This window comes from Hippoglossus hippoglossus, chromosome 4 (assembly GCF_009819705.1).
Source record: "Hippoglossus hippoglossus isolate fHipHip1 chromosome 4, fHipHip1.pri, whole genome shotgun sequence".
NCBI lineage: Eukaryota > Metazoa > Chordata > Actinopteri > Pleuronectiformes > Pleuronectidae > Hippoglossus > Hippoglossus hippoglossus.
This window is the reverse complement of record NC_047154.1, coordinates 988178-1060266: the sequence shown is the minus strand read 5'-3', so window position 1 is coordinate 1060266 and position 72089 is coordinate 988178. Positions and strand designations below refer to the sequence as shown.

Here is a 72089-nt window from a genome sequence, read left to right as displayed (position 1 = left end):
AACAAGTGAGTAACTTTGTAAGCAAACTTCTGGTCCTGTGCTGAAAAAGCTGTTTTCTACTGTACATAAAACACAAGTAGAGCAGTTAACTACTACTCCTCTTTTTGGTAATACATTTGGAAACAGTCTACAGAGGTTGCATATGGTTGTAGGCAATTGAGGAAAAACTACACTGCCTTATGCAGTTTAATAAAATCAACATGTTTTCATGCTGCTATAAACCTGTTCCGTAATTTTATAGTGTAGGTTAAATTGCCAGAATAGAGTGAATATTGAAGATAAAAATTTGAACTGTCATTAAACAATAGATTATTTATTAAGACGATGTGATAACTGGGCTCATTGATAAACAGTATATTACGATAATATAAAATGACATTGTGCTCTGTAGCTGCAGTGAAGTGTAGCTTGGTTATAGGGGCTTACTGTACCTGCCACATGATGAAGTGAGACATGGTACATCGACTGACAAAGATACAGCCTGAACTTTTCTGTGTTCGGCTGCTGAGAGGTTGGCACAATAACACAATACATCAAGAAAAACAGATCACACACACAAACACCAAACACATTCATGCTCCACTTGTAAGCCTGCACAACTGAGTAAAGCGTGGTACAGAGGATGTGGTTTTATTCATTCTGTGAAGAGGAAAACACCTCTGATACTTGTTATTCCACTCTCAAAGTTTGAACAAAAACACCAGTTGCACATCACAGTTCATCTCATTGCTGTTTGTTTGGTTTACATTTGTTGTGAAGATGATAAGTCATTGCTTTGCAAATAAATGAATTGTATATTCCAGTTATGAGTTGAGGTGAGCTGTAGAAATACACGTAAAAAGAGACGTTCATCTTTCCATTTACCAACGTCAGGCCTTGTCCGTTGCAAAACGGTTTAGAAAATGTAGAAAATCCTCAGTCAGTTGAGAGCAGGTTCTCATAAATGACAGGGAGTGTGTTGTTCCTCTCAAAATATCTATAGTAAACCACTTTCAACCGTTTTATGGTTTGAATCAGTGCAGTGTCAAGTCATCTTGAGACAAATCAGTGTTTCACTTGATGATGTGCAGTGGGTGGTGCTGTCAAGGTCTTACTGTAGCACTTGGCTCATGTGTTGAAATGAGGACTGTGTCTAACTGACGTGTCTCCAGAAGAATGTACAGTGTTTACATGGCAGCCAGCTCATCAGATGATGATTGGCCAAGATTAGTCCAATTTATTATTATTTACATCAATCTGATTTTGAACTAATCACTTGATTAGGAAAATGACCATTAACTGCAATATTGTGCAAAAGTGTTATCAGATGGATAGGTTTTTAGTTTATATTCTGCAATCTGTTGATGGTCACGTTTTCACAACTGCTCAGCACATTATGTGTACCTGCTCTCCTATCTGCACAACTGATCAAGGAAATCTCGACTTTTCTGTCACCACATTTAGATGCATGAATTATTACAGCTTTTGCTCTATTGGGAAAAGGAAAAAATCCTATTAAGCTATTTAGATGTCTGCTGAAATGAATATTGCCCTAATATTCCAGTTGTGTATTTATGTATACTACATTTAATGTAGAACAGCTTCACAATGTACACCCCAGCCTATGCCCTTTCTAACTTCAGTATTTTATAGTATCTATTATATCCAGTAGCAGACTTTCTTTGGCCTGACAAACACAGTCAGTGACTGTAATGGTCGGTGTTGCAATTTTTAGTGCTTATCCAAGAACCTGATTATATCCAAGTCCTTCATTCATTTAAAAAGTGTGTTTCTTCTTCTCTCCAGAAATGTGGCCTTTTTCGTAGAGACTGTATTTTGTATACATGTATAAAGAATGCTCCTAATACCTGAATGATGTCGATATATCCCACGTCTTATTTGGAAACTGCTAAATTCAGGATTAGGTCAAATGTTTGAATATCCAAACATAATATTCTGTTTACAAGATGAAATCTGAATGTAGTCATATCTAATAGTGAATTATTAGTGTGCATATAAACATCCTAATTTTCTGTCACTATGCATAGTGACCCTCCAAGTTCAAAATGAAAAAAAACTCTCTGAACATGATTCAAAAGAGTGATTACATTTCCACCACAAATGGGAAAATGTTAAGTAGTAAATGTATGAAATTTGAAACGTGAATATTTCATATGCTTTGTTTGTGCTCATTCAATTTACCATTTTGGGGCATTACCACTCAATTATTATGGCACGTTTCAAACATGCAGTAGTACAGTGTGTTAGATCCAGAGACACTCTAAGTAAACTGCTGCTGTCCTGGGAACTCCTCTGTTAACTGAAATGAGCAATACAAGAAGCTAAATTAGAACAGAACCACTCAAGAACTGCTCCACAAGTGCACATTTAAATGTTAGAGCGTTGGTGTCCATCGGGAACTGTGGATTAGATTAGATCAATAGTTTTTATCATCATTTTTATCCCATCACATGCCACCTTCACAATGGGAGCTGCATTTAATTAGTCAATATAATTTGACTCAAAAGTGTGGACAACTCGTACAGATTGAGCCACAACCATCCACACTACATCCTGCTGTGGCACTGAATGTTAGCAGAATGGTGAGTTCCAGTCATAGTAGCTGAAGCTGTGAGGGGACATGTTCATTTATATAATCACCATGGTGCTCACGAGGCTCTGCCACAGGATCATGAAGATACTTGAATATACCTGATTTCTACTATTGTTTTAGTGCAGTCTGATGAATCAGGCAAATGCATGTTTTCTGTATAGGCTAGACTTTACATAAAAGGTGTCAAATTATAGGTTTAGTATGTAGTGAAAACTGCAATTATCATATGTAATTCCCTGATTCATCAAGACTGAGAAAAGGTTTTTCCTCACCCTAGTCAAAGGTAATGGACATAAAATGTCCCACCTTGTATAGTTTGTTCAGCAATACGAGACAAATTGTGATTTGTGAATATGAGCTATACAATTTAAATTTGATTGAGTAATGATTGATTTAAGCAATTGTTTCAGCTATTGTTACACTATGTAGTTTAAATATTTGTTGAATAGACTGAAACAAAATGGGTGGTTGAAGAAGTACATTTCCTTCTTCACGGTGTAGTGTCAGTCATTGTCAGTGACTGAATCACACCAACTCAGTTTTGCTGTATTATTTGCCTTTATTCAATAAATAAAACATGATTGTGTTTGGGTCTCATTCTCAGTCATTGACAGTGCTGCGGCTGCTCCTGCTGATGTAGCTGGCATGAAACATGCAATTTATTTTCACACATGTTGCATCAGCTTGATGTGGTTTCAACATTTTCTCAGGAGTCGTTTCAGTTCTGCCCTTCCTCTTTTAGTTTTTTTGTCCGTTTTGCCTGGTCAAGGCCACTGAATTGTTTGTAAAGATGAACTTTTCACAAGCAAAGAAACTGCACCACAATTCAGCTTCTCTTTTCGCATGACACAAGCCCAGAATGAGAAGCATTGCATTATAGGTGTGTGGGCTGGTGCACAATCAAAGACAGCACACAACGTATATATGTAGGCTGCTCAAGCTAAAAAAAAAAGGGCTCCTCAAGCAGACACCAGTGCGATCTGGTGGTCGCGATTGTCAGAACTATGAACTGATAATTCTTACTTGAGCATACAGAAGTTTTAGCAGTTTATTGTTATTGTCCAGGTTACAACTCAAGTCATTTTAGAAAAGTCAAAGCCAACTGTGGGATTTCAGTTAGTCAGAACTCATGACTTGTGATGCTATAAACCTTAAATGAGTCATTTCTCATGTGGATGTAGAGCAAATGCCCATTACGAATCATTACATACATTAGTTAAGGTTAGGCAAGTAGTAGTTATAGTTAAATTATTGTTTAAAGCCTGCAGGAAATAAGAGAGACTGAATGTGTGTCTCTCAGTTTCTCTCTTTTGTCATTAGTTAGAAAGTCTTGAAATAAGTAGTAATATGCCACTCAAGTAAAAATTGCACTGTTGCACTGGCTCTGAAAGGTGTATAGTGCGCATGGAGCAGATGAATCAGATAGCTCTGTCTGCTTCACTGAACTCGTGAACATCTGATTATCTACGTGGCTGTGGAGTTCAAATATTGCATCAGTGTCCCAACAGCAGGAGTAAGTACACTGACCTGTGGTTTTAATCACATATGAATACCTTTTGTTTCAGTGGCATAGGGACATCACACCTACAGGTGAAGTAACACACGCTCCCCTTGCATCCAGACAGAGTTGCAGTTACACACAGCAGACAGGAGAAAGAAGAAACCAATAATAATGATGATGGTAATGGTAGCCAAATAAAAGAGTGTCCTGACCATTGTTTGATGTTTGTGCTAAAGCATCAAACAGAGCTGGTGATGAGTGGGTTAATATAAGACCCAGGCTTTCATCCTCTGTAGTTCAGAGGCTGCTGCCTCTGAACTACCCCCCCACCCCCCGTAGAGAACACCACCTAATTACAAGCACTATCAAGGCAGTCTGTGTGCTTGTGTGTGTACATACATGATGGTCTTTATGTGTGTGTATGTGTCAACACTAGAGATCCTGTGTGTGTAAGTAATTACCCCCCACCAATAAAACAGGTCGTCTACAGGCCTCATGAAAGGAGAGGGGCAGCCTAATGCAGTGGTGTGAGGAACACCCACCACTTTAAACAAGACTGCTCCTGGAGCCTGAGCACTGTGTGTGCAGCGTGACATCACGAGCTACTTCAGTTTCTTAACGTCTGTCTACTTTTCTGATGAGTGCTGACTTTGAAAAGCAGTTTATTGTACGCCACTCAAACATATTTATATCATTTAATAAGTCCTCTCCTTGCTCATAATCTTCTTAGATTGCTCCTTAGATTGCATACTATTTTTATTAGAAAACAGAAAAACAAATATTCTAAATAATAATAATAATAATAATAATAATGATGAAAAGATGAAACTAAAGCAGGAAATATTCTTGCTGTTAACTAAGCGTACGTGTGCGCATGATGGCTGCCTCGCGTGTCCTCATCCATTTGGAGAGTTGGTTGTGCACGTTTTCAGAAATTAACGCTACGCATACGCCAGATGCAATATGCACTTGACCAGTAGGGGCAGTGTAGCGGTAGTGTTGTGGTGTAGCGGGCCAATCCGGTGGAGCAAATTATCAATCGTCCTGGCGAAGATTCGAAAATACTGGTTGTGTTTTTCATCATCAATTTCTCGCATTGGCAGAACGAGAGAAACAAACTCGCCATTGTCACGCCGTGCTTGATTTGAGGGCCTTACAGAAGATCTACGCTGGCGCCGGTGTCTCTTTTTCTGCCGTGATCTCAGAATGAACAAAACAGTAACCTCCTCTAGTATCGCTACGTTTATTGTTTACATCATGCAAATTCAGAATTGTTATACGGTCTGATTTCTCCGGTGTGCCCTCTAGTGGTATCCTCCGGTAACACGCGTAGTACATCGGCAAGTATGTGAACAACTACGTTCACGACGGAGCCGGTTTTCTACGCAAATGTGTGTTTAAACAGCAAGTATATCTCCGGCCTAAGATGAAATAAAAACTGCTTGGATACAACTGCATGTAAATACAGTTAAAATGATCAAACAAATAAAGAAATGATAGAAAAACAATTTAAAACACAACAAAATGGCACTCAGTAGAGTGCATACCTTCGCCAAAGACCCATTACCCTTATGAAGCCAAGTTAAAAATCACTAGATCCCTATTTTTATTTTTATCTGCATCAAATTACACACATTCTAATAAATATCATTCCCCTAAACTTGCTGATTTAAAATAAATCAAGATCCATTAATTATTCTCTGAGAAATCAAGGAAAATGTTGAAAGTGAAAGAAAACCTGGGTTCACCCTTAAACCTGATTAGCACCACAACTGAATAAATTCGTCCTTGACCCATAGCACATCCTTCCACCAAGTAATCTTCCAGTCATTTCAAAGTAATCCTGCTAAATAGTAAAACAAACAAACGCCAGTAGCCGTTTTCAGACATGAACTGTGGGTAAAGTCCAGAGAATTGGATACGAAGTTTACCCAGAGTTTGCCTTTCACACATGCACAACACAGTGGGAGGTTTTCTGCACAGACGCATTCACAACAGCATCAAATCCTCTGCGTTATTCAGGTGAGAGGTGGAGCCGACAGAGGCAGAAAGTGGCACAATGTTTGTTTTCTTGCTTTAATGCAATTACGGGGCTTTTATTTTGAAAAGTTTGGAACTTGGGTTCGAAGATTGTGATGGTTGCTTTCTAGACCCCTGAAATAGCCTACATCGATATATAATGTATACAAAATAACACAGGTTAAGTAAATCATTCAAACCTATATATGAACCACAGACATGACACTAATGACACGTAATAATTCTGATGAAGCTCCAGAGCATTACCATAGGCCAAGCTAACAACCCATTCCAAACAGGCAGGTTTAGCACTAATGAGTTAATATAGTTAATATAACTGTCTATAATAACAGACCAACCTTGTAAAGTTTTTCAATTTTAGAAAAAAAAAAAATAATAACATTTTGTGTTACCTAAAACTATACTTGAACTAATTTGGAAAGAACTGTGCCATTTACTATTTTGTGCTATAAAGCCACCACTCTTTGTGCTACTATGCATTTTATCCAATTTTCTGCCAAGTAATAATAACAGTGTATAGGCTGCCAGTGTTCATAATAATACTCTTGTTTTAACATGAATACCTATGTCTTTGAATTCATGCAGTAAAGATGTTAAATTACCAGCAGCTGTGGCATTAGATCGCATGTATGAGCTGTGATTGAATTGACAGCCGTTACAACTGTAGAATGGTTTTACCAGTTGATTCTTTCAGAAACGAGAGAAACATAAGACACAAATTTGTACCGATGGTCATATGGTCATCGGTACCAGACTTTCAGAATTCCATTCACTAGCCTCAGGTCTATTTATTTGTATAGGTTTCTATGAAAAGCTAAGACAAAGTGGGATTTCTAAAAGAGTACACAGTGTATTACTCTATAGTTTCAAATTGTGCTGTGGCCATTTTTACAGCACTATAAAATAAGTTTAAAATTGATCTATGTATCTTTGAATTTACATTCAAAGATACATAGATCAGTCCATGTCGAGCTTTGGTCTGCTCAACCAGTAGTTTTCCAGATATCGTGCCATCCTGAGCCCTACAATGCCAGATCCCAGAATAAAAACACCTGAGGCCACAAACACACATCTCAGTGTGTATACAGACAGACTGCTACATCGAGCCTCCAAGACACAGAGGCACCAAACACCACAACATTCCCATACCTTCCATTTCTTATTTCTCTGCCGATTAAACAAACACAGACATACAACCACCTCATGCCACAAAGACACAATCATGTGGTGCCTCCAAAACACACAAGCATCACAGCCATCCATGCTTTCCTTTTTGTCCCAAGTTAGACAAACAGAGACGGACCAACTGGTATTTTCCAGCGTCTGGTGACTTACCATGCAACAGTGCCCTGCTACCCAGTATTATACCCTTCAGCCAGCCTAAATGTTCCACAGCTCAAAACCAAAAACATACAATTACTGTATTGTGTCAGAGTATCTTTGGGTGAGCGTGTACGTGAGGGTGAGGTATAATGTATCTGTGTATATGCACTTGTGCATATATATTGTGGCAATTGACCTTGCCACGGGGCTCTCCCACACACGGCCAGAAACGGAAGTGTTCCTCTTAAACATTCTTTATTCACAAATGAACATAAATTCAAACTACAACTTAAAGTAGACTGGCTTTGCAGCTCAGTCCGGGCGTCTCTCCAGTGTCTGCGTCTCTCCAGTGTCTGCGTCTCTCCAGTGTCTGCGTCTCTCCAGTGTCTGAGTCTCTGGGTTCGTCCTGAGGCAGTGCAGACGCTGCCTTTTAAGCACGAGGACCAATCAGCTAACAGCTCTCACCTGCGCTGATTGATCCTCTCTAGCAGGTGAGGGTGCTCTCCCAGCCCCCTCACCTCCACCGCAAATTTCAGGCCAGGGATTTATCCCGGCCTGACCTACTCCCCCCCCCAACGGACCAGGAGAGGAAGCCCATCCACCGCGGCTCTCCGGAGGCCGGCCAGGTGGGCGACGCCGCCCGGGCGCCCCGGCAAAAGGTACCGGGCCTGCCGGTGTCGGCCTCTCCGCCGACAGGGGACCTGGGACAGGGGCTGCAGGCGTCGGTCTCTCCGCCGACGCAGGAACTGCAGGGGACGCTGGCTGTACCGCCAGCCTGGGTGCGGGGACAGGGGACGCTGGCTTCACCGCCAGCCTGGGTGCGGGGACAGGGGACGCTGGCTTCACCGCCAGCCTGGGTCCGGGGCCCGGGGACGCTGGCTTCACCGCCAGCCTGGGTGCAGGGACAGGGGACGCTGGCTTCACCGCCAGCCTGGGTGCAGGGACAGGGAACGCTGGCTTCACCGCCAGCCTGGGTGCAGGGACAGGGGACGCTGGCTTCACCGCCAGCCTGGGTGTAGGGACAGGGAACGCTGGCTTCACCGCCAGCCTAGGTGCAGGGACAGTGGACGCTGGCTTCACCGCCAGCCTGGGTGCAGGGACAGGGGGCGTCGGCTTCACCGCCGACCTCGGTGCCTGAACAGGGCACGCTGGCTTCACCACCAGCCTAGGTGCAGGGACAGGGGACGCTGGCTTCACCGCCAGCCTAGGTGCAGGGACAGGGGACGCTGGCTTCACCGCCAGCCTGGGTGCAGGGACAGGGGACGCTGGCTTCACCGCCAGCCTGGGTGTAGGGACAGGGAACGCTGGCTTCACCGCCAGCCTAGGTGCAGGGACAGTGGACGCTGGCTTCACCGCCAGCCTGGGTGCAGGGACAGGGGGCGTCGGCTTCACCGCCGACCTCGGTGCCTGAACAGGGCACGCTGGCTTCACCACCAGCCTAGGTGCAGGGACAGGGGACGCTGGCTTCACCGCCAGCCTAGGTGCAGGGACAGGGGACGCTGGCTTCACCGCCAGCCTAGGTGCAGGGACAGGGGACGCTGGCTTCACCGCCAGCCTGGGTGCCGGGACAGGGGGAGTCGGCTTCACCGCCGACCTGGGTGCAGGGACAGGGGACGCTGGCGTCACCGCCAGCCTTGGTGCAGGGACAGGGGACGCTGGCTTCACCGCCAGCCTGGGTGCAGGGACAGGGGGCGTCGGCTTCACCGCCGACCTTGGTGCGGGTACAGGGGATGCTGGCTTTACCGCCAGCCTTGGTGCAGGGGCCGGAAGGGGGTTGGAGACCGGAGCATCCGTCGACGTCATCGCCTCCATCTTCACCTGCCTCAGGAGCGCCTCCAGCTCTCGCCTGGTCCTCGCGCTCTCCTCCCGGTACGCAGTCACCAGGTCCCCCATCCTCGGTACCAGTTCCCATACCGCCTGCTCGTCCACGTCTGTGGCTGTGTGGAGCCCCACGTTGGGCGCCAGTGTGGCAAATGACCTTGCCACGGGGCTCTCCCACACACGGCCAGAGACGGAAGTGTTCCTCTTAAACATTCTTTATTCACAAATAAACATAAATTCAAACTACAACTTAAAGTAGACTGGCTTTGCAGCTCAGTCCGGGCGTCTCTCCAGTGTCTGCGTCTCTCCAGTGTCTGCGTCTCTCCAGTGTCTGCGTCTCTCCAGTGTCTGCGTCTCTGGGTTCGTCCTGAGGCAGTGCAGACGCTGCCTTTTAAGCACGAGGACCAATCAGCTAACAGCTCTCACCTGCGCTGATTGATCCTCTCTAGCAGGTGAGGGTGCTCTCCCAGCCCCCTCACCTCCACATATATATATATATATATATGCACAAGTGCATATATATATATATATATGCAGTTGTTGGTAGCTAAATAGTCACATGTCTTCCTGATGATGACACAGAGCAAATCCCCAATATACAACATTACATTTTGAGGTGTTTTAAGGTTTGGTTAAGGTTGGTTAGGTTAAGATAGGGTTAGGTTTGGTTACAGTTACAGTTAGAGTTACAGTTACAGTTAGAGTAAGTGTCAAGGAAATGGATATAAGTCAATACAATGTCTTCTGAAGTCATGTAGACACAGCTGTGTGTTTTTACTGTTGATTTGCTTGGTGCTTGCATATAAGATTAATTTGCTCTGTATCTAGTATTGTGTCAACCATGTGCACTTGTACAGATTACACAATCACCATAGCCAAAGTATCCCTTGAAAACTACTACTACTACTACTATTACTACTACAAAGTATTCTTATAGTATTCTTAAAGCTGGTTTCAAATAATTTTATATTCCTGTCTGACGGTATCACATATATAATCACAGATTATGTACTTTATGTTGTAGAGCATAGGTGTCAGCCAGTATTAACTAAGCCAAGTGATAAAACCTCTTCTGAGGTTTGCAGACCACACATCCTGTTGAAGCGATGCTAATTAAACCTGCATGTGGTCTGCCTACCACATACGTACACACAACCTCTGAAAATGTGTGCAAATTTGCACCGTAACACCTGAGTGCACACATTGACAGATATACAGAGAAGGTCCTCCTCCTTTCCAACTAATGAAACTCCTAGCAATGAAGTGTGAATACACTGTGAAGCCAGCAGCTTAGAGTGCACCCGACCACAAGCTCACCACCAGTCAAAGTGAAAAACACAGGTTTCAAACAAGTTCCGGAAACAAAAGGCTTTCACGTCTTTATCTGAAATAACCACCAGTAACTGTCACATCACAGTTTGCAACGAATGCTGGTCAGTTAACAATAAGATGTTTTTGCTTCTTTTAAGATGAGCTCCTTGCCTGAATGTAGCCTACAACAGGAGTGAAATTCACAATTTTTTAAATTTTACTTAATACATTTTGCTGTCATATTTGTAGGGGTAATATGGGGTGACCTTGTGAGATGTGGACGACCCACTCTACCTCTTGAGCCACAGTTTAGAGATATGCAGTTTTTGACATATGAACATATGTTAAACAGAGGTGTGTGTGTGTGTGTGTGTGTGTGTGTGTGTGTGTGTGTGTGTGTGTGTGTGTGTGTGTGTGTGTGTGTGCGCAGTGATGACTTTTAAAAGTTGTTTGTGTGAAGGAAAGAACATACCTTGTGAGTGTACTTCCAGTGTGTGTGTGGCCTTTAAAATAGTTTTACACAGGAGAAAAGGACACACCAACGATCCCAGTTAGATAAAGGTTACAGCACCGTCATTCTGAATTTTCCTTTGAGGAAACCTTTACCTTTTCTCAACACACTCATACAGAAAAAGTCAAATGAGACACAAGGGTAAGTAACAAAATCAAATAGGAATTAACTGAAAATGTGTTAAAACTAGGGCTTTCAAACGATTAACTTTGATTATTCACAATTAATCACCATTTCTTAATGCCCAAAAAATCCCCATTTTCTCTGTATATTGTTGTGGGAACGGAAAGATAAATGACAGAAGGCGGATATATACATTTAACATTTGTTTTGTTATTGATGACAAGTCCAAATGATAAGAGTTATTAAGATTGAAAAGTAAAATAAAATAAAACTAAAACATACCACACCATAGTTAAATCAATCAATCAAATTGTATTTGTATAGCCCATATTCATGAATGACAATTTGTCTCATAGGGCTTTAACAAGGTGTGACATCCTCTGCCCTTGACTCTCAACAAGAGTAAGGACAAACTACTAAAAACAAAACATTAAATACAATGCTCAATTGCTCCAACGAGGTCCATATAGGTAAAAATGTGGCTGTCTCTTTGCTATGCCTCTGAGCAAACATAGGATGATGTTATTTAGATTTTTTTTTTACCCTTTTATTAAATCAAACAAACAACCAAACCTTTACACAATTAAATGTGAATGTGAAATCTGAATCTGTAGAAGCAGTGTTGAGCCAGTTCACACTTAAAAAGAACGAGTTCCAAGTTCAGTTCATGCAGATGAAAATGAACTAGTTCACGTTCATAGTTCATTTTTTATTGGGACGATTTAGGTGTCAAACGTACGGTCATGGGTTTAGTTATGAATCGATGGTGTCGGATCATGTCTGCGTGTCATTTTCATGATGTTTAAATGCAGCCTCATAAACTCTGGAGCGAATCAAACAAACACTAAGTTACTTCCTGTGCTGATCAGGTCCTGATAACTAGTGATGAGTGTTTATTAGTTCAAGTGAGAGCAGAGTGGAAGGGGGCCACAGAAACTCCAGCTCGGTACAAACCAACTGCAGCTGCAGCTTCTGCTGCAGTTCTGCGCATGAGTTAATGGGTTAAAAAAATTAATGCGTTAATTCCACAAATTAATCATCCCCGCGTTAAATTTTGACAGCCTTAGTTAAAACAGAAAAAGATAACTTAACTAAGACGTCACACTTTTACTCTAAGGATCCACATTCAACCTTTGCTAATTTAAAAAAATGCAATTAGAAATCCAGTTCTAATCTTGAAGTGAACTGAAGGTCACCGGCCACGGTTCAGCTCGTTTCAACATGTAATCAATAAGTGTGTGACGTGGGTGGAAAGGTTTTTGTAAAACCCTGTTACAGCATTCTGTTGACCACGGGCATCCTTCTTCTGGGACTTATTGTACCTTTGATTCTGTGAGGTTGCCTTGGTTCCACTAAAACTGTCTGCAGAAAAACTCTCTTAAAGAAAAATATGCACGATTTTAATGTCATAAGTGATGGCATGAATGACCCTCCAAAGGCTTGGGCTGAAGAATCCAGCACAGGAATGCTACAGTAATTTGTGGTTGGGGAGCCTTGGTATTCTGGGCCTGAAAATGTTGGAGAGCAGTAAGGGCAGTGTTGGTACAACAGGGAGTACAAAGTAGGAGTACAGTGGAGAACTTGTTCAGCAGCCAGGACAGACTATTTGGACAGCTGGCACAGTTTAAGGAGACATGTTAGAGAGAGACTGAGTTTGTGGTCAAGAGTTGCACATGAAAATCCTTTGGGCCTAGAAATCTTTGTCTGTCTTGATCTGTGACTGTCTCATAGCTTGTACTTCTGTCTCTGATTTCCCATCTCTCTCTCTCTCTCTCTTGTCCTCTTTTACTTTATTTTCTGTAAACCATCTTCCTCTCTTTGCTGAAAAAGTTAGCCCCGACATTGATGCTTTCACTCTGCAATTCCTGTACCTCAATAAAAAGGGAGACTGGGTTTCTGGCATGCCATCCCAACAGCAATCCTGTGGCTTTGGCATCTTCAGAAAGAGAAGGAAATAAAAAGTGAGAGGAAAGGAGAGAGACAGAGAAACAGGGAGAGAGATTGTCTGGGATGTTAAGAGTTTATCCAAAGACTTCCAACTGTGGTTCAGCTCCAGAAAATTTCAGCTCAACCTTATAATTTCCTCTTCTAACAACCTCTGGACACTGTGCTCTGCCTTGTTGATCTCTAACTCCCCAGGTCTACCTTGTCCAATTAAAGGTGGAGTAAGTGATTCTGGACCAAGACTTTAACAGAGATATTCATGAGCAATGTACTGTATATTTCAGCCTTTGCTACATATATTCAATTTCAATATGTCGGTAGCATTAACAGTCTTTATTAGCATTTTATATACTCATACTATTTGATCGATATAGGTGCTTTCCAAACCACACAAAAGACCAGTGCAAATTAACATGAGCATTGTCTATGGCCACGCTTTTAATCAGGTTTAGATAAACTTATTAAATAAAGGTTGGGTTAGATAGTGGTCATAGTTGAAAGAAACTAATGGTTGGTAGGATGTGGGATGGGAACATGTCCTCAAAACCCAGGATCAATCCTACTCCACCATCTATACACTGTCCCTTATCCACTGACTCTGTCCACGTGACTGGTCGACCACATTAAAGGTTCAGTGTCTAGGATTTAGTGGTGAGGTTACACAATGCAACCAAAAGAAACCCCATCGCCTCACTCTACCCTTCCAAACGTGTATGGGGAATCTACAGTATATGGGAAATTAAAAACATGAAAGGCCCTCTCGATGTTAGAGTACTGTGATGTGTGGTTATTGAGAGTGTGGTTACGATTGTGTATTTCCTAGAGCAGGTTTCCTCCACAGTGTGGTTGTGTCTCGTTGTTTCTGCTATTGACAGGCGAGAAAGACGAGAAGATAGGAAGTAAGACAAAGAGTGAAAATGAGGTCTGTTTTCATGAAGCCAGAAAGCTGTTACTCTTCACCTTTTACCTCCATAATGAAAACATTCTGCTGGCTTGTTTGTGTGTGTGGGATATGTATGTGTGTGTGTTATATTACAGGCGGAGTGTTACCCACTAATCTTTTTTCTCTTTCTGTATAACCTTATCAATAGGATCCTCAAGTAGCTTTTTAAAATGTGCCAGTCAACACATATACATACATGTATCCTCACATGCTCATACACATACGCACACAAACATTTGCATTATACTGGCTGTAAAGTCAGCTCCCATCAGCTGTCATATCAAATACAAATTAATCATTAAACACATAGTAACAGTGGGCTGTCTGACCTTAAAACCAGCCTTTATTCCTGCAATTTTTATGTGAAAACATAAAAATGGACTTCATACAATCCAGAGTTCTGGCCTGATTTTTGGAATGAGTTTCCTTCTTGGAATAGTAAACAATTTCCACCCTTTTTTTGTAATTGTAGACACAAAAACAACTGTTCATGTTGATCTCCTCATAAGCTCTGTCGTTTTGGGACATTCTCTGGCGCCTGCCTCTGCACGCATGTCACTGATTTCGCTCTGAAACCCAATGGTGACCATACAGTGAATTTAGGTCTACTTATCAACTAGTTGACCAGTTTTTAGCCTAACTTTAGCACACACACACAGACAACATACACACAAATTTACAGATATGAATTGTATATTGATATAAACTACTATGATACTGACAGCCAATAACTCCTTGGCATATGCACACACACACACACACACACACACACACACACACACACACACACACACACACACACACACACACACACACACACAAACCAATTATTCCCTAACTGGGTAACAGTGACCTCACAGCTCCTAACTGCCCCGAGCACTTTGCTTAACTTTACAACTCTCATAAAACCTCTCTTGTAAATGTATAATATTATAAAACTCCTCTTTAAAATGGCCACCAACTGCTACAAGATGTGTTTGTGTGATTTCTTCCAAAAATTACACCAAACTGCCAGAAGCAACAGAGAGTGAGTAATAATGGGTTTTCATGGCAGGTGAAGTGTTTGTATGAGCTACTGCTTGTTGCTGTTTCCCACTTGTTCACATGTGAAAAGGAATCAAGCCAGCAGGATGCTCTCTGCCATGAAACATATGCATATGACATATGAATAGTTTTGACACCATACATATTCATCCATGTCCTCAGGACTGTGTTCTACTGCTAGATTTTGAGTCTTCTTCAAGGATACATAAAACAGATCCAGCGAGAGGATTTCAAGCTGATGATATTTGAGTCTCAAACCAGTGTGAAGCTCGGGTATTTTGTTATGTTTTTTCACAGCGAAACCTCGTTGTGAAAACAACCTCTCATTGGGCTGAAAATCATCTCATGAATGTGAGAAACAAGTTGTAAAATGCTATGCTCTTTGCCTTTGTATTAATTACCCAGAAATTCCACAACATCCAGAGTGAGTAAAAGGTTTTACTCATCCCACAAAACCCCCAAGTTATGTTACGAGTTAAATGCCGGAAAACTTGCCTTCTACAGTATCTGTGCATGACAATTATGCTATAGCTAAGGTTGGGGAACATTTAGGTAACATTTACAGATCGGGAGAAAAATGATGCTGAATGAAGAGGTGGACATTATTGCAGGTCTGAGAGGACGTGAATGCTGGTCTCCAGGGCCATGATGAAAAACAATAATAACACACTCTAAACCAACTGCGAGCCACAACATTTCCTCAGCTAACCACTGCTCTCTGGCTATCATACATTTAGTGATGAAGAGGAGGCTGGGATGCATGTTGGCTTCAAGACTTCATGGAAGTAGAACATTTTTTAATTTGAAATGAAACCAACTAAAGACCTGAGAAAACAAAAGAAATGACATAATGATGGAATTGTAAAAAATAATTTCAATAGCCACAAACAGATCAAACGGGTTGATCGACCCAGAATAACTTGAGAAGTCTACAGCCAAGGGGTCAGTGAAGAACTCGCTGTCCGTGATCACGTTTGTCGCAGAGTCAGCCCGTTGATCAGCCACAGAACAGAGCATGGCTAATGAAAGTAGAGAAAGTAGAGAAGCATTGTGGAAGGGCTGTGTCACATAAACACGTCTGCATGTATGTCAAATGACCTCGACTCCCTGCCCTGCCCTTTGTATCACTGCTGGGAAGGCTATGTATGGACGGCCTTGTCTATCCTCAGATATGCATGTAGTCAACAGACGATAGATTGTAGGGCATCTACCACAGAGTGATCCCTCAGCAACTTCCCACCCAGCAAGAACTGCGTTCATAGGGAGCACTCAGGTGAACCAACGTCTGTGGTTGTTATAGAAGTAGGTGAAACTAAATTAGAACTTTTCCAGAACATGCTCTAATTTGCACATGGAAGAACAAGGAGTTAGAGTGATAGGAGACTTGTTTGGTGTGTTTCATAGTGTTGCTATGTACTTCATTTAGGCTCAAACCCAACACTGTAATAATACAAACATTAACAAAGGATATGGACCTCGTTGGAGCAATTGAGCATTGTATTTAATAGTTTTTTCTTTTTAGTAGTTTTTCCTTACTCTTGTTGAGGGTTAAGGGCAGAGGATGTCACAGCTTTTTAAAGCCCTATGAGACAAATTGTGAATTGTGAATATGGGCTATACAAATAAAATTTGATTGATCGATTTAGTAATAGTTTGCAGAACTGTAATGGACACAATCTTGAAGCACCTATGAAGCAGTTGGAACAGGACCATCAGTGTTAATGATGAAGATGTATGGGAGGAATGTGTTTGGGCCTTACAAACTTACAGTACAGGAAAGAACCCCTTGTTTTGGACAAATCTGACCCCAGCAGCTGTTCTTTGTGTATATTTTGTGTATTAAACTTAAATTGATAGTTGATCTGGTGTGACGAGATTGATTTAAAAAAAACAACATACTGGTTAACTTGGTCCATAAAAAACTTCCACACAATGGTGGACAAAAGTTGTTTTTTGGAGTGGGATGTTTTTTCCAATGGACAGCCTTGTTTATTACATATCAGAAGAGCAGTCAGCTACACTCAATAGTAACTGAGGGACAATGTATGAATGTGTTCTCTCTCTTTTATCCCACAGAAAATACAAGGCTCCAACCAAACATGTGTAAGGAGGGATTTTAATCTTTTTTAGTCTTAGTCTACTTTTATGTTGCTGGGTGGATGTTTTTTTAATCCGTTTTAGTTGTTTTTATTTGTAGTTTTATTTGGTGGGCATTTAATTTCTGTGTTTTAATAATCAGTGCTGGTTGATGAGGATGGGGAAGTAATATCTGTGTAAATTGAGCTACTGAATATATATATATATATTTTAAAAATAATATATATATATATATATATATATATAAAATGTCTTTTGTAATAAAAAAAAAAGCTGTGCAAAAGAAGTGTTTTTTAAAAATAAATGTTTATATCTATGCCAGCAATTCTATCCTTCTACCTCAACTGAACCTTCTGCAACTCAAGATAAACTCAGGAAAGCACATCCTGAAAGGATTCTCCCAAGTAAAATGCTTTGTTGCTCCTCTTGGCTTTCCCTCTACATTGACCATTAACTCTCAAATGTACATAACTCTCTCTATACAAGAGCATATTTCTGCTTGCATGAATTGCATAAATATTGAGAAACTCCGGGAATCCTGGTGCAGCTGACTGATGTGTTTTCAGCACCCACAGCATTTCCATCACTATGTGCTGTGTACAAGTATTAATCCTTTTTTTCTGAACACTACTTTTGTTAAAATGATGCATCTTTATGTTTCTACCTAAACTACTGTACTTTCCAGATTCCCTATAAACTCCAGCTCTCCACTGTAACTTAAGTTCAACTTATTCCAACTCAGGCCACAACTATGCATGGAATCCTCCCCCTCCTTTTCCTACCAGGGTTTTTCTGTTTTCTCCTTCGTTCCTGTTTCAACTGTACACTGGTGTGCTCTCATACATCACCAGACATTAAGCTTGCATAACATGTTATTCTCTTCACTAATGACCCATCAAAGGGTGCCATGAAGCAGAAGTGAATATATACCAACACTCTTGATAACAATGTCATTACACACCACTATCAGATACATAGGTTGCTATAAAGCATACAATAACAAATTCTATCATTCAGGCCCTCTTCTGATGACATGTAATAACGGATGAAATGGGATGCAATAGTGAACATACTGTACATAAATGACTTGGCTGTGTTGCTCTGGGTGCACTTTACATTGGTTCAAAAAGGCTGAAGCTTCTGGGTTGAGAAGTCTGACTTGTGGCCACAAAAGGGGATGGTAAGGTGATGTGCTTAACCCCAAGCCCACTGGCTCCTACTATATAATACATTTTTTATTTGGTAACAAAGTTATGCAGTTATTTCCTCAAACAGCTAGTCACTGTAAGAGGAAATAGTGGAAAATAGAAACAGTCAAAATGAACTACAGTGCATGTGTAAACATGCCACCCGGTCTGATAGTGTGAGTCACTGATGTGACTCACACCATAATTTATGGACAATAATATGACAAAGAGGAATAAAAATATGGGATTTTTTTAAAGATGAAAAACTACACTGTGTTTTATGATGTTTAAGTCATAACAGCTATGAAAAGATTAAACCAAATTGCTGACAGCAGATCACTCCACAGTCTATTAATCAAAGCAACAGCTCATTGTTTCGTGTGTATCAGTGCTTCACCTCCCGCTCGTCCCCTCGCAGACCTGCCCTGTGCTGCTCTCTTTTTGTTTTCCCTTTTTGTCTCTCTCTCTCTCTCTCTCTCTCTCTCTCTCTCTCTCTCTCTCTCTCTCTCCAGGTATTCTGGAGGGACACTTTAACAAGGGCTGGAAGAGGCCCAGGTCTTCGCATGTCAGACTCTGAACAAGTGCCAGTTTTCCCCTCTTTCTCGCTCTCTCCCTGCCTCTCTGTTTCTGTGTCTCTCTCCCCCAGTGCCTGGCCCTCTCAGTGCTATCGGTTCCCTCCGAGTCGGCACGGCGTGCCGGCAGGAAACTCAGCCAAGTGGGCTTCCTGAGCAAGTGGGAGAGGAAGTGCAGTAATAAGGAATAAGGAAGGGGGTGTGGGTTTAAAAATACCCGCCTATATAAGCTGAAGCAGGAGCCCACTCTCTGTCTCACAGTCTCACTCACTGCTCCAACACTGCTCTGCCTCGGCCAGAAGCTTGTCTCCACACTCTCTCTTTCTCTCTCTCTCTCTCTCTCTCATACACACACACACACACACACACACACACACACACACACACACACACACACACACACACACACACACACACACACACACACACAGAACAGCACTGCTTTCCTGCCGTGCAGAGGAAAGTGGAGAAGTCAAAGCAGGTGTTTCCAAGAAGTTTAACAAAGAGATAAACTATGTGTGTTGAGGAGAGCCACTCAGAGTGCAATAACTCTGACAGAGGGAGAAAGCTCTGTGTGTTTTCAATAAGAAATCCAGGCTCTTAGCTGAAACACATCACCCTGATAATCCTCTGACAACTGATACTTTTCTTTATCACTCTGTAAGCCAGAGTGAATTGATTGCTCACTGATATCAGAGTGGTGTAGTATTGTGTGTACTCCTGAAGTTCTGTGTTTATAGGGAGCAGCGCTGCTTTTAACATGTTTTGTAACCGTCACACGACACTGACTTCATACTCAATGGAAGAACATTTGTAGAGAAACTGCTTTATACTAACTGTTTGCTCTGATTTTCCACATGTTTACCGATACGTTCACCAACCTTTTGTTTTCTGGTTGAGACTAAGACTGCAAAACCCAAACATATAGTCCATACAATGAAATAAACCAGAGAGAAGAGGCAAATATTCACATGGGAAACACTTCAACCAGCGAGTGACTGGAAGTTTTGCTTTGAAAATAATCATGAAATAATAATGTTGCATAACAATTTCAGACAGCGTTTGCTGAAAGGTTTCAATTGTTCACACGAGAAGCAGTTGCGGTAGAGCTGGATACAGAAGAACAAACTTTCACACCTCCCATTAGCTGAGCATTGCCTGTGTAAAGTGAGATTGTCAGATTTTGAAACATGTGATATGCAGCCCTCCTCTTCCTCCTGGCAGAAAGAGGAGGTTTCACACTCAGTTTAATGACCTTGTTGGAAGCAAGGTTTCACTTTAATTAGTACAATGTTACTTGATCAAGGTAATGATGCGGCTGAGGGGTAGAGCGGTCGTCCTCCAACCTGAAGGTCGGCAGTTCGATCCCCAGTCTTCCCCATCTGCATGTTGAAGTGTCCTTGGGCAAGATGCTGAACCCCGAATTTCCCCTCATAGAACAACAAAGTGCTGCTAATAGATGCACTGTATGAATGTGTGTGTGAATGGGTGAATGTAAAACTGTACTGTAAAGAGCTTTGAGTGGTCATCAAGACTAGAAAAGCTCTATATAAATACAAAACCATTTACCATAATGTAAAACATAGAAAATAATAACACAATAATTGGAATTATTTTCATTGGTTCTTCAGCACCTGTGCCCTCAGGTTTAAACCGACAGCACTTCAAAAACAGTTTTTCAAAAAATACACAATTGTGAAAATATGTATTGTTGTAAAAGGGATGATCAATAAGGTTGTGGCCTAAAGAGCAGGAGTCAATTTTAGAAAACCTACATTCCTCCTACATTTACACACTTTAGATCGTCTTTGTCAGATTTGCCAATGATCTCCCTAATGACGGTGACCAGTCTTTCAAAACAGGGGTCATTTGTTTCTCTCTGCCATGCTTGAATCAGGAGCCCACTGTGAGGTATAACTACTTTTTGTCAGACAGTGTTTACCTTTGATTTTCAATTACCAAAATCAGAATATATATAAAATATATGACTTATAAGGATAATGTGTCAATCTTGCTGAACCTACAGCCTCTCTATCCCAGGAATTATGTTCATGTTTGATGTTTCTGCAGGTGATGGTTTATGTCCAGACGTGGTTGATTGTGCAGGAAATAGTTTCTTTCTCTGCCTAACCTAAAACATGATGGCATGTGCACATATTGTGAAAAGCAAGAATCTTGAAAATGTAAAAAACGTAAAAAATAAATAAATTGAAACTGAATGTAATTGAAGGCTTAGAAGAAGTCTGGTGATTAGGTGTCAATACTTTACTTGCAGATCAGAGAGCGCACACCCATTACTTTAAACAATTTAGACTGTAAACTATTTATAGGATGTTGTTAAATGCCTATGTATCAATACTTGTTTTTGGTTGTGCTTTCCATTGATTTTCCTCATATTCATCCTCAAAAAAATAACTGTTATGGTTTTTTCCTTTATGGATTTTCTGACTGTGAAGGCCTCACTACAACAACACTGTTATACTCCCCTGGGTGATGTATTTGTGTGTAAACGTGACATGAAATCGCAGAACAGGGGAGACAAGCATTAATCTCAATAAACATTGTAAACCTTATAAATATCAACAGTCACTGTATGACTGGTGACACTTTCACAGCAAACAGACATGCTGCATTTAAAAACATGTGTTTACTGCTTACTTTCTACTGTGTATATACTGTGTTATTGATCCCTGAGTGTGGACACTCAGTCACAAGACTACAGTACTTTAGCCAATCCTTCTACTCAGTGTTCCCCACTGAAAATGAGACACCAAACCTCAGTGACCCTTCTACAGCATTACTCAATATATACCTCTGTATTTCCCCAAATGTCAAAGAATCATTTTGGAAGTCTTTAGGCACACATGACTGTAAAGATCATGTGCTGGCAGCCTTGTTTTCGCAGCCTTGTTGTGCCATGATGTCAATCTGTCTCAGTCTATGCTGATGGCACAGACCCAGGCGTTCACATGGGAGGACCTCTGAGGCTCACTCGCATAGAGAAACATCCAGACAGCCAGCCAGGGTTCCCGTCCACATGGGAATACATTCATTCATCATAGTGTGAAAAGCCAGAACACACAGACTCAGCCTCTCAAGTGCAAATGGATGCACACATTTCCATGTAAAATCAAGTATGTTGATCATGTAGAGAACAGCTTTAATTGCTGGCTGAATCAGCACATACAGCAAACAGTGCAGGTCCACAGATCTCAATCAAAGGATAAAATTGCCTTCAGGCCATGTGAAAAGGTAACTGGGGTTGACTGAATAAACAGTGCACTCCTGCTGCGAGTATGTGTTCACTATGTATTCAGTTGTAGCCACAGCACCATCAAAATGAACACGGGTGACTCCTAGCCCACTTGGGCGATTACTGATTCATCCACTGATTCATGGTGTGTTTGGAAAAGGAGAAGACAGGAAGAGCAAGCTGGAGATGAAAGTGGTTGAGTTATTTGTGATGACATGAGACACGGAGAAGGAAATAGAGGAAGAAGACTACATTCTGCTGAGAGCAGGGTGCCAGAGTTAGCGAGCTGTTTCTTTGCATCTGGTGAACAACTGCTGAAGCATGTTATCATTATCAAAGGGATTGCAGCAGGCAGAGCACTGGCTGTGGCAGTGACTGATAGAAACTAATGGCATGTTCTGTCAGTGAAAACCTGGAGAGAAGAATAAGAATCAGTCAGCATCTATCACCTGCCACAGCTCCAGTTCTGCCCCTGCCGGCAAGTAAAGACGGACAAAACAATTGTTCATTTGTATTTATGGTAACAGATTTAAATCCTCTAGATGATCTTTCGCCTTATTAGCTTTAACTGAACATGGCATCAGGATCAGGGAGAGTAATAGACTGCAGGCTGTTAAGTAAGTGCAAAAAATCTTAGTGTTGAAATGTGCCTCAAATTTTGTGCCCAGCTGCAATATTTCAGGCTTTTTATTAATGGAACAGCATGACATTTTAGTCATGTAATTCTCAGCAAGGAATGATATTAGTATCACTTGATATATTCGTAGCTTAAAGTAAAGAGAAAAAAAAATATTTTTTCAACCTGCATGGGTCCAATACGCATTCTGACTGCGGGTCATGAAAACTTTGCAATTTCCAACGACTAACATATGTGCAAGGAGCACAAATCCCTCAAACCTCCCTAAATAAATTTCATTTTTAAATCATGACAAATGCTGCTCTCTAAGTCCAACTGAAGGTAAATATAACTTGTTTGGTCGGCTGGCAAGGTTGCCCCAAAAATACTGTAGATCCCTATGAAGTTACCTGTACCATAGCTAAGAGTAGGCTAGTTGATGCTACTTTGTCTTTTACCTGTAGGTTGGACTCAAATGTGTACAGCAGAGGTGCTGAGAAGAAAGTCAGCATGACCTGTATTCAGATTAGCTGCTGTTATCAGAATAAGATCCAGGTTGAAAAATAACACAACTTGCCTTCGATCTACAAACTGTACACACCAGATTTATTTTGTACGTTGAAATTTGGAAGTTGAAAACCAGCAAGGGAACAGACAAGGAGCCCATAGCTTACTTGATGCTTTCAGGAACAGTGCTAGGCTGTGGCAATTTACATTGTATTTATTATTCAATGTGCTTCTCGTTGGCTAAACACAATAATCCAGAGATAAACAATTTTACAGGTAAACTGAACTTTGTTGTAGTAGTCACAGGTAAAATGACTTTTGTCGCCACAGTCGTACAGAGTTGGAGTGTAAGATGTAAGCATGTGTAAGACATAAAATCCAAGTACTGGAGAGTTGGTAGAACACATGACAGTGGTTTCTCCAGTCTGATAAGCCTGGAGGAATGTCAGACCACTGATAAGTGTTGCTTTATCTGTCGCTGGAGATATAAACTAGTACATGTGGAGTCATTTACCAAGACTTTTGTTGTCACCAGTACTGACTTAAGTTTTTCCCTTTACATCCATGTTTCCTCAGCCATCCCCTTCTGCAGATGTAGTAACAGTTAGCAGGTGTAGCTTCAGCCACCAGCAAACAGCATCTACCTCATCATGAACCATAATAATAATAAACAACTAGAACAGTAACATTTGATACCGAATACAATGCACTCTATCAGGGACGTGAACAGGCATTTTTGGGGGGCAAGGGCACTTCTCATAAACATTCATTTAAAAAAAACAAAAAGTTTAATTTCTTAGAACATCCCTGACTTACTTAAAAATGTATTTTATTACCCTTACACAATTGTTAAATTCTAAACAGTTCACACAGAGACAATGGTCTACTTTGGTATTCACTCGATTTTTCACAAGAGCAACAACAAAGGAAACAACGATGCATCTTGATGTATTTCAATGTTCAACTCTGATTCAAGCTACACGTCCCATGTGTTGTCTATGCATTTTCTTTCTGTGTGGAGTTTGTATGTTCGCATCTTATCCTCTGGGTTTGCTCCTGGTACTCCAGCCTCCTCCCACAGTCCAAAGATGATTTTTTTATATTACGGGGTGAATGGAATTTTTGTTGAATAACTACACTTCTGTGGATCTCACATACATGGTTTTTTATGTAGGGACTGTTTGCTTTCTCTCTGTTTGTCCCTGTGGAAACATGTGTGGGTGTGAACTGATCCATAAAAAAGTTCACGTCTTTTTGTTTCATTGCTTTATACTGGTAATGATGGTGGGATATTCAAAGCAGTCTATTTTTTATTTCTGCAAAGAAACTAAACTCTTTGGTTGATGACGGCTGCACATCTACTCTGACAACCTACAATGGAATGCCACCAAATCACCAACGAATGCCAGGCCTCCAAAAAAAAATTGGATAACTATCAAAGGCCAGTCAGCCTCTAATTAACATTTGACATCTGAAAAGTAAAGTATGTTATAAGACACACCCCTGTTCTTTACATGTACGCCGCCAACTGGTTGTACAACTGCCTTTGTTGACCAAGGAGAAGTTTCAACAAGGACAGACAGGTAGCGCAGTAGAAATACATCTGTCTCTTTTCCTCATGAGACATTGAAGGCTTCAGTGAAGCTGCTCACACACTGAAGAAAGGTGCTATGTGTCAGCAGGGACGACACATTTACATTTTATTTTGAAGGAAGAGAAAGACAAAGTAAAAAAAAGTGGGAGAACTGCAGGTCAGCTGAAGTAAAAGATCTTTTAACCGTAGGTTTGTTTCCGTGCTATATTGAGTGGAATAATGATTGTTGAGTCATACACTTCCTATGATGAGTGGGTTCTGTAAGATTTGGCAGCTTCTCACACTCTGAGCAGGAAAGCAGGCAGGGCTGGATTCCTGACATGAACATATAGACAACCCTGTGTGCCACATTTATGGTGCATCAGATGGTTGGTTATATGCAAATTAGTTAGAAGTACATTTACAAATGAAATAATTAGGGCCTTGCAGTTGGTTCTGATCCATTGCAACAGAGGACTGTGTGCACATTCCACTGTTATATCAGGACTCAAGTGTGTTGGAAATAGCAAAAAGTAAACATGTCAGAATATTGACCAAAATCAGCATTTTAACATATTAATCAACAGGCTGTAAACTTTGAATCCTCTGAATATAGTAATGTGCTGAATGTAATAAAGGCAATACATATATTCTACAACTATTTGGATACAGAAAGGGAGGACTTGACTATATCCAAAACTTCAAAACAAAACGAATAATTGATGAATACTTATCAACCTTCAACAAAATAGCACATCAAAAAGAGTAAAGATAAGAAACATGACTCCATTTGACCCTTTTTCTTGGTTGAATTGACATGTGTCAAAATGTACTTACATGCAGCATATCACTGAATAGTTTTGTCTCCAAATGACCACAAATAGAACCCTGCAAGTAGAGTGGTGTTATTTCTTGATCTGATCTGACAGCTGTGCATCTAGGTTGCAAAAAGATTTTAAGATGCTATCTAACATATAAAAACAGAGCAGTTTTACAGTGTAAGTGTGACACACCAGGGACAATGCTGCTTAACCTGAATGCATCAGGAACAATGATCAACAGTGAACACTCAAAGACGATTTTACTGATAATTCTTTAACTGATGTTGCATCAGTGTGACAGTTATACTTTTATTATCCTATTTTACCATGTAGCGTTTATTTAAGTTGAGGATTTTAATATTTCTACCACTTATGAAACATAATGTCTGAATTCATTTGTATTCATCAAATCACTAAAAGCATCACACAATCTCAGTACTGCCATTTTCACTGAGCATCATAATCAAATTCCAATCATAATCAGATTGGAACAAGCAGCCAGCTCCTTGAAGCTGGCATTTAACACACTGATGAACGACGGCTAGACCTCGCTCTCTACACCAGCGTGAACACAGCTGCATGTAGGGGTGTTGTGAAGTAGGAGAGAAGCCGTGGTGGCGCCTGGTGGCTGAAGGCCGCAGCAGAACATAAACCCTGCGCTCGGGACCAGACAGCCGGGGAGGAAGCATTGGAGAAGCATCGGATTCTGATCCGAGCACAGGAGAGAGGTTTCATGAGATGCATTGTATGTAGCAGTGACAGTCACTGCTGTCATCTACGTCAGTGCAAAGTAAACAACCACACAGCTGAAGAACACGATAATTAGTGGAAAGAATGCCGCGTTATGTGTGTGCGTAAAAGCGCACCTTAACCAGATGCGTAATACGCATGGCACCCGCAGAATCTCTCTTCCTCTTTGTGTAAAGCCTCGTTGCTGCTTTTATCAACAATGTGTTAATGTGCATATTATGTCTTTTAGTGGGGCTCTCTCTCTCTCTCTCTCTCTCTCTCTCTCTCTCTCTCTCTCTCTTGCCACTTGTTGGACAGGTTTTGACAGAGGGGCGGGTTTCCTCTTCTCCGAGGTTAAGTAGCTGGCCGCAGCAGAGCAGAAGCAGCATTCCACAGCAGTCCTGCTCTGACTCCCTCACCATCTCTCTGCCTCTGACTCGCAGGGAAACTCGTACTTTTATACCAAGGCTAAATTTAGGGGGACTGGCCGGTGCGCAGCGTCCCCATCCTGGACGCGCTTCCTTCCCCCAGCCTCGCATTGGTGTGCTGCGCGCAGAGAACAATATTTATAAGGAAAGCAGCTCCTTCCAGGCGCACAGCTCCACATGAGTCAGGAGCAGCAGTTCATCAGACGACAGAAGAAGCGACGCAATCCGAAGCTTTTTCTGGAAACTCAGCGGACGCTGGTGATTTCATTTAAACAGAGAAAGTCTTTTCTCTACATTTAAGGTGACTTTTTCTTTTTAACAAGGCATGGATATGGCCTTAAGTGGGACCATTTTACCATCAATCTCTACATTCGCCAGCCAAAAGGAGAAAAGCTGGGAAGATGTAAGTTGCGCTCTTTCTATATTTACATTTCTTCTATACACAGACAGTGAGATTTGACTCACTCTCACTTTTTACTGCTACTTCGAAACTTATTCAGACTTTAACAAACATGTTTTATGCCTTTTTCGTGATACCCTGTGTGTTTTCGACCTTTTGTTTTGAGGTAAATGATTCAGTGAAAAGATCTTGATAGGTTCTGAAACTAATTCTGTCCTCTTATCCTCGCTCCAGAGGTGGAAAGCCAATATGAGCAGCGTTGACTTGGACAGCAGCTGCCTGGGCAGAAAAGACGAAGAGGACCTGGATAAGTTCTTGGATCTCGAGTTCATTCTCGCAAACACAGCTGGCTCTGATTCCTATCGGCTCCAGGAGACCGGGTCGTACCAGCAGCAGCAGCAGCAGCAGCAGCAGCAGCAGCACACCGGGATGCCCCAGACCAGCTACACCTCTGTCCCTGACATGAACTGCCCTCCTCCACCCTATAACAGCCTGATGGCGGAGCTCCTTCGCTCCGACGTGGATGCGAGCTTCCTTCCTGGGAACAGTCTCAGCGTGCAGGGCAGATTCCTGATCAGCTCAACGCCTTTCCAGACCACTCAGGATTTATTCCCCGACCACCTTAGCATTAAGGTGGAGCCCGCCTCCATGGACACATACGGACCTGTCATGGGTCTAGTGCCCCAGACCTGCGCCAAAATCAAGCACGAGGGCAACGTGTCCTGCATGATGTCTTACGAGCAGCAGCCGCGACTGGCCAACTCCCCGCAGGCCGCGGTGGGCAGCATGACGCCGCCGCTCAGCCCGGACGACCTGATGAGCTCCGAGTGCCACCAGCCTCAGGTGTGCGGCTCCACCTCGCTGACCTTCCCGCAGAGCTTCCACTCCCACCACCGCAGCGCGCCCGGGGGATTCCCTCACCAGAGCCACGGGATGCAGCTCCCATTCACAGGGGCGCACCACCACCACCAGTTCGCGGGTATGTTCGCAGAAGACGCAGCGATGAGTATGCAGCAGCAGCAGCAGCAGCAGCAGCCAGCGGCGGCCGGTCAGCGGCTCCTCCTCACCCCTCCGTCCTCCCCGCTGGAAATGATGGACACCAAGCCGAAGAGGGGGCGCCGCTCCTGGCCGAGGAAACGGACCGCGACGCATACCTGCACTTTTACCGGCTGTTCGAAAACCTACACCAAGAGCTCCCACCTGAAGGCGCATCTCAGGACGCACACAGGTAAAATGTGCACAAAGTGAATGTGGCGCGCCTTCCATTATTTCATACGTCCTGTTATCATGCACGCATCCAAACTACATGCTGATTCCCTGTCGTGTGTCTGTGTTTACAGGGGAGAAACCATACCACTGCAGCTGGGAGGGCTGCGGCTGGAAGTTCGCGCGTTCAGACGAGCTCACGCGTCACTTCCGGAAGCACACTGGGCACCGACCGTTCCAGTGTCACCTGTGTGAACGGGCCTTCTCCCGGAGCGACCACCTGGCCTTGCACATGAAGAGGCACATGTAACGACAGTCCTGTGGGACAAAGATGAGCAGGACTTAAAGGCTGCGACCTGACAAAAGGACTATCATAATCCTACGATGAGCTTTAGAACGAAGCTATGCAAATATATAGATACAAGTTCCTATAGGAGAATGAGCTGTAGTGGTACCATGGCAGGAGAAACAGCCATACAGTATAATGAAGCCACTAGCCTGTTGACCACACTGTAATGCCTACAGGTATATTTATAGGAATATTATGGTGATTTTTATTTGGGGCAAAAGGAGCTTCCAGACCAAATGCCTTCCAATTATATTTGTAAAAAAAAAACATCTATTTAAAAGTTCTTTTTGAGGGAGACAATACACACACACATACAAACACCACAAAACAATGAGTAGCAATTGCCAGATATGACAGTAACAGATCAATTCTGTTCAGACTTATTTTTTTGACTATGTAGCTGGTACTACGTTTTTATATGGATTGTTGTTTATATAGACAACAGACTAAAGGAACATTCCACTCAACATGTCAGGCACATGCATCTGAAGCAACTGGAAGCAGACATTCCTTTGAAGAACTCTGATTTTTTTCTGTATTTTCACCATTGATGCCTTCTATAACACATTATTAAACATCTTACGAGTGCCATATTCTTCACTGGCTAAAAGACAATCAAAGTTTTATTCTGTGTGTTATATTGTAAGTGTAAACTGCACAAGAAATAAGCTTTGAGACAATGTTTTGTTCTAAAACTGCCTTTCATTCTGTCCTCCTTGAAGGCTTGAATTGAATGTCGTGTCTGTGAGTCTGTCTGTTGTCCTCTAGCATTTGAAGTCAGGGTCTTACAGTCACAAGTGCATGCCATCTCAACACCAGCTGATTGACAAAGGGCTACACAGTCAATAGTCTTATTGGCAATAAGACTTGTTTGTTTGTATCTTGAAGAAATGTACTGAAATGTACCTTGTACATATAATTTTTTACATAATGTAAATAGTTTATTTTAATGTACATATTAAACTAAATGAACAACATGATGAATGAGTCCTGAGTGTGACTGAGAGCTGGGGGGAGGGTTGACAACTATATAAGATGTGCTTGACGTGAATACAAGCACAGACACAGGTTGATGGTTTGGGCCTGTGACCACTTGACACAGTGTCAACCCAGAGGTCTAGAGGTGAGGCGGGACAAGTAACCTCAACGAAATAAAAATTTTCGATCAAATCTTTGTTTTAAAAGAAAGAACCTGACAGTGGAAGATAAGACTGGTTGACCTGCTATAACAAGGGGGTTGTGAGTGCCCCCAAAATGTTACAATCAAAAAATCAGTGTCTTCTTTCAACATCTTGTCAGGTGACATTTATTCACAGGTTGTGTCCAGGTCAAGCAAAAGTGATTCTTCGGTTTAAATTGTTTAATCCTAATCATTCTTACTTGCATGTGGGATAAAAACAAAAGATCAAAACAAAGTCTGAAAACAAATACTGAAATGTCATGGAAAATGTGGGGGCAATGTGTATGAAGTGATGCACAAGACATATAGAATGGTTCTCTCATAGACACGCAGATCATTGTTTGGAGGTCGAGTGGCAGGTGAGCCCTTTTCAGAAGCTGGTTAGATCCAGGCCTGCAGCATCAGACTGATGCTTCCCAGCTGGGGCAGAGCGGCTGCCAGGGCGCTGTGGCAGCTGCCTATAAATACAAACATTACACTGACATAATTACAGAGGCTCGATATAGATGGAGTCTGCGTCAAGGGCACAGGGGCGAACCACAATGAGAGGGAGTGATGGAGGGGGGGGCGGAGGAAGAGAAACCCTGTCTCAAATAAACCAAAAAAGAGCCGCAAGGATGAAGGAAAGTTCATGAGGGAGAGAAGAGAATAATCTACCTGAAGGACAAGTGTTTTCAGGACATTTTTAGGGATGGATGGTGGGAAAAAGACATAGTTAGCATATTATGCGAAGAGGCCTTTGTATCCTGCAGTTTAGTCCAGGAGATTAAGTTCGGCACACAGATCAGCAACCTATTATTCCACATGCAACCTCTTCAGCCCAAAAGGAAAAAAACATAGAACCTGGGGAAACTGGGGAGTCACCTCAGAACAAAGCTCTGATGAGGGAGGCCACTATATGCTTCAGGTGAAGTGCGTATTGGATCTTCTCTCTGATTCCAAAGGTGGATTTTGGTGCTTCCTAAAGTGGACAGTAATGTTCATTAGAAGTAGGGATCACTCAAGTGTGTGGAGGTGAGAAAGTGGCCTCTATTTTTTTCATCCTTCACACAACTGCTCCTGTGCGTTTTCTTGCAAACACTGAGTGCAACACCTTCAACAAGAGAGCGTGCAGTTTGTACAGCTAGACCATGGCTCATCCTTGTCTGTGGGAGCAGGCTTTTCACCTACTGTGGCTACTCAGGACACGGGGAAATACTTGGGCCTTTAGACATGGATAAATAACACATGATATTTGAAATATGTTGATCACAAACTGTGACGCCACCACAAACATGTCAGAAACACATCAAAACCAGAAGAGAAAAGAAAGAACAGAAAAAGTAACTACCCAAATATTATCTCTTTTATCATAACTGACACAAACCGAAAAAACTTTTCCAAGCACCAAACAAATTTACCAAGTGGCTTATTTGTAGTGACTGATTGAAACTCTTCACTACCTCTTCATTTCTCAGTCACTATTTCTTCACGCATGATGGTCGTGTGCCAGCCCTGAGAAAAAAGGAACCCTCCACCCACCACAGCCCCGTCCTGCTATTATTAGTGCATCTACTGAAAAAATGGATCATTTTCATTTCACTTTTTCTGCCGGGTACAGGAGGGTGGCTGCTGCTGCAAAGCGTGGGAATATCCGACCTGAGGGCGGTGGGAGGGCGGATGGTTTACATGTTGGATATATGTAGCCTCCTAATCACCCCTGTGCATGCTGCGCTGGTGGCGTGACCTCTTGTTGTCTGTACAGGCTTTACTTTAAATTCCAGCACAGATCCCAAAGTCTGTGAAGATTCCAGACATTGTCAGGCTGCATTTTAATGAGCAAAGTCCTGGAACAAGCTGTTACACACAGGACATGTGATGCTATTACATTGTTAGTTCACCTAATGATTTTGGGGCCGAATTTATTTGCAGTTCAAAATCTACATCATCACAAAATCTACTCATCAAAACCCCAATCAATAATAGAATTATGTCTCTATTGATTCAAAGCCATCTTACACAGATATGTCTAATGATGACATGACACTGACCCTGCTCACAGCATCAACATTTGAAGATGTCCACAAACTTTCAGTGTCAGGGACTATTTCTTTGGTGGAAACTTGCTCCAGTGAAAACTCTTGAATCTGTGACACATTGCTGTTGAATTTGTAAATGTCCTTATTCATCAACAAAGCCACTTAAGGAAAATTGAAGGTAAGCAAACAAACAAACATGACAGGGAGACCTCAGGCCTCAGTTCACTGTGATGACCAGATTAAAAGCAGGTTCAAAGAAACTCAATCAGACCCTCTACTGAATCTCTGTCAGTGTCCACGGTTGCTTCTGCGAGGGAGAACATTGGTACAGCTGACGGAGCCCGGGCCCCTCTCTCACTGTTTTCCATCTCACTTCAGCTTAACGAGATTCAAAAACAGGATGATTTGGTTCCCTGATTGCACACAAACTGTTTTTCTCTCACACACCCACACCCATACAGTGAAGCATGCTTCCTTATACTGTGTGAGCAGTGATGTTTTCACTGACTCTCCCTCCCACCTCACTATCCAAGGCTGATGTTTTCACTCAGCAAGAGACTGTAAACATGCTCGCAAGCTCTTGTGCAACAGTTTATCTCAGAAGAACTCCCCACCACAGCATATTCCTCTCCATCTCCAACACAGCTCACTCATAAATAAAAGTGTGTGTGTTGTGATTGTGATACTGTTCCTGTCAGTGGTCGAAGATTAAACCAAAACACTGAATCTTTTTACGTCTTTTTCTCTCAACCTGATCTCTCTGTGGATAATCACATATTGAGATGTCATATTTCATATTTAGTCACTGGAGGCTCCAGTGACAATTTTTATATTAGTTGTAGGAACTTCTGGGTTTCTCTTAATTTTGTACGGTCTGGATCTTACTATGTAAAGTGCCTTAAGATAATGCATGTTGTGATTTAGCATTATACAAATAAAATAAAATTGAATTGAAACTGCGCTCAGTGCTCACGGTGTCAGTACTGCTGATTCTTTTCTACAAAAGTAAACACTCTTCAGACGTGGTACAAACATTTTTCTGGTGAAATTCTGTGAAGCAGATAACTTTATCAACTGAAAAAAAGTACTTATCTGGATAGACTCCCAGAGCCTCAGGTGCCCAGCACTGCCTGAAGGAAAGTGGGAATTCTATGTATGGAAAGAGGATGCCATCTACTGGGGATAGCAGGACACTCTTGAAAGAATCCAGTCCCTGAATGCCTCATGAGAGAACAGATTACCAAACGTTCTCCAAATGAGTTTTCACTTATGTTATCCATTTTGACGACCAACTTCTCTCTCCTCAAGAAGGTTAGGGAGGAAGTATCGGGTAAAGGAGTGAAATGAGATGGAGGGAACACAGGCAACGAATGGTGGGGGAAATGGAGGAGGGGAGATATATGGCTGGCTGCTGTCCCAGAGAAACAAGATATTTATCCTTTGTCTTTTTATTGATCAGTCTTATTTTAAATGTTGCTGTTGAATAAAATGTAATTATTTAAATGAAAATATTTGTTTTCTCACACGAGGCCACCTGCTCTCAGCCCACTGAAGTGTGGTGTGTTGCTTTCAGTGGCAATGGCACTGCAAACATCTCTGGCGATCAGTGTGACAGATTAATGTCTGTGGCAAATGACTTGATGCACACTCCTCCACACATTTACACATTGTGCAGCCCAGTGCATCAAACCAGAAAACACAAACAAAGTCTCCATGTGCCTTAGTGCAGACAGAGGCATGTTCCAGCTTCAAGTGTGAAACTCAAGCATTTCTTTTCTGTCAGTACCAGACTGACAACTAAGAAAAGATGTCATGGTAAAACAGAACTGTGAGTTTCAGGTCAGTTTCAGCAGCAGAATAGCGCTTTAGTCTTGATGACCACTCAAAGCACTTTACAGGGAAGGTTTTGGCCATTCAACCATTCATTCTTACAGTGCATCTATGTGCTGCACTCTTCTATATGACATCGGCACAGCAGTCAGGCAATTTGGGGATCACTTTCCTGCCCAAAGACACTTCAGCATGCGGAAAGGGGAAGACTGGGATCGAACGACCGACCCACTCCTGAGCTACAGCCACCCTGGTTAAATGTCTGTAACGTCAATGAGATCTTCCTCCGAGCCTCTAATTGATGATGAATGATTCAGTCCTGGGCCCTTGTATCCAGGATTTTATACAAACTGAGGTCAGGAGTCAATTTACACGTTTTTCAGAACTCCCCCCTGTAGCATAGAGTAAAGCACAAGGCAAATTTACAAATTTGTTTTAATTCAGAATCAGGCTAAAAATCATTATGTGGAATTAGTGTGTGATTATTGAGTGTTAACTCCTGGTCAGCCTGTCCAACTCCCTCAAATTCCCTCATACTGCTGGGAGGACACGACCTCAGAGACAAAAAAGCAGTAAAGCCTGACCCTGAGAATCTGATACCAGCACTAAATACGTTCTCTACCTAAAGTAGCTTCTAGAGAAGTTAGTCAAACAGTCCTCTGTCTTCCGGGTCTCAGTGCCACTTGAAGGCCCTGGATCCTTCCTTGATGCTTTTTCAGGAATGGTCCACTGACTGGAATGCTGGTGGCTGATACTGACATGCATCACAAACACAGGCTGAACCAGAAATTGCTGCGGGCATTATTTTCATCCATGTGTGTGTATGTGCGTGGTCCTCAGACAGAGAGGAAAATCCCACTGTTTCCTCCTCCACACAGTAATGTGTGTTTCCAAGCTGAGAATAGTGGAGCAGGGAAGTGTGGCATGTGCTGACGAGGCCCAAAGTGAAAGCACGCTGGTCAGAGGAGAGACGGAGGAGATACTGAACCAGTGAGGGCAAACCCATGTTTACCCTCCAGTTCTCTCTGACCCACATTCCCAGTTAAAAGCCAATAGGCTTTTCATTTCCTCCTCTCCATTACCACTGGGTAAACACAAACCTAGCAGGAATTTCCTGTTATTCCATACGGAGACAGTTAGCATTCGCTAACATAGCAGATTGCTTGGGTTTCAGCTAATATGACCAGAAATGGCTGCAGTGTTTGCACAGCATTCATTTCACACTGCACAGCTGTATCCTTGAAATGTAGCTTAGTGTAATTCACTGCACATTGTGGCTGTGTGGAGGGAGTCACAGGACGGACAGTCAGACTACGAGGTGAATAATTCCACTCAAAAAAGATCATAATACTAATTTTGAAATGTCCTGATTCTGCATAACATTAGCTTGGTTTCCCCTGAGTCAATTAACACTTTGAAAACTTACACAAGAAGCAGAAGTTGATTTTCACAGAGGGAACATGAGTTTGTATACATAGCTGATTTGATTTTCAATTATTTATTAATATGTTCTTTATTTAAATCTGGTTTCTGCACTTTATGGAAGTGCAATATTAAAATACTGGAGTATTACACCCATTTTTAGAGTTGAGTTGTGTTGGTTTACTGACCCGGCTCCTGTAACAGAACATGCACAAGTCCATTCTCATTAAACTGAAACGTTTATTCTAGTAAACAGTACAGACCATGTAGAGAGGATCACTGTTCAAAATAATTCTCTCAGCACTAACTGTAACTGTAGGCAACCTCCCAAATGGTTCCTTGTCAAGTTTACTTTTTCTTCTTCTTCTTCTTCTTCTTCACTTTTTATGGGACAAATATAATAGACATGATACTATACAGACTGTATACACACTGTATCCATCTTAATAAAGACAGCTCAGATTATTTTACCTTCGTGTGAGGGAGCGGGGGGAAATAAATCAAACATGCCTCAGACAAGTAATATTGAAGTGAATGAAACAAAATAAAAAAATGTAGGCAGCTCACTGTTATTCATCAGCATGTCAGTAAAGACACAATTCAACTTCTTTACATCTATATGAAATATCCCCTTCTTAAAAAGAGAAATAAAACTGACTATAACTAAGGAATTCAGTTGTAAATAGTGATGTTTCAGCTGTCACTATATAAATATGGATTGTTTTAAATAATAATTTTGTTGCTCATTTAAAAATACTTTCAAAATTGACAAAAAACATTCTGTAATGAAAGGTTTTTAGATTGTGCTGCTTTAGTAGGATGAAATCAGCAAGTTGGGGGGTGGAAGGTACATAAATAAACACATTAAAAACATATGCTACATATAAAAATCATCAGACTGCTTTCGCAGGATGCACAACACAACCAAAATAAACATCATCTATTGCACAATGGAGGAGTCGGATGAAAAACACAGTATGGATCAGGGTACCGCTATGGAGCTCTCCAGTCTAAGCAGCACACAGCAGACAGGCTGAGGTCAGAGGGACAAGGACAGAAATACATGAAGGACAGAGCGGGGTCAGAGGTCACACTATGGCTCAGTATCAAGGATGAGGACTGTTTGGATCTGAAAACTGGCAGAAACTTTCAAGTATGAAGGGTTTTCATCAGATATATGATCAGGTTCTTAGATTACTCTTTGATCAAATAGTTCCTGGTTTCATCTGAGGGATTTTACACAACTGAGCCCGAGCCATCAACCATCACACAAGCTCCAGAAAAACACAGCAAGTTGTCCCGATTCTGAGAGGTACAAAAGGCAACAGGACCACTGTCACTTTCTATGACGCCCTCTGCTTCATCAAAGCTGCTGTTTTTATCTTAAAAACAATTATGACCACAGAATGTCATTATGGAGCAGATCTATTTAAATGACAGAAATAATATCAGGTTGCCCAAACCTCCTCCTAGAGCATCCTGTGAGACACACTTACAGACACACACAAATCTATTGAAAATGATAGATTGGTGATTACATGTGTCATCAAGGGTTTGCTTTCCTGTGGCAGCTGAAACATCTGGCTGATGTGTCATATGAAGATATTTAAATGGACACTCAAAGTCAGTCTTGTTATCAGCAAGTTGTCCTTTACATTGTTGTGAAAAAGCTGCTGGCACTTCAGTTAACTAAAAAAAGACTTTGTTAGCAATGAAATTCCATTTTAAACTAATGGTAAACTTAGCTAAAAACTACCAGCACATCATGAAATGTAACACTAATGACATTTTTAACATTTAAGTCCTAAGTAGGGACAAAAAAATAAAGCAGGAGGTGAGTCTATAAAAAAAAAAAAAAATTCTAACACCACAATTTGCTTTCTGTGAGAAATGAAAACAGACAATGATATATGAACACAGTCGCTCATATAGTGACCTTTCCACAGCCGTGTGGCAGGAGCATGGCAAGCATTTGAAAAGCTAGCGCATGCTTTATGACTCAGCAGTAGATGGAAGGCCAACAGAGGTGTTAGCTGTGCACAGCTTAGATGGAGAGGCTTATGTAATACCAGGGTCACTCTTCTTCTACAGGAAGACAGTTTGTAACAGCTACAGCAAAGTAAATATTAATGATATGTAAACATGACAAAGAAAATGGCAGGGAGAGGCAGTTCCCACTGTGGCAGAACCAGTGGCTGCACATCAACTTCAACTTGACCAGCATTCAACTCCAATGTGGGTGAATTCACATTATGCGTTTCCAGCAGACACATTGTTACAGACATGTATAATAAGGGGGGGACAATGTGTTCAGTATATCAGTCCTGGTATTGACCTCCTCAATGTGGTGACTGGAGAAGCAGATCTAACTTGTACCAGTCAGTGCAAAGCCTTGGTCACAGGTTGCTGTACCCCAATACAAAGGACTGAGTTTACATTCTATCTTAGTTCTACCAAAGATTCAGCTTTTTGCCATTTCACAAAGAGCTAGCCCTGACCCAGGACCATCATATTAGGCATCACATCCAATTTTAAGGAACATAGACATTTTGGTAAAATATGTTCATAACATTCGTTATGGGAAAAATTCTGAAAATATAAACTACTCTTATAATGGCCAAACATCATAAAAACACATACAACAAATTAGACAGGTCAATATGAAAAACTGGATTAACTGAGGTTTGGGTTAAATCAAACAATAAAAGTCAAATCATGACACAGGCTTTTATCCTGGCAAACAGGAATCTATATAGTGTCTGGACACTATATGAGATTGTACTGAAGAAAACAATCTCCTAATTTATATTCACTTCAAAAAAAATTCCAAGTTGTTAAGAGGACTTTGTATTTTCAGAATTCTTCTTGTAACTTCTAGGAACGACTGAATGACTGAAATGTTCAGGGTCTATCAGGAGATATTCAGCATTGTATAATGCTCCTGCTACAGTTGTATCAATATAGTGATGAAAGACTTTTCTTCCCATGACAACCAAGTTTAACTAAAAAACTCATCCCTTAAAGTAACGATGGGGAGAACACGTGGGCTCTGAGCAGGACCTGACTGCAGGACATGCACGTGGCAAAACAGTAAGAGTGTGATTGATCATGGACACACAGAATACAGACACATATATAAAACATAACATGAAACTACAACACAGCGGCTCTGAGTGAAATAGAAAGTCAAACTGTCTCACTCAAACATCAGTTTTTGCTTCAAGTAGCTCACAGAAAAACAAGGTGAGTGGTTCAGTCCATGTTAGAACATTAAGCTATGATACGTCACAAACTTTTTCACATATTTCCAGTTTCCAGCCTAATGACACCTGATGTCAGCAACTTAAAGACTTTTACAAACACTCTTTATAGCTCTAGAGTGACTTCAACTTCAACTCAACAGCAAATTCACAAAACATCAAGTGTGATGTTCTTTTAAAACAAAAACATGTCAACAGTATAATAAGAAATAAAACCTGTGTTAAAAACCCTCGCTCTCTATGAAGAAAACAAGGTCAAATGTAGAAAAAATAATTCCCTCATGTTGCCTTTCATTTGTTGAATGTGGTGTATGTCACAGCAGGATTAGAGTAGAGGCATAGTTAGCTCTGTTGGTCTATATACACTTTGACAGCAGGGGAGAGAGTTCCCAAGGTCATCACATAAAACTCTCCACAAAACTATCTCACACTCCTGGACAAAGAAAATATATCTGTACAATTTCTCACTGTCAATCATTTGAACTGTTACTTCAACCTGCCAGGTACCAGGAACATTAGAGGGAATCTGTATAATGGATGTATCAGTTTTTTGCTCCAATAATGTCACAAAAGTGAAATGTGAACATATCCCTCTATTGTTGGTTAATAATGTTATCAATGACTAAGTCTGACCTGGAAGAAAGAAGCGGAGGGTGTGGACCAGGGGCCAGATTCTCAGACACTAATGACCCCTGGTGTGGGATAAAAATAAAAGGAAACTCAATATTCTGAGAAATATGCTTCATTGTACCCAGAGACAGATGAGAAGATGATTTTCAATTTGCCTGCTTTAGCATGTAGTGGAGTGAAAAGAAGTCAACTAATAAAACTCATCTGAGTCTGGATCAGTGAGCGTTTCCTGAGGGAAAAACAGGGAGAGCAAACTGAAGTGAGGTGAAAATCCTTAATCCTGAGGAGTGAAAATCCAGATTCAGTCTTCTCCATATGCCTCTATATTCACATATACTTTTGCAACACGTCATTCTATAGCATTTCATACCAGCAAAACAACCCAACACTGAATACTAAGTGACACAGTCCATACATCAGAATCAGTGATATGTCCATGTCACACATACACATCCGGAAAGAAATCCTCTGAACCATGGCAGTAAGAATTGTGCTGTGATTTTTCTTCACTGCTACTTGTAAGAATGGAAGCAGCAGTATTGTGAGCCTGTTTGCCATATTTTCCACCACTGTCAGAGAAGGTGGAGAAGAAAAACCACGAATGCACAAATGCAAACTGCCAATGTGATGTGTCGGGTATGCTTTTCTTATCTGCTCAGGCCAGTGAGTGGATCCAACACTGTCCGGTCACCATAGTGCTTATACACAGTACCTGCTCCTCCTTCTCTCCTTCAGTATTCTGTCTCTTCATGTCAGCACTGAGTTTTGCAGTGATGATTCTCGGGCTCACGTCTTCTTTTTTCTTTCTTTTTTTTTTTTACTTAGGGTCAGTGGCAAGACTTGCCCAGAGGGTCTTTCTGCTCCTCATTTATTGAGTCATTGAGTGTTGGAGAATGTAAATAGTGGGGGTGCAGGTGTCAGTCATATAGATGTCAGTCATGTTGTCTGTTTGTTAGCCTGTCTACGCACTGTCTGTCTATGTGTGGCGGGTCATGCGTTGGACATCTCGGCCTTGCTGAGGGCGATGGCCAGCTCCAGGTCTTCCTGCTCCTGCAGTCTGAGCCTCTTCAGTCGCTCGCGCTCTGCTCGCTCACTCTCTCTCTTAGCCCACTCCAACTGCTGAGCCTCATTCCCAAACTAGGAGGAAGAGAGAGAGAGAGAGAGAGAGAGAGAGAGAGAGAGAGAGAGAGAGAGAGAGAGAGAGAGAGAGAGAGAGAGAGAGAGAATATAGGCCTTTGTTACGTGTGTGTCCATTCTGGCTTTATTCTACTAGATAGGGGGGAGCACAACATTTTTTTCTTTACCAGAACAGCTACAATGATGGAGCACAGTGGTGAGGAGGAAGATAACAATATCGAGTGTGGGATTTTATAAGGATCTATGTGTAAAAAAGGCTATTACAAGCTTCTTTTTGATGGAATATGTTGCAGAGCTGTTCTACTGGATTGTATTTTATAGGTGGACGTGGCCAGGAAGTGTATGTTGACCAACAAGAAACAAGACATTGTGTGTTAAGGACAGAGGATGCCGCACCTTGTTAAGCCCTATGAGACAAATTGTAATTTGTGAATATGGGCTAAACAAATACAATTTGATTGATTGATTGATTACTGACATTGCAGTAAAGAAAAGTCAAAGAAATTTAAGACATTTAAAAACATTGAAAATGTTCTTCTCAGTAAACATTTGGGTGCAAGTCTTTAAAATTAAAGAAATAAAATAAGAAATGCTTATTTCAGTTATTGTTATCATTATTAATAGTGACCTTAAGGTGAGTTCAAAAAGGAGTTTACTGTTAATAAAAGAGCAGGGAAGTGAGATGCAGTCCAACATGTTTGCTTCACTCATGTCACAAACTGAGCTTTTCAATTCAGTTACTGATCATTTCTGACTGATCTCAGCAAGATGTAAGAACTAACAAAAAAAAATGTCAACATTCAGCTGAAATACCTTTTAAGTCATACCATGTGGACAGTGACCAAACTGTCATTTAATGCGAATTTCATTGAGTCAAATATCTTACCTTAACTTTTTCAGGTCCTGTCAGAGAGATGGATTACAGAACAGAGAGATTATAAACCACAAATCCCTCAACTACGTGGATCAATGATAGTTTACCAGTCATCACAGCGCATACACACAAGAACACAAGCACACACACACACGCACACGCACACACACACACAACACACAGGGATGCCTGCAGAGTTTCACTGTCTTGATGATTACACAATCTATCCTGACTTCTTACAATGCGAACAAGTTGAAGTATACACCTGAGGCCAATAAGGGCCTCAGGTGACTGAGATGGACAGATGCAACAGTGGGTGATCCCTTCAAGTAGAGACAAACTACAGGGAAAGAGCAGCTCGACATTCTACACAACAGTGTGACTGATGGGCAAATGCATCTATCCATGATAGGAGAGATCACACACAAATGAGAAATCCTATGTGTGTGTGTGTGTGTGTGTGTGTGTGTGTGTGTGTGTGTGTGTGTGTGTGTGTGTGTGTGTGTGTGTGTGTGTGTGTGTGTGTGTGTGTGTGTGTGTGTGTGTGTATATATATATATATATATATAGTCTTTCCAGTCTTGTTTTCAGCCTGGTTTTCATACTTTATGTCATTTGGTAAAACTGGAACTAAATTCTGCAAATGATAAAGAATAAAGCCTACAGGGCAATAAAAGCTGCAATTCATAATGATGGTTTCCAATTCTAATTTAAGCATTTTAAAGAGCAAGTTTAAGCTCTTTCAAAAGTGGATTTTATTTCTAAACAATGGTTAATTTGAATGCCCTTTACTCAGAAAAAACACATTCAAGTGTATTCACACTGATGACCATGAGTTTAAAATGGATATTTGTATGTTTATAGAAAGGGCAGGAATGAGGTGGTTTTCTGCTTTCAGACAGTGAGTGGTTACCGCTGCATCATCACACTTAAAAACCCTAACCCTCAGAATCAGGGACAACACAGACTGCTGCTTTCCACTTTCCATCATCACACATCTAACAGCCGCTGAAGCTTCAAATAGGGGAAGTGATTAACTTCCCCTATTTGAAGCTAATACTAATACTAATACAGCAAGTTTTGCTAACTGTTACTAAATTATACTCTATATACTATACTAAATGATACTATAACTGAATATTCAGATTTTGAAGCTGATTATGTTTGACTATGGTTTATTTCATTTACCAATTCTGTTTAGGGTGAGTTGTTTTATCCTGATGACTTACAGTTAACCTGGGTAATCCTGTATCATTTCCCTCAATGTACTTTCTGTGGTTGCAGAGATGAAAAAGTTCATCTTGAAGTCAGCAGCAGCACACGACAGGGCAGCAGCGGCCTTGCCACTGCCATGACCTCAGGAGCACATCTGCCACTGTGTTTAGTTTAAAAACAGAGGAAGTGGTAGTGGAAACAGCTTACTGTCTGAAAGCTCCTTTACTTTCAGGAGCTTTGGTAAAACAGCTGAGAAGAACAAATAAGAGAATGATTTAATAACAGTATTATTTAATAGTAAAAGCTGGAGAAACTGTGAACCATAACAGGAACACTAAATACTTTACAGGCCTGTTTTCCTAGCCAATAGTAGTATGCAAATATTTTACTTAGATTCTACATAAACTGAATGAAAGGGATTTCCAATTAACCTTGATGAATAATGGTTTTATTTCAACGCAGTGAGGCAGTTAGTATCTGAGCTCCCATAAGAAACAGATGGTGAAGTAGAGGTATCCGGTTAAAAAATAAGGACAAGCGGAAGGATGAGAGTGGTGACAAACATTACATTCAAATGATAAAAAAAAGACGTGCATTATAGAAACAAACAGCAAACAATTGCTACCTGCGCGCGCGCACGCGCGCGCACACGCACACACACACACACACACACACACACACACACACACACACACACACACACAGGGATGGCAGACTCCAGAGCTGTGAGTTGAGAAGTGATATTGCTGTGTCTCATGTTATATCTGACTCGTGGCTGAACACAATCAAACGTTATTCCCTGATTAGTAAACAGTGATTATTTAGCTAAAACGTTTTGATCTCACTTTCTAATACACAGTGACACGAAGAGAAAGTCACACTATTAATTAAAACTAAGGAATTATTGAGTTTCTGTAGTTATCTGCCTATGGCTTTCATTTATTCATTCACAATTTTGTACACTTACATATCATTTAGCTGATGCTTTTATCCAAAGCAACTAACAATAAGTCTACATTTTACCATGAGCATTATTCAAACACACTTCTGATATTGGCCCTCAGCCCCTGTGAAAGTCCACGGAAACCCTGACAAAGCAGAGATATTCTTCCTGTCAAAACAAACAACAACCACAAAATGGGCTAACACCCTTTCCTGCACTAGAGGAAGATGATGACAGTCACAATGCAGCTCTGCAAACTGCACAACTTTGATACCCAACAGCAGTTTCTCTAGTGGGTTCAAATATTGTCAGTCCAGTTCACCTCTCATTATCAAACCAGATCTGTCTGCTTGTTTTGGCTGCTTTTCATGTATAAGCTGCCATTGTTCTTGCAACAGTGAGGGGCAGGGTTCCTGCAGGACATGGATAGCTTAGCTTAGCTTAGCATTAAGACTTGAAGCAGGTTGAACAGCTAGCCTGGCTGATACATTGTTTAATCTATAAACAAGATGATTGGGACTATTGCTCAACGAAGTTAACTCTATTAATTCACCCAGAACATTTCTGGATATAGAGTGGGCCATCTGATTCAATAAGTGAGCACAGGTTACTCACATAACTTCCCTACAAACCTATTTAGTTTGGTGCACAAATAAATGCTATATCGTACTACTACGCCTTCATTTGAAAACAGTGTTTTCAAACTAAAACGACCTCTGAGTGTTTTGGTTCTCTATCAGTTTTAATCCCAAATTCAATACCAACGCGCCTGAATACTTGACCACTCACTCAAAATGGGCTAATGTATGTAATCTAATTGATGGAAATCCATCAGAGTGACAGCCATTTAACAAGACATCTAAAGATACCTTCATGAGGTCTGGGTTACATTTTATAGACTACTATATATTCTTAATTTTAATCCATAATCAAAATGATTGTTAGTGGCAACCCTGATCTGAATAATGATCTTTATCTAATGGCCTTTACCTTCAAACTTGGTATTAAAAAGAACTCTGGCCACACCATGACTGGATCTTACAAAATAAATTAAGTGGATGGAACCATTGTACTCATCACCCAAGAAAAAGCAAGACTAAAATATACTAATCACCTGTTAATACCAGGTGGAAATGTTGTCACCTCAAGATTATACATTAAACATGTTGGTGCAATACCTTGTCTTTCGACTGAGATACATCCAGTTACACTACCTCTGCTACATCCTCTGCTCATCAGCCTTCATCAGTCTTTAGCAGAGAATTACTATGACTTAAATCTAGAGACCATTCTGGTGTCTGTGGTGAGCTGTGTGGCCTTAACACTGATAGTGAAACAATATCACCAATCTCAACTTACAGAATTGAAGTCTGCAAAACCAGAGGTAGAGTCTTTAGGGGCTTTACTTGATGAGGATGGAGCAAAAGGGTCTTTGCCACTGAACGGGTCTCCCAAGCCCTTTTTACTCTGAAATGGATCGATGATGTCGCTGCCGAACGGCTGGAAGGGGTCACACGGTTTGGAAGGGTCGGCTGTGCCAGACATGCTCACTGGTGTGCTCTTACCTGAAGACATAAAAGACAAATGTAAATGTCATCACAGAGAAGACACTTTTCAAATCATCAACAAGGCTCTCTGTTTGTTTCACCCAATGAAAGCTTTCTAGAACAAACAACCTTCTCATAGCAATGATGTGACCTTGTCATGTGACAAACATTTGACAGCTGACTGGAAAGTAAAAAATTTGAATAGTAAAAGGCATTCTTTACAAAGATCAGGAGAGGTCAGGACATATAGATGCCTTCTGGGAAGCACAGGAATATTTTGCTTAGTGATGATGAAGATATGCTAAGAGAAACAAAGACAAAAAAAGCAAATATCACAGGTGTGAAGACTTAATATCTACAAAGAAGGATGTAAACAGACTAAGTGATTGTGTTAACTGATAGCTGAGAAACAATATGAATCAACACGGCAGCTGCCACCAGTAACTCTCACCTTAGTGAACTTAGTGAGGTTGTATGTTGATAACACATGATTCGATGTGAGCGAGCACCAAATTCGGTGCTTCTCATAATTCTGCCCACGCCCTGCTTCACCAACCCTGTCACCTCAAAGTTATCTCCCAGCTTCTGAAAGCCACACGAGTTTCACCTCCACACATGTTCACACACAAAAAACAAAACCACAGTGAGCCTTTCTTTAACCGATCCAAATAGCTGGTGTAGGAAAAAACACACAGCAAGAAAAATACATCCAAAGGACCAAAGCCAAAAGTGATACTACTTTGACCCACTGAACAAGCGTTGAGATGGTTGGGTTTCTGACCACATTACCAACTGTCGGTTAAAGCATTTACCAACTATACCGACAGATCTGTGTGTTGCTCATGTTTACAGACCATACTCGTTTTTTGAGTAAATAAAAGCCCCACTGCTACATGTAATATTAGACAACTAAAAATACAGCATGACAAAGTTTAATCTCATTAATAGAATATAAAGACAAATCAAGGTAATAGTAATATTAATATTTAATTTATAAATAGTCTCGAACCAGTTTACAGATAGAATACTGCTACACTATCTCTTTACATTAAACATTTCAGTGTAAAATATATATAAAATGTAATCTTCATTTATGAGACTTATTGGTACTGAACCACAGGGGTTCTGCACATAAGCAAAAATGTAAATCAGCAGTAATTGTAGTACTGACAGTTAGTGTTCTTAACAGGGAGTTGAAGCTGGCCTAGCAAAGGATCGTGGGAACATTAAGAGCGCATCACATTGCTTATGAAGGTGTTATACCACAGGACCAGTCAAACTGTTGTCATACTACATATATAGTCTTATCACACAGTAAACCTAGTTGATCGGTGTGAACAGTTCACTTCAGACTCAACGCTGAGCAAAACTGCATGCCTGGCAATCACTTTTTCCTCTCTCAGTGACGCACGCACGCACACACACACAAACACACAGAAACCACAATCATGAGCTCCACCCTGTTTTAAAATAATCCACTGGTATCTAATTTTAATGTCTACAAGAGGACAGAACGTGCAGTAATCTACAGAAAACAGTACAGCTACATGTCCTCAATTATTTAAGGCATTTACTGGAGGCTGCAGCCTTGTCCCACTCACAACTCATTAGGTGATGAGGTAGTGACAGTGTGTGTTCGTGTGTGTGTGTGTGTGTGTGTGTAGAAGAGTAAAATAGAAAACATCAAGACAATAGATTTAATATATGAACTTGAAGACAACAGTTAGTAACAGTGCAGTCATTTGCCACTGCACATAGCCTGCAGCCTGACCTTCTCTGAACCACTGATCCTCATAAACACGCACAAACATATATGCACGCAAGCACAGACTCACACACACATCTACATACACACACACACAAAAGAGAGAGGAAGCAAGTAAGGGTGTGTCTGCAAACCACAAATCATCGCTATTCAAACATCACCTTCCCGTGTGCCTTCACACAGACATAAGAGCAGTAGTTTGTGAACAATGTTAAAATGTGAAGTGAGTCACAGGAGTGAACAGTCAAGAAGTCCCTGATTAACAGCTGCTGACCAATTGAATAGAACAGCATCACAGCTGTAACAGACTTCTCTTTAGTACCCATCAACTACTGAGTCTGCAAGCGTGCGTTAAATTTAACAATTTTCTAATATATTTTAAGGATCTATTAATTATTTCTTTTTGGGACCCAACTTAGAACCACACAAATTCACTTCTTTCTTCTGTCCTGCTGCAACCCCAAGCCACCCTGACACTATCCTGCAGGATGCCTTGATTAAAAATCATTTTCCCCTAAATGATGGCAAGTTGTCCAGGCCAGAGGCAGCCCCAAATCCTGAAGCACCCTCCAACATGCTTCACTGTTGGGATTAGGACTGTAGTAAACAGTGTTTACATACCTTTTTAAATACTAAATACCGTTTACGCACCTTTTTATGGTGGTTTACTCTCTTTTATTTTCCAAGTTATTTTTTCAAGTTTTAGTCAAATTCAACACGAGTATTATATGACAGTTCAGAGCACAACCTCACCTTGCCCCCGCCCTTGCTCACTGTTGCCTGGCACCCAACCCATTGCTCTCCCGTCTCAGTCAGTCTCTCTTTAAAACTGACAGGCTTTCTGTGGGTCCCTCCTGTATGCTGTATTAACGGCTCATCCACCTTTATAATAACAGCGAGAGAGGGCTGCCTGAAAATGATAGCACCCACCTTTCTTTATTTTTTTTTACCTCTACAGCCCTGGTTGGGATGATGTTTTCATGTTGGTAAGCACTGCCCTTTGTATGCCATACATAGTGCTGTGTTTTCTTTCCAAACAATTCAACTTTAATTTCATCAGTCCACAAAATGTTTTCCCAGTAGCATTGTTGGGTGTTATGGTGCTTTTTGGCAAACTTCAGGCCCGCAGCAATGTTTTTTGGAGAGCAGCGGCTTTCACCGTTGTGTTCTGCCATGGATACATCATAGGCTATTTAATGTGTTGCATATTGTTGACTCATGAACAAAGATGTTAGCCAGTTCCAATGATTCCTTCATGCCTTTCATGGTTCATCTTTCCTTCACTGAAGACTGTGTTGTGCCTTTGGAGTCATCTTGACTAGGTGCCATCTTGTAAGGAGACTAGTAACTGTACCAAATTGATTCCATTTATTTTAAAGTTGTCAAACTATGGACTGATGGATATCTAAAGTCTGAGATTATTGTGTAACCCTTTCCAGGTTCAAAGTACTTTTGATCGTGGGTCTTCTGGGATCTCTTTTTTCGTAGGCATGGTTCACATCAGAAGATATTTCTTGTGAATAGCAAGATCTAAATATTTTAGCAGTCAAAGTAGCTCAAACCCACACCTTCATATTCTTATTTTATTGATTGGACTCCAGGTTTGCCAACTACTGACTCCAATAACCTTTTGCTGAAGTCAGTCTGGGGGTTCACATACTTTTTCCAACCTACACTGGAAATATTTGAATGATATACTGAATATGGACAAGAACAATGCAGAAATTATTATTTATTAAGATTGTGTCAAGGCCCAGTTGAAGAAGTAATTACAGTGACCAATGGAGAAGAATACAAAAACCTCTCTGTTGCATTGAAGGTTCCCAAGAGAACAGTGACCTGAATGCTCCTAAAACTGAAGAAGTGTGGAATAACCTGGAATCTTCCTAGGTCAGTATTATATACTTGCTTCTAATAGTCTAGTCTACTAGGGCAGCTATGACTGAGGGGGTAGAGCAGTCGTCTAACCCTCACCCTCCAACCAGAAGGTCGGTGGCTCAAATCCCAGCCCATGCCGAAGGATCCTTGGGCAAGATGCTGAACTGCCAAATGGCCCCTCATAGATGTTGAATGCACCTTGCACTTGGAAGTCGCTTTAGATAAAAGCTAAATGACATGTAATGTAATGTTATGTACTAGTCTAATAGTAAGGGCGATGATGGCGATGTGGTAATCACACTAAAGAAAACAATGCATGTTGGTTTCTGATACAGAAAGTCAAAATCCCACTTCCTTCTACGGCTAACCTCTGTTCGACTGGCTTCAGAGTACTCTTTTACATCATTCTCTCTAAAAAAAATTACAAAGATAATGGCATTTATTGGGCAATGTCTCAGCTCAATAGTTAGTGCAGTGCAGCACCTGACAGTCGAAGTAGAACATCTCATTATTCCAACAAAGACAATTATTTGTTAGCATTTAATGACTCAAATTGGAATAGGGTTCTGATAGTGCTGCTCTTACTGAAGTCAGCCATAGGATGAACCATCTTATAGTTTTTTCCTCACTCCCCAAAGACTTGTTGTGTGACACTCACCACTAGGGGGTTTGGGTCTTGGGGGAACACTTTTCTTTGGTGGCAAAGCTGGTGTGTCATTCTTCCTGTTGAACGGGTCGTCCACAAACACTGACTGGCAAGAAAGAATTAGAGGAGCAGTGATATAATATATGTTATACAGTTTGAGTTGAAACTTTTATATGTGTTTAAATAAGGTGAGGATAATAATAATAATAATAATGATAAAAAATAATTCCATGTATAGAGCTATTGAATAATTAATCAATTCTCATTAATGTAGTCCTTTCACAATTTATGCCTTTTTAAAGTTCTGACTTTTCTGTAAAACCCCTGTAGTCCTGCTGACTACGTGTTTTCAGTAAAGGTTTGGCCTCTGGTACCTTCTGGTAGTCTGGCAGCCAGCTGGCTCTGCCTTCAAAGGGGTCTCTGGGCTTCGACATATGGCTGAAGTCTGCAAATCCAGCTGAGCTGTTACTGCTGCTGCTGAATGAACTGCTGCCAAACGGGTCCAATGCGCCAAATAGTTCTGAAAATGACAGTCACAATGACTTTTTATCAAAAAGCATATTTATAAAGACCGGACATAATAACAAGCTTACTTTAAATGTTTAGTTTTATTCAAAACACTCAACTTGTTTGTCTGCCAACTTAGATCTACAGCAAATAGGAAATATAAAATATGAAATACCACACTGACAAACACGTAGAAGCAAATATATTGCATACATCTTACAATAAAGCTGTTCAGAGGTTGGCCAGCAGGTTTACTCGACCGGTCAAGGCCATGAAGATTTACATGGAGAGTTACAGGTGTTAATGTGCTTTGTTAATGTTTATGTATTTTTATTTTTATTTTGTGTGTATTTTAGTGAGATTCGTCTATCAAAGGTTCTCCTACATCTGGTAGATTCATAATAAGGCCAAGTAAAGTTTCTTTCCTTTCATTGGATTGTAAGTGGAGAATATACCTAAGATCAACCAGGATGTGAATAGATACAAGCAAAAACATCTCAATCATAAGTGAGACATGGCCAGGAGAAGTATTCTTCTCATCACTTTTCTTCTAGACTAGAGGAGTCCAACAGTAGTTGATAGTAGTTTTACTTTACAGAACCAAAATGAAATCAAAGGCACAAGAGGCAGATTTCCTAAAAATGTCATTCATTCATTTCTCGTCTGTGTGTGTAAAAACTGCCAGAGAAGGAGTGAAATATCGAGCAAAACTGACTTCAACCTCTAAATAGTGTTGAAAATGTGTCTACCTGTTTGTCTTGTTTCTTTGATTTACTATCCTTTTCATACCTGTGGTTGTATGAGGCCACTGTAGGCAATATTAGACATGGTTGAACATGGCTGTTTTATAGGCAATGATATTGGAGAGCACAGACTTAAAGATTTCTTTCAGTTTTGAATAAAAAGGACTACATGATGTTCACAAATATTGTACATGTAGGAGAAAAACAAATGAAATCATACCTGCCCCTCTGGGCTTTGGGTTACTTGATGAGAATGGGTCACTGCTTGTGAAGTGACTGGCTTGCTTCAGGAAGCAAAAGAACAAATTCAAGTTACACCAATACACATATATTATGCTTTGATAGTATTTTGTTTATAACAATTCATATAAAATCTAAATTTACTCACATTTTGATTGACAAGTACCTTTGAAGGTAATGTGGCACTTTTATTGAAGGGGTCTGTTGTGGAGAAGGGGTCCATCTTTGTGGTCTTCTTGAAGAAATCTTCTGATGAAGCTTTGAATGGATCTGTCTCTTTGAACGGGTCACCTCCAAATGGATCTGCAGAAGAAACCATGGTCAACATCATCTATTCTAATCTTCAATGTTTCATGGGACGTAGTTTCCCACCGAATCTGAGGGGTGAGGTCTGCCTGCATGCGGAGAACTGCAGGCCCCCCACACGATGCACACAGGTACAGCTCAAACTATCACAAGGTCTGCCTGCCTACAAGGATGGTAAAACATTTATAGATGGCCCGCTGATGCCGCAAGATTGCCGTCGATGGACAGAGAATGAGGGAGAGAGACAGAGAGAAAGACGGAGAGAAAGACAGTGTAAGCAAGAGACAGCCAGGCGCAAATCACAAGGTATTGTGAAAAGTATTCAAAAAATTGTTTTGAGTCTGCCACAGTTTCATAACCATCTGTGGCAGAACAAATTAGACTATGGCAGGCCAGTCTAGGTAAGTAGTAGGAAATACTGTGTAGGTCTGTTTTACTCTGTTCACAGTAGCACTGCAACTGTGTGATGATCCATGAATCATCATGTTGTATTTTAATCTTGTTGGTTAATGTTAATGGTTTCTCGGTGAGAAAAACTATTCAAAAAGTACATCTCTACACGAAATGAGTATGAAAGTATGGACCTAGTATTACAAGTTGTTGACTGTGGTAATGAGCCTGAGAAGTCAGTGTGATCAGTGTATCTGGGTGTGACGTTCACTGCAGTGCAAAAAGATTCTATCTCTGATCTACTCACCAGAGAAGTGAAACTACACACCATCACTGAAGAGGGAAGTGTTACACAAGTCACAGTTACACACACTAGTTTTACATGACTTCAACAGAGGACAAGCCTGTCACCACAAGCATAAGCCAATCTTAGATATGAGCATGACCATTACTAGGGTTGAGACACCATTTTCCTTGTATGTTTTGTCAGGGTACCAGAATTAGGTAATTTTCATTTGTTGAACTACTTTAAATTTAGAAAAAGCACCATCATACAATAAGCTATAAAATAAAACATATTTTGTGATTATCTGTATGAATTACTTTCATTCCCTTTACAATCACAAATGTGCAGAGTGGTTGAGAGAACTCCTATTAAATGTATTCATTCAAGAGTGGGAAAAATATTTCAAAGGCAATTTTTTATGTCAGGGCTTACGGACACTTGGATGACACCACAGGAGCAGTATGGAGCCATTTATGTTTTTTTCCTGTTGTTTTATGTTTGAAGAAGGACTCAGCAGTTACTTCAATTGTATTGGATTTGGATGCAACACTGTTTACCCCTGAGACTTCAAAAGTGGTTTGTGCACTCAAACCCCTCACCCACCCCTGCACCGGCATATAGGGGAGTAGATAATGAGTGGATTACATTTTTCGGTGAACTATCCCTTTAAGGTAAAAGCACAAAAATGTGTATATGAAGTGGGGGAATACTGAGCAGTGTTTGGCCAACAGGACATACTGAGTAAACCAGGCAAGAAGGACCATGGTCAGAAAGGTGAGCAAGAAACCAACAGTCAGCATCTCAATTGCACTCCATCAACCAGGCCTTTATGACAGTGTAGTTTGGCAGAAGCCACTTAGTGTAAGGATTGAGGCGGCCCACTTGAAGTTTGTCACACAGCATTTTAAGAACTCTTTGAGAGCCTTAGGAAAAAGATAATCCAATCTAATGAGAAAAAAAAAGAAGAACTGTTTGGACCCAACACTACAACTGATTGATGGTTCACCATTGAGTACAACAATGACTTGAAGCAAACTGCCAAGACAATCTGGGAGGAGACCTAAAGATGGCAGTTTACAGAGGTTGGGAGGAAAATTGGCAAAAATACTAATTCCAGATGTGGAAAACCTGTAGGGACTTATCCAAGACTTAACTTTGTAAATATTGCCAACAGGTTTCTACAATACTGAATAAAGGGTCTGGATACTTAAATGTAAATAAGTGTTTTAACTTTTTGAGCTTCTTTAACCCAAGTAAATACCTGTGGACGTTGGTGGCTGCTTTGCAAAAGGGTCATTTTGGAAAGGGTCACCTATAGAAAAGGAATCAAGCAGAGAAGGTGGAGGAAGAGGAAAAAAAGAGGATTGTGAGGAGGAAGTCATATAAGATAGTCAGAGAGCAACTCAAGCTGAAAACAATATATGCCAGAGGTCTTCAACAGGGGGTCCGCGACCCCTAGGGGGTCCACGGAGGTACTGCAGGGATGTAGCAAAAGTTTTGGTTGATTAGACAATTTTTAATTTTTTTTTAATTAAGATTTTTTTTTTTTCAACCAATTTTTTCCCCACAAATTTAAATGTCTTTAAATACACATTAACATGAATCTGTGAATTATTTTAATAGCTCAGTGTTGTATGCAAGATGTATGTTTATAAATGGCAGTGGCACGGCCACCCTGTACCTTGCAAATGTTTAAAATAAAAACATGAATATATGAACCTGTGTATTATTTGAATAGCTTAGTATTGAATGCACAATAACAGGGTAGCTATGTTTATACATGGCACTAGGCCCAGTTTAATATAAAACACAATTTTATATAATATATATAGTAGGGGGTCCCTGCTCCATCTCTCCCTCAGTTTGGGGGTCCTTGGCCTGAAAAATGTTGAAGACCCCTGATATATGCAGTCTGGAATAAAGGAGACTTAAATAGATAAACAGTAAACACAGTCAGCTACGAGACAACACAAGGGGAGAAGTAAATAGAAAAAATGTGGAAAATGGAGAGGCAGAGTAAATGGATGATGGAGGAGTGTGGCAGAAAATGAGAAATAAATACCTTGAGGAATACAGACAGACAAACACTGATTAATAGATGGGAACAATGTGTAGAGGTAAAGAGGGGTGATAACCTTTAAATGGGTCTGTTATGAAGGGGTCTTCAGAGTGGAAGGGGTCAGTGGGAAGCTCCTGAGGCTGGCTGTTGAACACTGATGGCTTCACTTTGAAAGGATCCTCCTGTGGTAAGTAGCAAAACAAGGAAACAAACAGAGGAAGAAGAAGAAGTCTAGTCACAACATTTCTTTTGATGAACGCCTTCACTACATCAGGTGTAAGTATATTATAACTTGTTGTATTCGACATAACTAAAAACACAATCTGTCTTTTGACAATATATTGACATAGAATTTTGGGCTGCATTGACATAAGAATTCTAGAAAGACATCAGTTATATCAATCCCATCTCCACCTCTGACCAGCGTCTTACTCTATTTCTTTTTCCTTTCCAATTTCTCCCTTTGACTCACAGAAAGAATGTTCTTGGTTTGAGTTTTGGTTCAGCTGGGTTCTTTGTGTGTGGAGTTTGCACACAGACATTCCCCCTGTCTGTGTGGGTTTTCTTTGGGTACTCTGGCCTCCTCCCACAGACGTGCTGAGTGGGATTAAGTTAATTGAAAACTCTCAATTGACCGTAAACGTGAGCATGAATGGTCGTTGATCTCTGTATGTTGGGATTTATTTGCGACCTGTCCATGGAGTACCCCACCTCCCAATGTCAGATGGGAATGGACTCCAGTCCCACCATGACCCTCAAAGGATAAGCAGTAAAGATTATTGATGGATGTCCATGTGCCACCATTTCAGTTTTTTTTAAAAATCAAGAAATCCCTGTCCTTATTACATGGGATGCACACACACAAGTCTTAACACTGAAACAACCCTTTGAATTTGTGAAGACTAGCCAAAATGTCATCACAATGATGGTATTGAACTAAAATTGGCCCTCATAACTATAGAAAGACAAGCACACACACTCACACATGCACCCCCCCCCCCCACACACACACCAACACACACACACACACACACACACACACACACACACACACTCCCCAGTCATTTCAAAACTATTGCCAACTATGCTGTTTTACATTACTTCCACTTAATAAAAGCTGCCATGTGCATTTTGTTATTTAAATTGGACACCTTAGAACCAAAAGAAGCCTAAAGATTAAGGAATTACAGCAAGATGTGTGCAAGATTTGTTTCGAGTGGAAATCTTGAATAAGAATGAAAGCAGCTTGCCAGGTGTGAGAGGGACTGAGCCAAGGTAATGATGTTATTATGAGTAAAGTGAATAGGAGCAGAGCTAAACTGTGAAATATAGAAGAGCAGCAGAGGGGAACTCTTAAAGACAAATCTGCAGGGAACAGTAGATCAGGGAGAGAAATAAGAACCAGTGCTTTAGCAAGACTGTTCAAATAACAGCAAATGCAGCTAAGGATTTGGCATGCTGCAGTTTGTAATCTGTTGGTAAGCTGTTTTCTTGATGATAATAGGTAGGGTTATGAGGAGGGCGAGGAGAGTATGAAGAATTATGAACAATAGAAACAGAAATTGGAACATTGTACAGTCTAGAAATACACTGTTTTCTAGACTAAAATACTGAGGAGGGTATACAGAGGTAACAAGACCAGGTCAAAACATAAACATATGACAGGATAATGTCTGGTCTACGTGCATGTGAAGAGCCTGAATAATAATAATTTTACAGCTGTCAACTGTTTGTACTGTTTATGATTTGTAATTCACAGGCAATAAGCCTGTGTGTGAGAAATGTTTAAATAAGGATAATAATTCAAGTGTTATGAGTCACGCTGGAATGAAGAAGCAGAGTTCAATCGAGATCCTGACCTGTGCTCCTCTCACCATGGCTGGGAATCCTCCATTTTCTCGGTCACTGAAGCCCTCACTCATGTCTGCCAGGTTAGTCATACTGCCTCCATGGGTTCCATTCAAGGTGCTGTTGTACTGCTCGATGCTTTTAGAGACCTCCTGTTGGCTGTCCTGGATCTGGGACAATTTACTGCGAGCCTGCATGACACACACACACACACATTAATAAGAAATTATTAACTTTAATGACAAAATGACAACCCACACACACACAAATTAGTAAACTGAAAACACACGTATTTATTGTCATTATTATATTTCACCAGTGACTTGCTCTGTACAAAGTCCTGGATATCCCATACCATCACAGTACTACATCTATGCTTTGAAGCAGTTAACCTCATAGAGAACTTCAGTTTGATCTCATTCTGGATCAAAGTTCTTCAAATGTTACACCTTCCTATTTATGATTGGTCCCCTGGAGTGATCTACTGGACAAATGGTCCAGATTATTATTAAGTAATGAGGACACTGTTTAAAGAACGAAAAACTGCTTCATCATTTTAAGTAAAAGTTTTCAATTCTGTGAGCACCATAAATTAAGATGCTTTCAGCTCAAATCACACCCAGGTGTAGAATATGCAAAGCCTGCACAATGAATTCTCTCCTCTCTCGGGGGAAGGGGATGGCCACAGTAATTTTTCCTTAAAACTGCAGTTTGGAAGTTGCTAAGCATGAATAGACAGGTGCATTATGCAACAGGGGTCCGCTTGGAAGTTTCTATTTTACATTTTCCCCATGAAACAATGACAATTCACATGAATCCAAGCTGAGCAGAGCAGCTGTTCTCTGTTAGGAAAGAGAACGCCAACTTTTTACAGCCACCTCTGAGGCCTATTGAGTATCTAAATTCTCAGTAGATAGATTTTTGGGCATTGGGGCATTTCCTGCTGGCATGTAATACAAGATAGGTCATGGATTCAGACCTATGATGGTTTTGGGACATAACATGCACTTTAGCTGTCTGAACTGCTGGAACACCCCTGGGTGGCAGATTTTATGTGGGGTTTTATGAATAATAAAAATGTCTAGGTGGACCATGTCATGAAAATCTAAATGACTGCTCCCAGAAGATATAATTCCAGGAGAGCATGAGGAAACAATCAACTGTGGATACTTCTCAACTCTCCATGCGATCTCCTGACTGCAGGAGGAGCAGTGGCCGAGTACAGGCCTCAGTCATGAGGTTTTTACTTTCAGGAGAGTATAAATCCTATCAGGGCTCAACATAATGGATCTTATGTCCTGAGAATGGAGACTAAATCATGCACCAATTACAAGTCATGTGTGTCGAAATTCAAGCTGTGTATGTAAGCTGCAGCAGATTTAGTGAGGTGTGTGTGTGAAAAGCAGCTGGTGGGAAACAGATGATACACCAGAGCAGCTGCGGCTACATGAAAAACACATACGTTTGCACAGCTATCCTTATTAGGACATTGCATTTACTAACAGTCATTATGGACAGCCTAAACAAAACCGTATCCATAACATTTACCTTGACCACTTCATGCTTCTAATCCTAACCTTATCCAGACCACAATTCACATTTAACTTTGACCAGGACCTAAGAAATGACGTTTTGCCTCATTAGGATCAGACGTTGGTCCCCATGAGGTCTCCTGGTCCCTTAGTTAGAGTTTATGCTGAAGGTCCTAATGACATAACAAAAAGGAGAACACAAACACACTAACACACATATCCTCAAGCATACAACAGGACCAAATACTGACTTTAGTGGTAAAAACAAACTAAATTATATAATGAAATGGCGCCCCCTGTTGACAGATAACAGAGATTCATGCACACACACAGGCTTTGTGTCCTACCTGGTTGATCTCATCCTGCGTGGCCTTGAGGGACTTGATGATGGTCTCCAGCTGGATCTTACCAGCAGCCAGGCTCTGCTCCAGCTGTATCTCCTCATGGTTGCAATCGGCCTAGGTCGGCCTTTGCCCGGCTCAGTTCTTCCTCCTGGCTCTGCAAGTCTGACTCCTGGGAGTGGATCTGACTCTGGAGCGAGGAGATCTGGATGCAGCAGGGAATCAAGCAATGAAGATGTAAGCTGGGGATTTAACCGTTATCTAATCATTGAAATCATGTGCATCATGTGCATCCACTAAATGGATGCAGATATTTTTATTTCCTCCCTTCTGCACCATCTCAGGGGCCTCTTGATAATTCTGGTATTTAGCTGAACAGAAATTCTTTTGAAAACCTAATTCAAAAATCACCAACATTAACAATAATAAATTATCCATTTCATGAATGAAATTGTATTATTCATGGCCACTGTGGCAAAGCCATTGCTTTGTTTACATCCTCACCATCTGAGACTCTTCCTGGCACTTAATTCGGACTTCGTTCAGCATGTCTTCTAATTTATGTTTCTGCTGGTCCATCTCCTCCAGGCGTTCTTGGGCGTCTTGTTTCTGAGCATCAAGCTCTTGCAGGCTGGCTGTCTCTCGGTCCAGGTCATTCTGCATCTCCTGGTGGAAAAAGGATTAAAACAGTCTTCTAGTGCCAGACAAGGATGAGGGTTCACTATATAAAAAATGGGCAGATCAAGCCAAGCTTTCAAGTGTACTAGAAACACACTACAACCATTGGTCCTGTGTAGAAACATAGTATGTGGTTTTATATGCTAGGCGAAACGAAACCAACAACTATGTTTAAAATAACAAAATTGATCAAATAGAAACTGAAAAAAGAAAGGGGATTGATTTAATTATTATTCAAGCAATAGACATTAAACCAAGCTACATTACATGTTCCCACAATAGCTGACTGACCATTTAACAAGTTGCTCTCACCTGCACCTCTGCACTCTTATATCTGATGGCCTCCTCTGTCTCCCTGATGTCCCTGCTCAAGGTTTGTACTTCTCCCTGTGCACACATAAGCAAAATAATGATAAGTGACAGAAATCAGACAACTGCTATTCAACATGTCAGAGTAACAAAACACTGAACTGGAATTCTATCAAATCCACACTAAAATTCAGTCTCAGAGATTTCAAACCAAAACGGGGCCAGCAGCATTTCCAAACTTTCCAAACTACTCTTAAACTCTGGAGTATTAGGGACGGACACATCTGTAGCAGAGTTGATGCGTTTTCAAACAAAAACAAACATAGTAGTATGGATGGAACCATATATTCCAACATTTAGCTTAGGTTAATGTGAGTCTCAAGCGGTCTACTTTATACAAATTAAAGGTTAGTCTTTAGTACTAATTTATCCCCTTGTGTTTTGGACAGGAAAAACCTTTTTAATGTTCATTTGGGCAGCTGACTTTAAGACAAACTTAAAAACTGTGCACCTGTCTTTTAACAAACTTTACAACCTGACCTCAAACATTAAAGTGATAAAAATGAACAAATTAGGGAGTGTGTGAATCCTACTGATAACCACCGACATTCAGAGCCACTGCTCACAGTGAATCTCACAGCAGATTTGACAGTATGCCAGTCCATGGATATTCAGTAGCTTGTGTTTTTACCTTAGAGTATTCCACTGGTAAAGGCAAGAGTGCTGACGCAGCATGGAGAGTAAGTGGTGAACAAACAAAAAATTGATAAAATACACGCATCAAAGGAAGAGGATGGATGGATGTATGTATGGATGGATGGATGGATGTTTATAAAGTATAAACAGAGCCAAGGTGACTGTGGGTTTCATGCTGTCTATCTCTGCATGTCAGCGTGTCTTTATGTGGGATATTCCGCTTAAACCCATTCATAACTAACACTGAGCCTCAATACCTGACCTAGTACTTGGCGTAATCAGACTCTGATGCTTTGTAGAATTGATTGGTTGATCTCCATAAAAAGTAAGTAGGAGCAACCATGTAGCATTATAGTTAGCTCAAATTGTATTTTAATTCAACTATTAAGCATTTAAATAAAGTTGTCCCAGCAGGTCTACTGTGCTTCTTGGTCAAACAAAATTTATGTGAAACAACAAAATCATCATATATCTCTTTCTGATGAAATTATTGAGGAAGTAATTACTATATATTAATGGCTTTAAATTGTTTGCAGATGTAACAAACATGGGAAACGTTCCTTGTTTAAAATGTAAGAACAATAATAGTCAATTTAATTTAATTTACACAATTACTCTTCAACCACTATGGCACCAATAAAGCTACATCCACACTAATGTATTTTAATTTTCAAACTAAAGCAATCTCCGTCCATGTGGGAGCTTTGTATCAGAAATATTAATCTACCTCCCTACTAACACACCTGAAAAAGCATCTCACATGAGCATTCTTGTCATGTGCATGCCGGTGTAAACGGGGCAGTCTATTTGCAGTTGGTTGCTTAGTTACAGAAAAAAGTAACCAGGAACGGAACAGAAATGTTAAAAATAAGACAATGGACTTAATACTGAGAGTAGGTGATAGCAATGTATTGTATTTTCTCTGGTGGTGGTCAAGCCGTGACTGTTAAAAATGAATCAGGAATCTTTTTTCAGGTAACTACGTCTTCGTATACAAAAGTCTCAGTTTCAAACCAAGTATTCAACTTGAACAGGCCCGCAGCATTTCGAAGATTCTCCTTTTTAGAACCTAAAAAACTCTTCAGTAGAGATAAAATAGAAAAGTGATACCTTTTAAATCTAGAACAAAGTAATGTGGATGTAACCTAAATGTCCACTTATGATGCACCCCGTCAGAAGATTTTACTATGTGTTCACAAGGGAAACACCAATACAAATTTGACCAGGTGTCAACATGTTATACTTTTTTAATCCTTCAATCATGTTGTTGAAAAATGCAATATAAAAAATATATTTTATCTATTCAAATTTGTTCATTTGACCTTATTTTTTGTACTTCAGATTCAGGGTACACAATAATAAACCACGGCCATAATAGTCAATGCATGATGTGCTCTGTGTCTTATTAGCAGTAGAGAAAGTGATCAAAGTCAGGCAAAGGGTGATGAGAGAGGATTAATGAGAGCTAATGTTCGAGTGAAAGGTTTGAAGAATCACAAAGTACATTCATCGTAGTGTGAAACCAAAACTGAACTCCAAGGTGCCTCTTGTTAATGTCAAGGCAATTGCTACTTATTTGCAAATGGTTGCACTGTTGCTACAAGATAATGATTTAGCTAAATTAGACTTGCTATAAAAATGGTTTTATTGTAATATATCTTTCCATTTTCTATGCAGCTTTAAAAATAATGTTAAAGTAAAAGCATTTACATTCCATTGTTTTTTAGCTGCTGTCATTTGTTACCTCTGCAACTGGGTTATTTCCTGGCTGATGTCATCCAACTCCTTGATGCCAGTGGACTCCCCTGATCCCACTGAGCTGGAGCTGTCCTGTAGAGCAAGAGGTGAGCAGACAGAGTAGGAGGAGGGGGGGAGCAAGACAAAAAAAAGACAGCAGGTTGGCAAAGTAAACCATATTTGTTGAAGTCAGTTGGATGATGAAATGGCACCAACTGAGCCATGGCAGACAAGGCAAAAGGAAGGAGAAATAGGTAAAGACAGGATGGGAGAAAAACCAGTGGTCAATAAGAAGAGCACCACAGAGGTTGAATCAGAGGTGGGGGCTGGGCCAATCACCAACATGTCGGGGAGTGTCGCCACCACTGCCATGGAGAGGAAAGATTCAGGATTTGCAGTTTTATGAATCCCCCTTTGAGAACACTCAAAAAGTTTTCTTGAGGGTCAACAGATCTTCAGTATTTTCCCCCACTAGCATTTTTTTTCATGACAGACATGTCCAATAGCGTAGATACACATCTTGAAAACAAAACTAAAGCTGGAGTCCCCCTGCATTTACTGGAACTACACAGGATGCTCATGATCTGTCTGGCTTTGGTTATTGAAATGATTGCCAGCTAAATGTGATCTTGAATCTTCCCTTGATCAGTTGACAGTTGACATAGTCAGACACTGTCACTGCAATTTGTTGGGATGGAGAAAGAACATTTTGCAAATGCTTTCCAGTAATCAGCCTGAACAGCCGCCACTGAAAGCATTTAGGCTTATAAACTGTAGGTCCATGTTACCTACCCACAACTTGAACATTATAGCCTGAGAGAGGAGGAAGAGCAGAGAGGTAGAAACATCAGTAGCAAAAGAGTTAAGACAGAAAAGGGATAATTTTCATGTCTACGTGGGGAACATCTTGAACTTATCCTCCACCAAATTAAGCAGATCTGGCTCATTGGGAAATTGGTAAAGCTCAAGAAACAGGATGTGTAGCAGACAAATCTGCATTCATTTAAGTCCCTATACGCAAAGAGAAGGAGAAAGATGAGGAGGAGTTAAGAACAAGTATTGACTCACCCTTCTCATATCAGACAGAGCAGCCATCTCTGATCCCACTGGGGTCATGTATCCTGACATACTCTGCAGCCATAGACACAAATGACTCAGTTACTGTCAGTGATAATAAAAACAGCAACATCCAATGTCAACAGAGACAATTCTTACAAGATGGTGAGTTGTAAATTGTATCTGATATTCCATGACATGCTTTATAGTGAAGATTAAATGTTAACATATAATACCAATAATTATTTTGTTAATAGTTTAAAGTATACTTTATTTAGATTACAAATATACATGACAAAATAACATAATAAACTAGCCCAACTACAATAATTTAACACTTAAAACATTGACACACTAGTTTTAGGCATTTTGCTGTGTAACTGTAGGCCAATGTTACGTGCTGCCAGAACCATGTAGCGAGTGCGTGCGTGCGAGACGTACTGGTACTGGAGTGCCTCTCTCAGAGGGAGGTATCATTTCCGCAGTCAGGGCCTGTGGAGGGTCTATGCCCTTGCTGACTTTCTGCTGGATGAGATGCATAGCAAGAGCAAACTGTTCCCTGGTCAGCTTGCCTATCTGCCTTGTGTCTGCCAAAGCCCTGGAGGAAAGAGCAGACTGTCAACAGACAAACTTGGAAAACCTACTTTGAATGAGCAGACTGAACACGCTGTAGAGATAAACAAGACAAATACAAATCGAAAGAAAATCCAGAAATCATTCAACATTTCCACATTTGCAAAGATCAATAAACATGCAGACACGTGCCTGAAATATGTAGCAAAGCATAAGTCAAAGCAACTGTGGCTTGCATTTATTTGAATTAATATCCAGTGTGTATGAATGAAACCTATACGTCCTTTGTTGACAATAACCTTTGGCTCATTTGGAACCACTGGTTTGCTAACATGTTTCCTTTAAGCACTTGATAAGCTGATAAATAGGAGATTTATCATAAATTATGATGTGGTGTTAAATTTGACCTAGGACCTGTTTAAAATCAAAGCAAATATATCAAGACATTACCTATTTATAAAGCCGACTGATTGGAAAGTGGTACCAATAAAATAATAGTAATATTAATTCAACCAAGAAGGAAAATAAGGCAGATATTAACTTTACCATATATGGGCAAGGACATTCTGAGAAAGTCCAGAATGCATGAAGATGTCCTTTACTTCCAGTCCACTGACAAAACCATCCAAGTCAGCATCAGTCTTCAGGAAGATATCGTCATAGCGACCACGGTCTGACAATGGCACCACCCAGTTCACCAAATGCTTAGACAGAGAGAGAGATGCCTGTGTCGGAAGTTGCTGTGATCACATAGAATCTATCCAGATTGGCCTTATACAGAGCTCTGCACTGTTACCAGTCACCGTGGTTCTTAGTCTTTTTAGGTGATCACGCTTCCTATAGAGCCCCCACTCTTTTCAAGAAATTGTTTTTACAGCACATTTACAACATACAACACATTAACAACTGGGGGACCTATTTTTAAAAGATCTGGGGGCAAAGTGGCATTTTTTTCTGTGAACAACAATGATCAATGTCTTTTTGGAGTGGGGATAATCACGACTAAAACAGCAGGTGTAAAAAAAGAACACATTTTAAAATATCTATCGTATTCTATAAAAATGTCCCAAAATAAATCTGAATATAAAATAAACAAGCCTCGTCAATAATAAATAATCAAGGATCACACTACAGCTTGAATTAATTTTGTTTTGCATTAAAATGGGACTCTTCTATCAGATGCTCTCCATTTGTTATTTAAGTACAATATTAGAATCTGCATAACATCCTCTCCCCTAAACCATAGCAAGAGGAAGGAAAAACTACCAAAAAATGTTTTAACGGGGAAAGAGATGCATTACTACTGTTGCTCATAAAATCAAGGCGTACCAGATTTTTCAGGCTACAGCTGTTATATCAAATATTTTAAATGTTGTTTTTTTATTTTTAGAGGCAAATGGTGCCCCAAACCGAATATTTGCCTTCAGTGAGTTATCTACTGTGTGTGTGTGTATATCAGTGTGGCATTACCTGTCCAGACTTGAGTGTGTGTTTGGGTGACAGGCTGCCGGTGCTGTTGAGTGAGTTCATGCTGCCGTGGGAGGGTGTGGAGCGTAGTGAATCTTTTGGTGGTGGAGGGCTGGCAGGTAGTCCAGGAACAGAACTGGCGACTGAGCCCAGACTCTTCTTCCTCTTAGATAGAGGGATGAGGGAAGAAGGGAGGAGTGCAGGAACAGGCTCCTTCTCCAGGGCACGGTACACAAGGTGCATAGCCTGGGGAGTTTGGAGTCATGGTTAGTTTGTATAAAACTAATTATTTGGGCCCAGTCACTTAAAGTATCAAAAATAACAAGCTTTCTATAACCAATATTAATCCATAACACGATAACAAAATACTGCAGATATTTAAGATTTTTTCCTCTAATTCATTAAAATATTTCATTGTTTTTACACTTGTATTGCTGTATGGATTGTATGTTCACTGAATGAGGTATAACATACCAGTCACCATGAGGTGTAACTGAATCTATATGACATGGCTGCTTGTGACTGATACTGTATCAGTTTCAGATAAGAAAATACAGTGAGTGGACACTACATTATGTTTACTTGTTCACTTGCACATGTTAATGCACGTATCTAAAAAGCTAATCATGTGGCAGCAACAGAAAGCATAAATGGTATAGGAAACTGAAATTTGATCCATGACGATATTTGGTGCCAAATGAACAAAGAGGAAGCGGCCCTTCTTGTCTGACTGCCCGTACTGACCTAATGCATTACAGCAGAGAATATGAATGCACAACACATCCAACCTTAAAGTGGACAGGCTGCTGCAGCAGAGGACAACAGCAGTTCTGCTCTGTCAGATAAAGACAGGCTCTGGAGCTGCAGGAGGCAGCCTCACCACTGGCCCCCTGAAACACTAAGTTATCTCTCAAACTACAGGCAGAGACAGTAGGTATCCAGAGTCTTTCCCTCAGTAGCAGAGTGTACTGATACATTCTGAACGGGGTGTTTGTAGACGATCACTGATCAAATCCATGTTGGTTGTGTTTGTAGTTTTATTTTGCTTATATTTGTATTATTCAGAAAGAGCTACAACACAAGTAGACATTACAAATAAAAATCAAATTGAAATGAAAGCCAACCAGTGTTTCCCATTATTTATCTAGACTGTGGCGCACCATATTAAAATGTTCCCACTCATAGTTTCAGCTGCAGTCGTGGCAGTTATGCAGTTCTGTCTGTGATGCTAGAACTTATCATTCATTCTTTGGTCTGTGAACCTGTCACTTGGAATTTGTTGTGGAAAGAATGACCTTTGAGCATGTGCACCCCCGTTACCGCCATAGATAGAATACTTCTAAGGAAACACTGCATAAATATAATTAAGACTACCAAAACAATATTTAAACTGAGTATATTTTAACAAATCTTAGAACGTTTGAAGGCCTAGAATTAAGATTATTCAATTGAGACTCTTTTAGACTTTTTAAGACCCTGCAGAAAACCTGTACAGTTTATTGCAACGGCTCAGGCTCATGGTGGTCTTGTAGTGGTGGGATGAATATTTGCTTATCAAATATTAGATCTCTCAGGATCACTTGAGTATTGTTTAAATGCCACAGCCTACAGTGGCAAGAAATAAGAAATCTTTGGAATGACTTTTTTTTCTACATGAATCTACAATACAATGTGACCTGATCTTCATCTGAGTCACAAGTGCAGACAAACACAACATGTTTAATAAGACACGATCAGTTCTACAATGTTAGTATCTTCACTTAACACATTGCATAATCCATACAATATGAGGATTGGTTGTTGTGTTGTGTTATTTTATTCTGAGGGCATAGATGCTCCAACCCAGTATTTATACAGTTGAATTAAGTTTGTTCAATGAAGACGATGATAACACTCACCACTGCAAACTCATCTTTGTCCAGATGGCCATCTTTATCTATGTCACTCAGGTCCCAAACCTAACAGCAGGAAATAAGCATGATATGGATCAATGAGGCCATTCAACGTAACCTAAGAAGAACTCAAATATTACATATTCATTTTCATTACTATTCATCCAATGTTCTCTAACGATTCCTTGCTCAATATAATGCAAGCCCCATGCAAGATCTATTGTAAGAAATGGATTAAATACCTTCCCAAGGACATCCAGAGGTAGCTTGGAGTTGATGAGGACTGGTTTGACTTTCTCTCCTGACAGCAGGCCGCTCACTGGAGCCAAACTTTCAAAGATTCCATCAAATTTACTCTTCTCCTCCGGCTACAAAAGAAATACACACACTGTTAAGTAAAAACAACCTGATGTGTATATGATATGTGATGGTATGGCAGAGCTCAGGCTCATTCACAGACTAAAGGATTGACTACACTGCAATAAGAGGGCCACAAAATAACAATGGATTTTTGAGGCAGATATTTATATTGATATTCAAGTTAAAATTATGTAGCTGATGTAGTGAAGTTATCAGTGCCTCTGCTTGAAAAATACCAAGATATGTGCGAGAGACTCAAAGGTCCAGTGTGTTAGATTTAGGTGACAGGGATCAATAGGCAGTAATTGAATATAAAATAATACTAGCGATATTTTCACTAGTGTGTTTCATCTAAATTGTACAAATTGTTGTTTTATTTACCCTAGAATGGGCCCTTTATATTTAACTACTTTATATTTACATCTGGAGCAGGGCCTCTCTACAGAGACCGCCATTTTTTACAGTTGTACTAAACACGTTTGAGCTTTTATGACAGCTGAAGGCTACCACAGGTTCTCTTTCATGTTTGGAAGGGGAGGGGGAGGTGAGGGGTGTTCAGCTGCAACATGCAACATCACCACTAGATGTCACTAAATTGTACACACTGAACCTTTAGTGCCGTATGTCCCATTACAAAAACGTTGTCTTCAAACTCCGTACTGTGTGTACATCTGTACTGTACATGTTGTTAAAATGACACATGTGGATTTCTTCCTTTTTTTTTTAAAGCCAATGTGAAACACCTCTTTAATTCTTCTGCCTGTGTGTCTCAAGTATGTGTCTGAACCTACCCTGACAGCCCAATGTAATCGGTGGAGGCAGAAGCTGTGCTGCTCATAGACGGACTACTGGTGTCCTTCTGAAATCAGACAAAAAGAGATGGCTGTAATAGCACTGTCACACAAGCTATTTCCAGGATTAAAACACACATAATATTCTCTCATGCTCATCATAGTGAACTTCTGATACCAGGCCAAAGAACATAATGACATGAATAAGACAGAAACTTTTAATTTATAACAAATTATGAGTAGAAAGAATATAACCTATTCTAAAAATGTCTTCAGGTTTGTTAGTAACTCCATGAAAATGTCAATAACCTGAAAACACATTGGCTTCTTTTAAACACAAAAAACGCAGACTTGAGCTTTAATGGGGGAAGTCACACTCACAAACTTGGGAGGAGGGATAGTGGGGTTGAGGCTGGACAGACTGACTTCCTGTCCACTCTGAGCACACGCCACCAGCCGCAGAGCAACGTAAAACCCCTGAAAGAGACAACACACAGTGGTACCTATCAAAGCACCGTTTACATTCTCTACCTGAGATAACTCACTCCAAAGACATTCTACTCTCCTCACACTTAATACATACATATTATAATTATTCAATTATATATAAAAAACTAATATATATATATATATATATATATATATATTAAGAAAATTACAAATATTCTCTGAAGTTTCTGTTTGACCTCAACATATTTGGGGCCCTTATCACATCCAAGGTAGTTTTATTACATTCACTTACAGACATTTGGTTTCATTATGTCATTGGTTTTACTGTCGATCAGAGTAGCAATAATTTTATTAAGTGAACTTTTGTTTATTTTTCTGTGCAAACAGCACATCATCAAAGTCTGAGCACTGGGTGTGAAATCTGTTTTCCCACCGGTTTGTCCAGATAGCCTTTTCCATCAGGATCTGCCAAATCCCAAATCTAAAAGAATCAGAAACAAAAACACAGTGTTACAGACACAATGCAGAAAAATACATTTTCTAACTTCAATCCTTACGTCCTTGTGAAAACTATTAATTTATCATTTGAAACATTTTATTTACTGTAATGGTCTGGTGACCTGTACAGGTTGGACCCTGCCTCATGTCAGCTGGGATTGGCTCCAGCTCCCCAGCGACCCTCAAAGGCTATATACATTTTTAATCAAAATACCTCACTTTTTTTTTCTTGCAAAGTTTTAGAATATAAAGTAAGTAAAGTATTAGATTATACAGAACTATTTTTGAACTTGAAGGAAATTTCAGAAGTCTCAAGTTAGATGCGATTTGGATTAGTAAAACATTTCTAAAGCTATGAGTGCTCCCTGGAGCACAGAGGTCTCAATTGTTGTGACGATTGGAAGCACCAGGACTCTTAGAGTTGTCCATACTGCAAAACTGGAAATCCTTAGTTAGGGAGGTGACCATGCATGCACCCAATCCATGGTCGTAGATGGGTTAGTAGTATCAGATCTAGTTTCAGGGAAATATGAACAGTCAAAATGTCCGGTGGAAATATACATACATTAATTTGCATTAGGGGTGGGAATCCCTAGGTACCTCACGATTCAATTCCAATTCATGACTATAACAGTAGTCAGTGCTCTGCACATTGATTTGACATTCATTCAGTTTAGACTTGTGTGCTGCATCTTTAGCCTTTACTGTATCAGGGTAGACCCGCCTGAGAAAAAATGTCAAGCTCCTAAAGAAATGGAGGATGTGACAAGAACAAATGATGATTGAAGCAGAATGGAATGAAGTGTTTAAAGGGTAAGGGATTTCCACAAGTATATGGACTAGTAGGACAGTGGGAAAAAGTAGATCATCATTTTAAAAGTCATGTGTAAGTTCTGCTTGAGACATACTGCAAGTTTCAATGCATTCTTTCATCAAGGTCTTCCCTGTCAACTCACTAAATAGTATGACATTAGGACATAAGGTTTTCATGCAGCATCTCTCACATCTGACAATAGCATGGCCTCCACTAACCTCATTAAAAATGGCACACTTTTGTTACATAAAAGCTTCACCTTAAGCGGAATATACCAACTACGAAGCAAATATTATACTACTCAATGAGTGTGGATATTATTTAGTGCTGTCGCGTACTAACCAAAAGGATCATAAGAACATTCATCAGGGTCTGGCTCAATATCCTTTAAGAAAACTTAGACCATTAACTTCACTCACTAAACAGAAAGTTTAAAGCTGCAATAATTGGTTTATTTTGCCAGATTGATGTTATCCAGCTCATTATCTAGCTCTTCAGCTTGGTGCAGTTAAGTACCGTACAGTGGAGTTACTGTAGCATTTATAGGGGCCATAAAATCCAAACAATGAACTCAAAGATGCCAAACTGCTCTTTAAAGCTGCAGAGACTGTGACAATTCTCTGGATTTGTCACTCCAAGTGACACCTTGTAAAGGTCACCTAAGTTCACCTGATGTACAGGAAATGTGTTAGGGAGGACAGATAAATCTGTGCCTTTTTGTCTACATGTTTTATAAGTGCTGTACATAGCCCAAACTGTCAGAGGCCTTAAGGTATAAGGACAAGGGAAGGGATCTCCATATATAATTTATTTATTGAATGTGTTATGGTGTATGTATTTGTTTCTTTAACACCAAAATGTGATAAATGAGGGGAAGTGACGGCACGGCAAGGGGGGGGTTGTTTTGGTGTATGCGGGCCGGCAGAGGACCAGCCACGTTCCAGTCGACAGCGGTCCGGAAGACCTACAAGGGATTACTTCCGAAAACGGGATTATTTGCCTGGGGGACTTGCAAGGATTTCCGCAAGGACGGAACTATTTTTCTGGCCGCTCAGAGGTGGAGAGGATAGCGCGGACCCAGTTTGGTATTGTTTGCGGCATCTCGCCACGCCACACCGGCATACATTTTTGCTTTGGGACGTTCGGGGATTGTATGAACGGGGGGCTGGGGAAATATTGATGTATGGGATTGGTGTAAATTGTGGTGTTATGTTCACGTTTTCAGCTTTGTTGGCGGGCACACGTCCAGGGGGTACGTGGGTTTGATTGGGTTGGGTGTCAATACAGACCATTGTATACAACATCTCTGTGTTTATTTCGTTTATATATATATTATTTCATATGTGATGGGGCCGATAACAAGGTTATCGGCCTTATAGAAAGAGTATTCGTTTATTGTAAATTGTCAGGCGGCGGCGGCCGTACACAGCGGGACAGGTCCGCCCGTGCTCCTTTTTAAAATAGCGTAGTGACTTTCCCCTTCCAACGAAACGAGGCGAATTGTTACAACCTTGTAGATAACAGTCATTGCATCTACAGCTGATAAAAACACTGACACAGCTTTATCTTAAATACTGTTTGTCCCATGCATATGGGGGCTGCCAAGATATCAGGACAGCGTTCAGACACACTGAATCTTTAACAGCACAACTTAATTTTTTCTCGACAGTTTTTTCTCGACCAAGAATAATAAAGGTCCACATGCTGCACCCAACTGGTGCATGAAACAAACATACCTCTCCACCCCTGTAATTCCACAGAATACAAGCAGTGTAGCATCTGACAGTACCTACCTTTCCCAGTGTAATGTCAGGCAGTCCGGACTTCTTAAGGAACAAGGCAGCTTCTGTTGGTCCTACTCTCCCTGTATTCCCTGGATCCACCTTGGAGCAAACGCAGGGAGCATCACATATTTACATCTTTTATTTCCTCTGACACACACTCATCAGCTGTCGTTCTTGTTTTACATACAGCAAAACAGCGTTATGATTTAGCAGTGATGTGCTTCGGCTGATCCTCTTACCTGTCTGTAAAAGTTCTCATATACAGGGTTCCCGCTTGACAACTGTGGCAGAAAGAAAACAGCATTGTCAACACTACATGTCAACCTCATGCATTGTTACTTATCTTACATTATTACTTGGATACTTTGCATATGTACTCGTGCACAAACTGTGCAGCTCTACATCTCTTTCATTTAAACAGTGCAGCTTTTACCTATGGGTCCTGTACTTGTGCTTATCCGTCTTCTTATACTCACAGCACTTGCTGATCCATTTGCTTTTCATTTCCTTTAATTCATTCATTCCAATATTCATTCATTTCTATATGCATTATCAGGCCGTATTCTTGCATGTGAAAACCTACTTGGTAATAAACATGATACTGATTGAGATTTGGCTTTTCGCTATTCACTCTCATTAAAAAGCATATCTCAAAATGACTGCATTACAATATCACATGGCTGTTGCAGGTTTTAGACATGTGGCTGCTGTGAGTGCTCATTATTTGTGACTGGGACGAGCATCATTCACAGCTTCGTGCACAGAGTCTGCTGTGTGGCCTCCAGCCTCCCAGACCCATCCTCACTCTCTCCTCGGCATCCAGGCTAAGCTAGCTAAGCTTTGCTAGCTCACCACTGAGCAGGACTTAGTCACATGTACGTGCACAGGCCAGCCTGTCCCTAACTTTGTATAGTATCCATGGCGCTATGCCACAAACAGCAAGTTAAATATATGTCATGCCACAGATAAGTAGACACACGGTTAGCTGGAAGCAGCGACGGCTAGCAGCGGCTAGCAGCGGCTAACAGAGCCGCTATGTAACGGTAAGGCTGCAGCACCGGGCCTGCTCCAGCTGACTGAGCTCCTTTCTCTCTCCCCTCACGGCCCCGGCTCCGGTTCAGGGTCACATTTAAAACACAGAGTCATGAACGGCACGTACTGCGTTCTTAGCTCTGCTCTAGTCGCAAGTGTGGAATCTGTAAACTGCTGCATCTTTACCTGGGTGAGAGATGTGAGAGCTGCCATCTTCCCTGTTGCTGCGGGAACGCACCCACCCTCCCTCAACCCGTCGACGCGCCCCCTGGCGGACACAGTGACACCGCACACTCCTGCCAACACTCTCCAATGTGGTTTAAACAGTGCTAATGTATCTGAATCAGATAGTCTGATGTAGTCTAATGTATCCAATGTATCCAATGTATCCAATGTAAGCTAATGTATCTAATGTAGACTGATGTAGTCTAATGTATATAATGTATCCAATGTAATCTAATGT

At 40.8% G+C, this 72089-nt stretch overlaps 2 protein-coding genes across 2 annotated transcripts; one reads left to right on the top strand and one right to left on the bottom strand.

Moving 5' to 3' along the window:
- Positions 1–26846: 26846 nt before the first annotated feature.
- Positions 26847–29872, top strand: LOC117760770 (Krueppel-like factor 2). The gene is made up of 3 exons (XM_034584066.1): positions 26847–27340; positions 27572–28565; positions 28678–29872. The coding sequence occupies exons 1-3, from the start codon at positions 27263–27265 to the stop codon at positions 28851–28853; spliced, it is 1248 nt and encodes a 415-aa protein (XP_034439957.1). The 5' UTR covers positions 26847–27262; the 3' UTR covers positions 28854–29872.
- Positions 29873–40056: 10184 nt separating this feature from the next.
- LOC117760781 (epidermal growth factor receptor substrate 15-like 1) lies at positions 40057–71885 on the bottom strand. The gene is given in 29 exon segments (XM_034584090.1): positions 40057–40369; positions 41256–41272; positions 44808–44966; positions 49250–49343; positions 49612–49757; positions 50708–50771; positions 50894–51030; positions 52971–53021; positions 53845–53950; positions 55643–55807; positions 57496–57594; positions 57596–57694; positions 57994–58155; positions 58480–58542; positions 58545–58554; positions 60917–61002; positions 61978–62040; positions 62407–62563; positions 63085–63242; positions 64009–64251; positions 65904–65963; positions 66140–66265; positions 67049–67066; positions 67069–67116; positions 67430–67525; positions 67932–67979; positions 70604–70693; positions 70834–70875; positions 71813–71885. Coding segments are annotated over 29 exon segments (2781 nt in total). The 5' UTR covers positions 71840–71885; the 3' UTR covers positions 40057–40222.
- Positions 71886–72089: the final 204 nt, after the last annotated feature.

Excerpts from the sequence above, each read along its gene's own strand:
- LOC117760770 (XM_034584066.1), top strand. The coding sequence starts at position 27,263 with ATGGATATGGCCTTAAGTGGGACCATTTTACCATCAATCTCTACATTC. Across the intron at positions 27,341-27,571 it reads AGGAGAAAAGCTGGGAAGAT|AGGTGGAAAGCCAATATGAG; the intron begins GTAAGTTGCGCT and ends TCCTCGCTCCAG. Across the intron at positions 28,566-28,677 it reads GCATCTCAGGACGCACACAG|GGGAGAAACCATACCACTGC; the intron begins GTAAAATGTGCA and ends CTGTGTTTACAG.